This window comes from Artemia franciscana, chromosome 1, assembly GCF_032884065.1.
Source record: "Artemia franciscana chromosome 1, ASM3288406v1, whole genome shotgun sequence".
Lineage (NCBI taxonomy): Eukaryota > Metazoa > Arthropoda > Branchiopoda > Anostraca > Artemiidae > Artemia > Artemia franciscana.
Window position 1 is genome coordinate 44,850,600 of NC_088863.1, and position 72,089 is coordinate 44,922,688.

The 72,089-nt window shown below is 35.2% G+C and overlaps 2 protein-coding genes across 3 annotated transcripts; one reads left to right on the plus strand and one right to left on the minus strand.

The window, feature by feature from the left end:
• Nucleotides 1-12,773: 12,773 nt before the first annotated feature.
• Nucleotides 12,774-13,565, minus strand: LOC136031479 (uncharacterized). Its single transcript, XM_065711153.1, has one exon. It carries the CDS (start codon nt 13,563-13,565, stop codon nt 12,774-12,776), a length of 792 nt encoding a protein of 263 aa, XP_065567225.1.
• Nucleotides 13,566-27,482: 13,917 nt separating this feature from the next.
• Nucleotides 27,483-52,430, plus strand: LOC136030275 (homeobox protein Nkx-6.2-like). Of its 2 annotated transcripts, none has more exons than XM_065709147.1 (4): nt 27,483-28,075; nt 33,793-34,046; nt 42,619-42,806; nt 50,789-52,430. In XM_065709147.1, the coding sequence occupies exons 1-4, from the start codon at nt 27,987-27,989 to the stop codon at nt 50,966-50,968; spliced, it is 711 nt and encodes a 236-aa protein (XP_065565219.1). In that variant the 5' UTR covers nt 27,483-27,986; the 3' UTR covers nt 50,969-52,430. The 2 variants fall into 2 exon arrangements, with proteins under 2 accessions (XP_065565219.1, XP_065565210.1); XM_065709138.1 differs by having other exon boundaries at nt 27,522-28,075; nt 42,616-42,806.
• The last annotated feature ends 19,659 nt before the right edge of the window (nt 52,431-72,089 follow it).

The window sequence follows — 72,089 nt, forward strand, 5'->3', positions numbered from 1 at the left end:
CACACACACACACACACACAAACACACACATACACACACAGAGACACACAAACACAAAAAAAACACACACACACACACAACACACACACACAAACACACACACACATTTTGAGATATAGGGGTCGGTGATATAAACTACAGAGGTGGATAATTTGATTTGAAATTGAAAGTTCTAGTTATATTTTTAAGAGTCATCAAATTGATCGGAGGATATCTACCCTAAGAGCTGGTGTAAAGATTTTAGCTTATGCCCCGGGGGCATATAAAGTTTTTACGGAAGATTTGATCGTATAAATTCAGATGGCGCTCAAATGATTAGAAGCTGAAAGTTCTCAATCCCTTTCTAAGAGTAGAAAGGGATCAGATGGCAAATACCCCCCCCCCAATCCTCTTGTTCCCGAATGCGTCCGATCAAATTTTGTACATAGCATTTTTGTTCAAAATAGACTGAAGATCGTATAGCAAAGTCAAGGGATAACAAATGCTCTCAGAACTCAGGGGCAGGTGTTGTAGTTTATACCCCAGGGGCATATAAGGTTTTTATGGAAAAGATGGTCGTATAAAATTTTGACGGGATTCTTTCGATTAAAATTCGGAATATCTAGCTTGTGAGGGGTCGATATAAAGCCCCAAAGCCTGGAGGCAAGTGTATGATCCGGGGCATATAAGGTTTTGTGTAAGGGATTGTCATATAAACTTCAGAGGTAGCTTATTTGATTGGAAACTGAGAGTTCTAGTTAATTAAACCACTGTATAAGAAAGGTGAGAAGAGTGAGTGTCGTAATTATCGAGGCATTAGTCTGGTCTCTGTAGGTAGCAAATTACTTAGTAATATGATACTTTTTACACCGAGAGATGCTGTAGACAAAGTTTTAAGAGAAGAACAGTGCGGTTTTAGAATAGGTTTGAGGATGTGTCGACCAAATTTTCACTCTTAGGTTAACAATTGATAAGGGTCTTAGTTGTAAAACACAATTGGTCCTCAGTTTCATAGATCATGATGAGCAAGCGATCGATTCTGTTGATAGAAGAGCTTTAGCAAACGTCTATTCCTTTTATGGTATACCATACGAATACATTAAAGTGATTAATGCTCTGTATGAGAATAACACTACTGCGGTTAAGGTAAGAAGTAAGGTTAGTACTTTGATTTTTAGTAAATCATGACTTCAGCAGGGTTGTGTTCTATCTCCCTTTAAATGGATGATGTTGATGGACCTTGTCTTAAGAAGCACAGGAAAGGCAATGGCAGACCGTGGACTCGAATAGCGAGGACGAACTCTCCTGGGCTTAGATTATGCTGATGATTTAAGCATCCTAGATGAAAGTGTGAGCAAAATGAATGAACTTTTAGAGGTTTCTCGAGCTCAGGGTGCTAGAATAGGTTTGAAAATTCATGTTAAGAAGACTATGGTACTAAGGCTTGGAATAAGGGAAAATGAAAAATTTGATGTTGGGTAACAAAAAGATTGATCAGGTGGGCAGCTTCACTTTCCTTGGTAGTATTATCAGTAAAGACAATGAGAGCAGTGGCGGTGTTAAAAGTAGACCAGTATAGACTCGGGTTTTTTTACAAAGTTAAAATTTTTTAGGAAGAATAAAAAGATAAAAGATTAGAATATTGGAAGCTACAGTGATGACGGTGGTCAAATATGCTTCTGAAGAATGGGCGCTTCGGAAAGCGGATGAAGATTTACTAGTTGTTTTCCAGAGAAATTGCCTATGGATTTTTCTGGGTACCCGGCTGACTAACCGTATTTCAAACAGTAGGCTGTACAAAAAATGTGGTTCAATCCCGCAATCTTGGGCTGTAGTGAAAGAAAGGTTGAGATGGTTAGAGCACGTTCTGCGGATGAAGGATGACAGATTGCCGAAGATTGTCCTTTTCGGCCAACCGTCTAGGGGTCCTCGTTTGGAGCGGGAAAATGTCAAAAAGAAAGACTTAAAAGGAGATAGGAACTTCCTGGGAGGGTGCAAAGAGAATGGCTTTAAATAGACTGGGATGGAGGAGAAGCTTACCTAGCCGTTTTGACCTTAGACGGATTGGTGCTGCGATAGCTTGTTAGTAGTAGTACGAGTGGCTTAAAGATTAAATAACAAAAACTCAAGGGTCGACACATCCCCCAGAGCCTGGAGAAAGTCTTTAAATTATGCTTTGGGGTCATATAAGGTTTTAATGTAAATGGTGGTCGTATAAATTTCAGAGGTGGCTCATTTGATTGGAAATCTGGTTACTTTTTTAAGAGTCAAAAGTGATATGAGGGCGTTTATACTCCCTCAGACACACCCTTCTTTCCCCCAAAAAATGCATTCAATCACAATTATAAGGAAGCTATCTTTGAAAATAGTCCAACGATCAGATAACATAGGCTTCGAGTTCAACATACCCCCCCCCCCCCCAGAGCCAGGGGGAAGGGTTGTAGCTTATGCCTTACGGGCATAGAAGGCTTTTTTGGAGGGGGAAACTTTGTTTGAACTCGAATGACAAGAAAGTGAAAGTTCTAGTTCTCTTTTTGAGAGTCAAAAGTGATCAAATGGCAAATAGCCCCCCCCCCCACACACACACACCAAACCTCTTTTCTCCAAGTAGGTCTGATCAATTTTTTTTTTGAAAAATTCATTTGTCTAAAATTAACAAAAGGTCTTATATTAAAAACAGCCCCCCAGAACCCGGGCCAAGTGTTGAAAATTATACCCCGAGGGCATATAAGGTTTTTTTATGGAAGGAATTGCTGCATAAACTTCAATGGGGGCTCATTTTATCTGAAATATAAAGTTTTAGTTCCCTCTTTAAGAGTCCAATGGGACTCAAGGGCGACTAGTCGTCCTGCCCTATTTACCCCAAATCAATTTGATCAAATTTTTGAGATAGCCATTTTGCTAAAAATAAGTCATAAGATCAGATAAAGAAAACTTCAGGGTAAACACTAGCTCCCAGAGCCAGGGAAAAGTGTAAGTTATGCCCGTGGGGCATATAAAGTATTTATACGAAGGGGGCATATAAAGTATTCTTTAGTTTGAAGTCATAGAAAGAGAAGGGAGAATCACCAAATTCAGTTGGATTAAGAATTTCTGTTTTGATTTCAATTCCTCCTCTTGTTTATTATTCACAAGCGCTAAAATAACATCTTCCTTAGCCTATTCCATTGTAATTCCTGAAATATCTAAATTGCAAAATAGGAAAATTATCGTGTCATTATTTTGTATTCAGTCATATTTTTCTTGTTCCTTTTCTTGTTTTCTTGTTCCTGGCTTTTTCTTTAGCCGTTTAAAGTCATTTGTCATCTTGTGTAATTTTGCACGTGTCATAAATACTAAAAGCAAATTTCTCCTTCTTCTTTATCCCTCACAGAATTAAACGCGCTAAACTAACACGTTCCTGCATTCTAATGTAAGTTTGCTTTGTCACCTAACCGCAGATTTCGTTGCGAAACATTTTTGTTTGAAATTAAATGTGATTTTTGCTGTTTCTTGCTCCATGCCTTTTTCTTTGGCTGTTTAGTGTCATGTGTCATCTATTCTTACTTAGTATGCGCCATGGATACTATAAACAATACGACCAGCCCTGGAGAAAATATGATGTGATTTTATGCTCTTTTAGCGTATCAATTAACCCCCCCAAAAAAAACAAAAATTAATAAAAGTAAAGGCCATATTAAACTTAAGATCAGAAGAAATAGAAGCCTATAATAACTCAAACTCAAAACGACCAGAAATTACTATTGAAGAATAAATGAAAACGAAAACAAACAGAAATTAAATAAACCATCATAGCAAAAAAATAGGTACTAATATAATTGAAGAAATAAATCTTAAAACGAGTAAAGCTTAAATTGAATATGCAAATCAAGCTAAAAACGAACAAAAATATTTTGCTATTGAACTATAAATGAAACCCAAAAGAAACAGAAATTAAATAAACAATCATATTAAAAATAAATAACAATAATAATAATTTATTTGTGACCCACTTGAAACAGCGGAGTATAAAACAAACACACAGAAAAAAAAACTTCTGATAACACATTAAATTACTGTAGAAAACATTTTAGAAGACCATGAAAAGGGTTAATAGTAAAATGTATCAAGTCGGATAGTTTCTAGTGTAGCACTTCAAGTTTATTTAATAAATCAGGAGCCCCGAAATGTGTTACCATATCACTGTTCTTGTACCAGGGAGGAAGATACAACAAAAATCGGAGGAAACGAAAATAAGATGACTTGAGAGTCTTTAAATCTTTTCTTTTTAAACAGGATACAATCCAGAAAGATAAAAAACCGAGTGATCACAAAAGCAAGAATAAATTTGTGAAAGGGCTTTGCGGTTGTATTTCCCCCTGTTTGCAACAATTTTAGAATAACCCACTTGAAGTTTAACCTTAGCATCAGAAACAATTTTTTTACGAAAAGAGACTAAATTGTTAGTAAGGGTAATGCAAAACCACCTTAAAGAAGTCACGCACGGAATGCTAAATTCAGAACAGTTAAGTCTAGAAGATTGGTTAGGAGAAGGACCAAAATGAAGGAATTCACATTTATCAGGGTTAAGGGTTAGACCTACATTCGAGAAAGCAGTAGAGATAGAACAAACAGAAGCCGAAAGCCCAGATTTAGTTCTACTAATGAGAAGAATATTGTCTGTATAAGCAAGATATGAGACATTTGAAATACCTAAAAGGTAAGTTGTTGGAAGACTATTTAAAAATATAAGCAATACAAATTTTGAAAATTGCTGGAGATAAAACTCCACCTTGTCTCACACCTTGTCTTACGGAGATCTTTAACATAGAAGGATCAGAAGGAGAAGATTTAATATGAAGGAAAGAATGACCATATCAAAATTTTAATAAAGAAACAATAGAAACATTCACTCCACATTTAAGCAAAGAAAACAGGGCTTGGGAGTGAACTACAGAATCAAAAGCCTTAGATAGATCCAAAGAACAAAAATAAAGATCATATCCCTTCCCGGGAGCATCAGAAAGCAGAGTAGAAAGAACTTTATGGGCATGCTGACATCCCAGACCACGCTGAAAACCAAACTGGTTAACTCCAAAATTTATATTATCTGTTATAGAAGGGAGAAGTAAATACTCGAGGACTTTGCTTAAGGTACAAGAAAAAGTGATAGAGATAAGATGAACATGAAAATGGATCTTTCCCCCTTTTTAAAATAGAAGTAACTGTGCCACACAAGAAACTGTCCGGCACGACAGAACAACACAAACACATTTGAAAAAGTAGTTGTAAATGCGATATTAAAGGGGGGCAATCAGGTTTTAAATGATTCACTGATATTCCATCGGTGTCAACTGACTTAGGCTTAAGCCTTTTAATAGCCAGGTAAATTGAATCAGCGGATATCGGTAATATATCCTGCTGAGATAAAGCAGACGGTAGTATACGTTTCAAAACAGCTGAATGAACTGCATAATTGATCCGGGAAAAAATAGCAGTATAATGCGACTCCCACGCTGACTTAGAAATATAATTGCCATGACCATCACTAATAATTTTACTAGAATTTAAAACTTTCTTCCAATCACTTGGATTAGATGGAAAATCAAGACCCCGAAATCGGACTGTACGAAGGTATTTCTTATAAGCAGATTTAGAGCGATTTTTAATACTGAAAACAGTACCAGAAGCAGGTCTTCCGCATTCTGACCATATACGCAACCATAACTTTGCACGGTTCTCAAGCGACTTCAACTCTGAATCATTATTCCACACAGGTTGACGAGTCCCTAACCTAACTCGTTCACAAGGGACAGCACAAGACTCAGCGTTTTTCAAACACGGAATAATTTTAGAATAGTACAGGTTAATACCGGCAACCACATTTTTCACAGGCACCCGCATCTGGAGCAAATGAAACGGAATACGAATAGAACGAAGTAGTGTAGCAAGCGTCACACTCTAGAGGGCGATATTTCCACGATTCCAATTATACTTGTCGAAACACCGTGAGGGCTTAGGAATAGAGGAATATGCAGGAACATCAGATAGGGAAAACGTAAATGACATCGGCATATGATCAATGTCTTGTTCATCCATAAGAACATGTACTTCAGAAATACTGAGACTTGGCGAACAGATTACATGGTCAATATTTGATACACTTCCTGAATGATGAATGTAAGTATAGGACTGATCCTTTTGCACAATTTTATAATCAGGAACTAAATCTAACAAGCAGTCAGTTCTGGCCGAGTTATCTAAAATATTGCAGTTCAAGTCACCAACAATCAGATATGTAAGTTTGGAATCAGCGAATCGCTTCACAGCTGAGCATAACGAGGAGCAAGCTTTAGCGAACCGAGTCATAGAATCAATTCCACTTGCATTATGTGGCATATAAGTCTTAATTATAACAGTATTGCCTAACTAGATGGCAAGAAAATTATCGTTCGAGCATAAGCAAGTGGTATTAGACCACTTAAAGTCCGCTTCACAAAACATGCAAGCCCTCCAGAGGGCCTGCCAAAAGTTGTGCGGGCATTTATAAGAAATAAATGATGTGATGTACTTCTTTGTAGGAAACTGGAACTGGTGGAAGAGAGCAGATGTTCTTGTAAGCAGACTATATCGTAGTCCTTTATGAACTCGTCGATCACAGAGGCTTTATCCTTAGTGCCATTAATATTAAAAGAGAGTAGGGATATCGAGCGAGTCATCACTTTGCAGCAGAAATCACTTTTTTGAGGACTTGACATTATAGGCTAAACGACACATGTGGACCACCACAATTCACACATTTCGCAGGGATTTTACAGGGAGAGTCTTTCGTAGAGACATGAGGCCCTGAGCAGATTGCACACTTTGGATTTGAACTGAAACAGGCGTAATGGAAATGGCTGGGGGACCTACACTTGTGACAGCATCTGGGTGGGATCAGAAACTCTGAAACTTGAATAAGTTCATAGCTGATTTTTAGTCCTGTTTTTAGTAGCCGAGCCTTTGACAATAGATCTGTAAACTCAATCTTGAGAGCTGTAGAGGCACCAAGATGACTAGCTGATGCTATACCTGGCTCGCTGCGGAATTGGTCAACATCAAAGTCAAGAGGAATTCCTTTAGTAATTCCAAGTATTTTTTTTTTTTTTGCGACAATCTTAGTGGCAAGAGATGTTATCGTATTTTTAATCGAAGAGCAAAAGTCATTCACTGCAGATTTTTCTATATGAACAATCAGTTGGTCTTTTTTTGTTTTTACACTACTAACACATTCATGACCAGTAACTCTATCCAGCATTTCTTTTCTTTTGATTGGATTGTCAAGTGAAGCAGGGATCTTGAAAACCACAACAGTCGCTAGGACATTTGGTTCAATAGGTTGAGGAAGGGGCGGAAAATGGTTATCATAAACTTCCGCACGAGACGCAACAGCATTAAGGACTTTTTCCATTCGCGTGAGCTTCGAGGATAGATGTGAAAACATCAAGTCAGGATTCGAAGGAACTTCATTAGCTGACAAGATAACATACGTAGGTACGGTTAAATCTTCAGAATCACATTTCGCCAACAACTCAAGAATATCACGTAAATGACTCTGTGTAGCCTTATTTCCAGCACGTCTTGGGAAAATTTCTCCAGGCAAAACTTTGTTTAAAAAAAGCAGACTTTGCAGCCGCAACAGCAACTGCATCGAAAAATTCCAAGGCATGCCGAATAATAAGATCATCATCAACACCATTATTTCGGCTAAACTGCAAAAAGTTCAAAACTAGCAAATAAACCAGTTCTCCGCTCGCCATTATTCCAGAGCTATTACATAATGTCCGTTTGAAAAATCCTTTCTCGAATGCATATCTACACACACAGTTATCACAGGCAAAAATTAGTCTTATCTTATCTAAGTCCGTATCCAAGCAGTTATTACAATTGTTATGATTTGGTTTAAGAACTTTCACTAATAGATACTGCTAATTGAATGTTTTTCTTCATAACTTTGTACTTATTAAGTCACTAAATCCCAGGGGATTTAATGTCAATAGCAGTTACATAAACAATCGGATTATAAGTGTCTCTAGGGAAAATCATCCCTTACTTTATTGAGAGGTTATTATCAAGAAATAATGTGTTCACACAACAAACTCTGAATCATGACTGAAAAATATACAATAAAATAAAACAATAAAATATACACATATACGATAGGTACTAACATAAAGGAATAAATAAATCTTAAAACGAGTGAAACTTAAATTGAATATGCAAATTAAGCTTGAAACGAACAAATCTCCCTACAAACAAGAGCTTGGGTTTTGTCTCCTTCTCTGACTGTAATCGTGACCTCCTGCGTCTTTGGCACTTTACTGAAAAATAAATGTTTTTGAACAGTCTTTGAAAGTACAAATAAAATTGAACTGAATATTTTAAATATAATGATATTAATTTTTGATAGATGATCAGTTCATGATTCTATTTCACTGTAATTTTTATTTTCATTTTCAATAATGCAGTAACTAGAAAAGAAAATATTTTTTTATATAATCCATTTTCAATGAAGCGTCAATGGCGCAGTAGACTTTATACTTTTACTGTTAGGAAAGGAGGCAGTATCCAAAATCTTGTTTACAGTGGAACTATATTTGCCTTGAAAATTCTTATTTTTGTATGTTTGTCTTTTAAATGCTGAAAGCTCATCTGTTCAAAATTTAATTTTATTATAGTTTTTAAGTGTATTTTCAATGTTACATTAAGTACAAAAGGAAAATTTTTGTAAAATAATTCCTTTTCAGTGAAGCGCCAATGACGCAGTAGGTTTCAGATTTTTACAGTGAGACAATGAGGCGAACTCAAACTCTTGTTTGTAGGGAGATTTGTTCGTTTCAAGCTTAATTTGTATATTCAATTTAAGTCTCACTGGTTTTAATATTTATTTATTCATTTATATTAGTATCTGTTGTGTGTTTGTTTCCTCAGAGGTGCCATTTGGGGGCGGCCCTTTGCCGGCCATAATAATCCATTATGTCCAACTGATTTGAAATTACTGCACCCCTAGTAACCAAAGAGCCTAATTACCTGACGATCCTTGGGGTAATTACGCTATTTGCTTTTAATCATTGTAAACTTTGAAAGTAGGTTAGATACATAATAAAATTCTCGAGTTCTGTCAAATGCCCATTTCCTAGATGATTATACTAATATTATAAATTCTGAATTTTTACAGTAATTCCTCTAAGTTGACAGATTAAAATAGGTCAGTTCCTGTCAAATGTTTCGATGTTTATATCCTTGTTTTAGTGAATATAAGCCACCGTTTTAGATTACTCGAGTCAGCTCTTATTCTGTTTCTGTCCTCGTCTTTTGTACATTTACTGTGTCATATGTGTAAATAAACATTTTTATGCTCGACATCAAACTTATGTAAGTTAGAGACGCTTGACATCCTCTACTGGTTGAACCCCAGATTGTAAACCAACGCTACAATAAGACTCTAAAGACGAGAGCATAGAAAGAAGCAGAAGACTTTACATCATTAAGCCTATTAACTTTTTAGTTAGGTAAATATAAAGGTATTAATAGCCATTAGCATTAGAACTCAAAAGATCACCAAGCATCTGAAACAATTTGTGACAACTTTGACGCTAGGAAAAAACTTCATCCAATCTGGAAATCGGACTATTACTTTGGGAGATGAAATGAAGTGAGAGCACTCCGAGACTTTCGACCGTCTACTAGCCGAATTTGACAGAAGGTTTACAGATAACTTGCCAGCGCTGAGCACACTCGAAGCCTTGGATCAAAGGTCGACAAAGTTTATGGCCACAGAGTTGCTCAAGCTCTTCTCTGCTCTTTACGACGAGCTGGATATCGACGACATTCTTCTCGAATCTCAAGCTGGTATTAACAAGCGTTTCTTGCTCAATGAGGAGAAAAATCCGGAAAACTTCCTAAACATTGTCGATCATCTTCGGGCATTACCAGTGGCTTACTCAAAAGTAATTAAAGTACTTTGTATTGCTGCCACACTTCATGTGACAACAGCGAGCAATGAGCGTTTGTTTTCTCGCTTAGAAATAGTGAAAAACTAACTGCAGTCTACAACAGGAGACGATTGTCTCAGTCACCTTCTTTTGATATTTGCAGAGAAGGATTTAGTAAAAAATTGGACCACAACCAGCTTGTTGATGATTTTGCAAAGATGAAACCTCGGCGGCTCCCCTTGTTACCTTGAGTTTTGTAATATTTTTTTCTCTTGTTATGTTTTTCCTTTTTGTAAATATATTTGATCTGAAAGAATTCTGCTGAAGGAAAACCGAGATTTTGGTTGCAACCCTCAGCATGTTAATGAAGATTACTTTCATCGACGTATTGTTTACTTAAATAAAAAAGTTTCTCGCTGAGTAACGCCAACCTGTAGTCTGGTTGAATTTTCCACTTTCAGTTTAATCACTTAACCTCGTTGATTATGATCTTCGATGTTAGAATTAATCTTAGAAGTCAGTGTGGCTGAGTTCCAAATTCGGTTACAGTACATTTCCAAGCAACACACGGGTGCTGAAAATGCGTTTTTACTTAGAATATTCGATCGATGTGCTGCCAAAACCCACATTTTTCCTTACGCGACACGAAGTGAGTCGGGGGGAGGCCCAAGATGGTGTTCATGCCCACCCCAAGATTTGGTCAAAATGGCGCCTCTGTGTTTGCTATAATTGCTTATTAAATTTCTACTCATTTTGGGCTTCATTTATACTTCAATAGCAAAATGTTTTTTAGCAGCCTTATTTGTATATTCAATTTAAGCTTTACTCTTTTTAAGATTCCTTTTTTTTATTCAATTATATTAATATCTTTTTTCCTGTAATGATTGTGTATTTAATTTCTGTTCGTTTTGGGTTTTTCTTCAATAGTAATTTTTGGTCGTTTTGATTTTGAGTCACTCTAGGTTTCTATTTCTTCTGATCTCAAGTTTAATATGTTCAAAGTTTATTTTATTTGTGCCTTTCGTTTATGTTATTGTACTGTATTCATGGCTGTATATTTGGCGTTAAAGTACACTTAACTATCTATCTATCTATGACCTTTACTTTTCTATAAAAAATCCTCTTTTTCGATGTAAAAACAAAAAAAAAGTTTCCATTCGTTTTTGATTGCCGAAGTTTCAAGTTTTTTATAATTCCTATTTCAAAATAGTTCCTTATTCCAAAATGAATTAACAATCTTGGCAAGAACTAATAAAATTAAACTGAATATTTGATGATATTAATTGCTGAAAGCTTACTAGCTCAAGATTTTATTTCACTCAAGGCCGTGTTTAAAGCTTTGCGCCTCAATGTTCATGCGTTTTTGCTGCTTCGTTTTTGCAAAATTTTTAAGTAAATTCGCAAAACTTTAGGGATAGTTAAAGGCGCAGGGCCTGGTGGTTCTATAAGTAAATCCTAGCCTTATTTCACTGCAATTTTCATTTTATTTTCAATGTTAAAATAAGTATAAAAGAAAATAAATGTAGCATAATTCGCTTTAGTAAAGCGCCAAATACGCAGTAGGTCTTATGTTTTTACCATTAGAGGCAACGGACAGCAGCCAAACTCTTGTTTGTAGTAAAGAATAAAGGTGTTTTAAAAAGTTTTGGAAAGAGCTAATAAAATTAAACTGAATTTCCGTGATAAATTTTTTTACAATATATTTAATAGATTTTTTGGTGAGTGTTTGTGGGGGGGGGACATGGAGGGAGGGCAAGGGTCAGCTCCCATAGTTTTTGAAATAAAATCGTGTTAGTAAGCTGTTTGTTTGGGAGGAGTGTCGGGCCTTGAAGGGAGGGCCAGGGGTCAGCTCTCATGATTTATAGTTGATACTTTTTTCGGGGGAAGGGATGCTTATCAGGCCATGGAGAACCAGCGGTCAGCTCCCACAATTTTTGGAATAAAAAACTGTTAATAAGCTTTTTTTGTTTTGGAGGGTTGGGCCGAGCATTGAGGGCCAGGGTTCAGCTGCCTTAAGCTTTGGAGTAAAATATCGTCAATACGTTTTTTGAGTGGGGGTGGGGGTCGAGCAACTCTGATCTTTGAATTATTTTGAAAATCTTATTAGGTTGTTACTGATTTATACGACAATATAATTAAAGCAAGAAAAAAAACTGGGGAAACCTGAGAGAGAAGCTTTTTAGGAATCTAAGACGTCTTGCGACATTACGCATGATTTTGAATAAATCCAGACAGCTAAAGTAAAAAGTATGGTAAATATCTGAGGTAATGATTTTCCTCAAAGTTTTGATAATTTTTTATTTATTAAAGTAAAATAAGGGTAAAAATAAAAAAATCACTAAATTGCAAATTATGTTCTTAATTGGAACCTGTCAGCGTATTTGGCATGTTGATCCTGAGTTAAAACCATTTGAAAAGCGGGAAAAGTTTTGGATTGTGATCGACCAAAATCAGGCACAGTGTGTAATATTGAAAATAATAGTGTGCAAAATAGTGGGCTTATGCGTGTGCATAAGAAGCACTCACGTGCGGTGCACTATACGGGTTTGGAAATTTCCTCGCAGTAAACGCAACCGGCAAAATGTTTTAAATTCTTCAAATTTTTATAAGATGTCAAGCAATAATTCGGTTGGCTTGATTAGTGAGTCTGTATGGGTTTCTCACTTTACTTCCATTTTTACTGTCAAAATAAAAAGGTTCATTATCATTTTGAAACCTTATTTTAGTTCTTCCAGGGCCGGGTGTGGCACATAGGGCATCAAAAAAGCCTCGCCAGACGTCTCAGAGTGGAGAAGCAGCTGTGAAGTTTTCCCACTGTGGTTGTAGCGACAGCTAACCACTCTACAGATCTCGGTCATACAGTCGTCGGAGGGTGTGTTTTGGTCGCCCTCTTTTTCGGCCATCCTTGGGTTGCCACCCGTAGACGTTATTCAGAAGACGGTCTCTTGACATTTGGAGGACATGAACAAGATAGTTCCTTCTCTGTTTCAGAATATCAGTCAGTGGTGGTTGACCTGTTCGTCTGCGGACCACTACTTTCGTGACCCTGTCCTGCCACGAAATATTCAGGATTTTTCCAAGGCAGACATTTTCAAATGCTAGGGTACGTTTTTCCAGCTGGACATTCAGTTTCCAGCATTCACTTGCATATAGGAGAATGGACGTGACGCTGCGGTTCAACAGACGGAGCTTTAGACGCAAAGAATATTTTTTGCTTCGCCATACTGGTTTCAGTTTGTTGAGTACCGATGTTGCTTGTGCAATTCTCCTTTTTATCTTGTTGACAATTCCGCCATCATATTCGATCCAACTTCCAAGATATTTGAACTCCTGGACTTGTTCAATCGTTTTTATGTTACATTTGAGGATCAAAAGTGAGCTGGATGTGGCCATGCTCTTCGATGTACCAACCTTTACTATTAATCCCACTTTCTCAGCCTTGTCCGATATGGTTTCAAGTAGTAGCTGCAAACCTTGCTTCACCTCTTCTAGAAGTACTACGTCGTCTGTGAAGTCTAAGTCCTTGAGCTGCTGACCACTGACTTTTTCACCAAAGCCAGATGCTCGCCGTAGGACATAATCCGTTACAAGGACAAATTGGAACGGGTATAACCCACATCCTTGTTTCACCATAGAGAAACTCTAAAAGAATCGTGTCTCCCAGTATTCCGTTCTTACTCAACATTCGCTCAATTCATAGAGGGCCACTATTATATACACTGCTTTATTATGTACTCTATGAAATTTCAAATTCTTTCATAAAATATTACCACCGATGGAGTTGAACGACTTTTCGAAATCAATGAAGAGCAGATAAAGCTTTTTATTCCATTCTCTTGACTCTTCCACCATAAATCTGAGGATAAAAATAAGGTCAGAACATGATCTACCGGGTCGGAACCCATGTTTGTCTTCCCTTAGAAGTGAGTCAAGAACTGCTTTCAAACGCTGCAATATGAATGTGGCCAAGAGTTTACTTGGCACTGAAGACACGTTGATCGTCCTCCAGTTTTCAAACAGTTCGTGGTAACGAACTGTAGTAAGGAGCGACCCGGCTCAATAGTAACCAAAACTCTAAAAAATGGAATTTTGATACCAATAGCTATATCAAAAGAATCGCATTTTTATGCTGGTTTTAAATATATAAGTTTCATCAAGTTTAGTCTTACCCATCAAAAGTTACGAGCCTGAGAAAATTTGTGTTATTTTAGAAAATAGGGGGAAACACCCCCTAAAAGTCATAGAATCTTAACGAAAATCACACCATCAGATTCAGCGTATCAGAGAACCCTATTGTAGAAGTTTCGAGGTCCTATCTACAAAAATGTGGAATTTTGCATTTTTTGCCAGAAGGCAGATCACGGATGCGTGTTTATTTGTTTTTTTGTTTTTTTGTTGTTTTTTTTTTTCCCCAGGGGTGATCGTATCGACCCAGTTGTCCTAGAATGTTGCAAGAGGGCTCATTCTAACGGAAATGAAAAGTTCTAGTGCCCTTTTTAAGTGACCAAAAAAATTGGAGGGCACCTAGGCCCCCTCCCACGCTAATTATTTTCCCAAAGTCAACGGATCAAAATTCTGAGATAGCCATTTTATTCAACGTAGTCGAAAAACCTTATAACTATGTCTTTGGGGACGACTTACTCCCCCACAGTCCCCGTGGGAGGGGCAACAAGCTACAAACTTTGACCTGTGCTTACATATAGTAATGGTTATTGGGAAGTATGCAGGCGTTTTCAGGAGGATTTTATTGGTTGGGGGGAGGGGTTGAGAAGAGGGGGATATGCTGGGGGAACTTTCCATCGAGAATTTGTCATGGGAGAAGAAAACTTCCATGGAGGGGGAGCAGGATTTACTAGCATTATTTAAAAAAAATTAAAAATAAATGTGAAAAAGCTTTTTCAGCTGGAAGTAAGGAACAGCAATAAAACTTAAAACAAACAGAAATTATTAACCATATAAGGGGCTCACCTCCTTATGATACCTAGCTCTTTACGCTAAAGTATTTTTAGTAATTTCAACTATTTATTCTACGGCTTTTGTGATTCAGGGGTCATTCTTAATGAATTGGGATAAAATTTAAGCTTTAGTGTAAAGAGTGAGGTACTGACGATGGAGCGAATCCCCTCATATATGTAATAAAAACATGAGAATACAAAAGTTCTTTACGTAAGCTAATTTATAAGTTACGTAAATGTTTTACCAATAAAAAGATTCGTAAAAAATTAAAAGTTCTAGTTGCCTTTTTAATTAACCAAAAAATCGGAGGGCAACTAGGCTTCGCCCCCGCTCTTTTTTTCTCAAAATCATTCGATCAAAATTATGAGAAAGCCATTTAGCCCCCCCCCAAAAAAATGCAAATTTCGTTTTGATTATTCCTCTGCGGAGAGCCAAAATCAAAACATGCATTGATTCAAAAACGTTCAGAAATTAAATAAAAAAAACGAGTTTTTTTAACTGAAAGTAAGGAGCGACATTAAAACTTAAAACGCACAGAAATTACTTCGTATATGAAAAGGGCTGCTTCCTCATCAACGCCCCGCTCTTTACGCTAAAGTTTTTTACTGTTTTAAAAAGAAGAATTGAGAGAAAGAGTCAAACTTTAGTGTAAAGAGCGGGGCGTTGATGAGGAAGCAGCCTCTTTCATATACGAAGTAATTTCTGTGCGTTTTAAGTTTTAATGTCGCTCCTTACTTTCAGTTAAAAAAACTCGTTTTTTTTTATTTAATCACAGTTAAGAGCATCTCCCTTCTTAAACAGTTTGACTGGAATACATCTAGTCCAATCACGTGGGACCTTTTCCATGCTCCAAACTGTTACTAGGAGAGCAGTCAATACACTTAAGCAGGCTCAAAGGGATGTCCTTCAGCATCTCTGCAGTTATCCAATCGAATTCCGATGCACGGCCATCTTTAAGCTTTTTGATAGCTGCTTCTAACTCTACAGTGCTTGGAGGATCAGTTCTTACGTCAATCTGTAAAAATATAATCTCAGCTAAAGTTTCTCGGTCATGGGAGGGGGGGGGGACAATTTAGTATTTTTTAAAAATGGGAAGCCAATTTTTAGTCTACTTTCTTGGGATCTGAAGTTACTTTCCCGTTTTCATCTCTAACAAGCAACGACCGTTTCAATTTCTTCTAACTATCTCAATGGTTAAACGGTAAACCATCCTGGAGTCACCTTTCTTTGCAGCATCTCTGGAAAGTGCTGCTTTCTCTTATATCTGGTCTCACTTGGCTCTTCTTGCACTCTTTTTGACAGTTTTATCGTCTTCTTTTTAGCGTAGCTGCAGATAGTCTTTACCATCAGATGTTGACGCTTTCAGGTTATCTCTCTTTGTTTTCTTGTGCCGTTCAATGAATTTCCATTTTTCTTCTGATATCCTTTCCTCTTTCTTTCTTTTCTTATGTTCAAGACTTGCCTTGGTGATATCATGGTAGGTATTCTTGATTATCAACCAGATATCTTCATCATCGTGATGGTCATTTTCATCTGTTATTTTCAAGGCCTCAAATCTGTTTTTCAGAGAAATACAGAAATCCTTTTGTATGTCTCATATTTTCAGATTGTCGGTGTCAAATTGCCCATGGGTACTGGTCATTTTCTCCTTTTGAGCTTTCAATTTAATTTGTATTCCAGCCATCATCAATATATGGTCTGAATTAACGCCAGCTCCACGTACGTCAAATAAGCTGTTTCTCCAACGTCTTGAAATTAGAAAGTGGTCAATTTGGTTTTTTGTCCGACCATCTGGGGACACCCCAGGAGTATTTGTGGATATGCTCAAACAACCTATGATCAAGTCGTAGCTCAGTGCGTAATCTACAAGAAGTGCTCCTTTTTCGTTGATAACTCCTATACCATGTTGAGCCTTGGCTTCTGGGAAATACTGAGGGCCAGCACCAACTTTTACATTGAGGTCACCCACAACGCAGAGAATGTTATGTCTGGGTACATCGTTTATAATCGCTTGTAAAATTTCATAGAATTTGTCTTTTTATCTTCGTTGGCTTCATGTATGGGAATATAGCACGCAATGATGGTTAGTTTGGCGTGGTTTGAGATATATTGGACCACCAATAGACGTTCATTTATAGGGTTCCAGCTCACCTCTGCCTTCAACGCATTAGGTGACATCACAGCTCCTCTTCCAGCACGGTGTGTTACAGGATCTCCACTAAAAGCCAAAGTATATCCATCGTCAAGTTTCTATGGTTCACTTGCTGTCCATCTAACTTCACTTAGGACAAGTATATCCAGTCAATGCTGTTTCATTTCTTTGAGAAATTGATGGTTTATTGTTCTTAGGTTCGAAAATCCTATTTTGATGGTTTCTTTCGCAGTCAGAAATTGGGTCCGGGGGCGTGCTGGGGTCATCATCATGAAGCTTAAAGTATCCTAGGTTATTCTTAACGTTTCTGTTGCAGTTAGTTTTCCACAAGGAGGTCCCATTGTGTCTAGGTGTGGGTTGCAAACCCTCATCCCAACTCGCCTCCTTTTTCCACGCTTGGGACTGGCTACTATGCACACAATCGTATAAATAATAGGCGGGGGTTGATTTTTCAAATGCTACTTTGTTGCTCGGTAGTCCTGGATAACTTTCTGTGGCACGGTTAGTTATACCTTATAAGAAGGACAAGGAACCAATTTCTTGCTCTTCATATCGCCCTATAAACATTTCTTGTAATCTTAGCGAAGTGCTTAAACGTCTTTTACTCACTTTTGTAAATTCTAACGTTAATTTTGTGACAAACCAATATGGGTTTCGGAAGGGTTTCCGTTCTCACCGCGAACACTGTCTTCTATTTTAGTCCAAGCTTCGAAAAGTGGTGATGGCCTGTATAAATATGCCTTTGATTTGTCAAAAGCTTTTAATTTGGTTGTTCACACTCAAGCTATTTATTATCTGGTTTTAGATAGTATAATCTTTTTAATTTTCTAATTTGCGAGTGGCAAGAGGGGGGGGCATCTAAGACAGATTAGACAGGGAGGGGGGTATCTTCATTCTTTTCTTAAACTATGCATTTCTAGTGTATAGAATAGTCTTCTGACTACTATTTATGGCACTTGGTATGTACCAGGTGACATATAGCGATCGCAATTTCTGTCGGTCTGTTGGTCTGTCTGTTTGTCCCGATTTTGCTAGTTTGGCCACTTCCAGATAAGCTAGGAAGATGAAATTTGGCGTATCTGAGACCAGACCACGTTCAATGGAAATAGTCGTTTCTCCAATTTGACTATCGGGGGGGGGGGGGTGTGGAGTGGGGGACGGTTCATTCGGAAAAATTAGAAAAAATTTGGTATTTTTAACTTACGAACGGGTGATCGGATCTTAATGAAATTCAATATTTAGAAGGATATTGTGTCTCAGTGCTCTTATTTTAAACCCTGAACAGATCTGGTGACATCGGGGGGAGTTGGAGGGGGAAACCTAAAATCTTAGAAAACACTTAGAGTTGAGGGATCGGGATGAAACTTAGCGGGAAAAATAAGCACAAGTCATATATATATGATTAACATAACCTGAACGGATTTGCTCTCTTTGGGGGCGTTGGGGGGAGGATTAATTCATATTTTTTTTTTAAATGAGGTATTTTTAACTTACGAAGGAGCGATCAGGTCTAAATGAAATTTGATATTTAGAAGGACCTTGTAACTGAGATCTCTAATTTTAAACTCCAACCGGATCCAATGTCATAAGGGGGAGTTGGGGGGGGGGGAATCGGAAAACTTGGTAAACGCGTACAGTGGAGAGATTGGGATGAAACTTGATGGGAAAAATAAGCACAATTCCTAGATACGTGATTCATATAACTGGAACGGATCCGCTCTCTTTGGGGGAATTGGGGGGGGGGGTTAATTTTAAAAACATTGAAAAAATAAGGTATTTTTAACTTACGAACGAGTGATCAGATCATAATGAAATTTAATATTTAGAAGGATCTTGTGCTTCAGAGCTCTTATTTTAAATTCCGACCAGGTCTGGGGACACTGGGGGAGTTGGAGGGGGAAACCGGAAATCTTGGAAAACCTGAAAATTGAGGTATCTGTATCTTACGAATGGGTGATCGGATCTTAATGAAACTTGATATATAGAAATATCTTATTTCTCAGATACTCCATTTTCAATTCGAATTGGATCCGGAGACTCAGGGAGGTGGAGGGGGAAACAGAAATCTTGGAAACTGGAAATCTTGGAAAACGCTTAGAGTGGGGTGATCGGGATGAAAGTTGATGGGAAGAACAAGAACAAGTTCTAGATACGTGATTGACATAACTGGACCGGATCCGCTGTCTTTGGGGGAGTTGGGGATTTCCAATGCTTTGGTGAGTGCTGTGCTTCTGGACATGCTAGGACGATTTAAGTTGCTAGGGGAGGCAGGGACCTGCTCAAATTGCCTTGATAACAGTCGTTTCCCTGATTCGACCATCTGGGATGCTGGAGTGGGAGGAAAAACGAAAAAAATGAGGTTTTTTTAAACTTACGAATGGTGGATGGGATCGTAATGAAATTTGATATTTAGAAGGACCTTGTGTCTCAGAGCTCTTGTTTTAAATCCTGGTCATACCCGGTGGTATTTGAGGGAGTTGGAGAGGGAAACAGGAAATCTTGGAAAACGCTTAGAGTGGAGAGATTGGGATGAAACCTGGTGGGAAGAAATAACACAAGTCCTAGATACGTGATTGACATAACCAGACTGAATCTGCTCTCTTTGGGGGAGTTAGCGGGGGGTTTGTTAATTCAGAAAAATTAGAAAAAATTGAGGTATTTTTAACTTACGAACGGGTGACCGGATCTTATTTAAATTTCATATTTAGAAGGAGCTCATGTTTCAAACCTCTTATTTTAAATCCTGACCAGATCTGGTGACACTAGGGGGAGTTGGAGGGGGGAACCAGAAATCTTGGAAATCGCTTAGAGTGGAAAGATCGAGATGAAACTTGATGGGTAGAATAAGCAAATGTCGTAGATTAAAAAATTGAAGTACTTAAGGGCAATTAAGTACTCAAGTACTTTCTTCATGGCACAGAAAAGTTATACCGGCATGACGTAGGGTGATGTGACGAATTGAACTGCCTATATATTAGTGGATGACTGGATTTTAGTCTTTGAGAAAAGAAGCTCCGAAATTTCATAAAAGGACGCTATCATGGCGGAACTACCATATATATTGAACGGAAAGTTTTTTGTGATAAATGGGAAAATTCAGAAGGATGGTGCAATATCTGCCACATGCTTAAACTGCCCAAACAAAGTTATGAAGGGTCAAATGGATGCAACATCGAATTTCCACAAACTTCTCAAGGTGAGTTTGCCCATCCTTCTGTTTACCAGGAGTTTGCTGAGCTGAACAAGAACAGTAAGAACAAAATTTAATCAATTATCAAAGAGGCTAGTGAACTTGTAGGCTTACTTTCGGGATCGTCTGAAGCTGAAGATAATGAAGATAATATTGGTCCTGATTATAGCTCACCTTCTAAAAAAGTTAAGGGAGATTTCTTTGGTGCAAGACCATTGAAACTGACACAGTTAAAAGTGATTTCTTTGGTACTGAACTATATTGAGGATGAAATGCTACTCCTGTACACTGTTGAGAAGCCGTCATTTAAAAATATGATAACAGGTCTTGTGCCTTATGCAAATGTTTCAGGAAGAAAAGCTTTAGCTGAGCAAATTGAAGCTAAGTTTGTTGAATTACAGAAAGATATGGTTCGTGATTTTGAACTCACCGACTACATGTTGTTGACAACAGGTCTGCCAACAACAAAAGCTACTTGGGAAAGACTGAACACTTGCTCAACGAGGATTTGACCGGAATTCTTATGCCCTTGCTTGTTCCCGGTTCAATGGGTCACACACTTATGACAGAATTGCTTAACAACTGAATGGCGTATTTACCAGGTACAAAATTGCAGGTGATAAAAAGGTACAAGGGGTTTTGACCGATAATGCCTCTAACTTTAGTAAGGCATTCAGGGAATATTCGATGGTTTCCAATGAAGATGTTCAAGTCAGTGATGAAGAAAATGAAGATGATGCAGGCCAGAAGGGCTCATTCTCTTTTACCAACGTTGGAGAGATACTCGATTCTCATGACGACCCCGAATATTTCCAACTTCCTCCACACTTCAGGTGTGTCAGCCACACACTTAATCTGCTTGCATCCATCGATGCTGGTAAAGTTCTCTGGGATATTGATATTGCCTGTTAGAGGCAGTGCCACGCCGGTTTTTAGAAGTGTATTGCTCTCTGGGATGCCATGAATAAGATTTCAAAAACTACTGATGCTGTGAAAGAGGTATATGCAAATCAGCTTATAAGACCTCTGGTAACCAGGTGAAACTCGAAGTATGACAGTGTCAAACGTTTGATGGATTGTCACAAAATTGGAAACCTTGCCGACGTATCTGATGCTTTGCAAAAACCAAGGCTAACTTCTTGAGATGTGGAAATTCTTGAAGAATACATGAAAACTATGTAGCCAGTAGCAGTGGCATTGGACAGGCTTCAGGGGGAGGAAAAATGCTATTTCGGTGCTATTTATCCTAAAGTTATATTTCTAGAAAGAAAGCTCAAAAAGCTGAAAGATGTAGCAGAAGTAAGCCAGCCTTTGCTACATGCTTTACTTGCGGATCTCGAAAAAAGATTCCCCACGATCCTGGACGAGAGAGTTCTACATGCAAGAGACTATGTTTCTGCCACGGCAAGTCATCCTTATTTCAAATTGAAGTGATTCCCTGATAACCAGAAGGATGTAGCAGTTGAACTCTTGGTGGACGAAGCGAGAAAGGTCGAAGATTTCAGAGGTACTTACGAGGCTGATAAAGGTAGTTTTTTGTCTGGAGATAAATACTTTGATCTTGGTGATATAGAAAATACCTGTGATAATTCTGGTAACCGTGACCGTGAAGCCAATTCTGTGAAGGTGGAGGTTTTGTCATATTTGAATGAGAGGCAAAAGGAACTATCAGTGCTCAAAGTATACCCAAGGGTAATAAAAGTTTTCAGGAATTACAATTGTATCATTCCTTCGTCTGCACCTGCAGAACGAATGTTTTTGGTAGGTGGTGGAATTTTTACCCGAAAAAGAAACATGCTCGGAGATGGTATGTTTGAAAAGTATGATGAAGCTGTAATGAACGTCCTTTGCAAAATCTTTTCTTTTTGTATCTTAACTGAAGTAAAATTCAATTTTTTGTGAAACCAGCTGATTTTTTCATGAAAACTGTCGGTTTTTCTGAAATGCGGTCGATTTCTCGTCAGAATCTTGCCTATCTTGTCTACTTGGAAAGGAAACGGATATTAAAGAAGTGTTTTGCGTGTAATTTACTGTAAGTAAAAATTAGTACTTGAGTACTTAAATGCTAAAGTAATATCGAAATACTTGAGTACTTAAGTACTGAAGTACTTTTTCAAAAGTACTTATTACTTAAGTATGTTTTTATAGAAGTACTTAATACTTGTACCTAAGTAAAAAATTATCCGAGTACTTGGTACTTGTACTTAAGTAAAAAAAGAGGTACTTGGCACAACACTGCTGTGAACTAATTATGCAATTATTGTAATTAATAAGCTATAGGAGGAAAAATTAACAGAAAAGAAAATATTTCAAAAAGTAAGGAGAGGGTGAAGGAGAAGGAAAGAGAAAGACAGAGGAAGAGAAAGAAAGAGCGAGTTTGCCCAAATTTTAAAACATGAATAGCGTTGAAACTTTTTATCGAATATGTATGTCGCAAATCTACTCTTATATTGCCTTCTGATAGCCAAGAAATAAAAAGCTCAGCACCATAATGGTCGACGTTAGTAGTTGTAAAAATAGATGATCTTAATCTTAGTATTAAAAATTCGTCAGTAATGGACTTGGTTTTTATTCACAATTCTGAGACAGTTCTAACCAGATCTGAATAAATCTCTGTTTGTCAAAGAGATAAAATCTACAAGCCTATTAGAGGGAATAGGGTTTAAATTCTCCGGCAAAAGCCATCATCCGTAATTGGATTGAATTCAAAGATGCTATCAGCTCCTTGTTCACACCACCGTCGCTATTTCCACTATTAAACACGATTAGATGTGCCTCTATTAAGGGGAATTTGAATGATTCTTTGATGAAAGCCTCCAGTCATTACTTTATTCGAAAGCTTAGTATCAGGCGCAGACAGTGTTGTCACTTGTAATGTTACGACATTACGTTCGGTAATGTTACTCCTACTGAAAGGTCCTATTAATCAAGGCTATATCACCCTTTCACTGTCCAGCAGTTTTAATTAGAAATAATTCTGTGCAAAATCCTGATTGCGCAAATTTGCCTTTGACTTCCGAGCATTTCGTAGTAACGAACTGTAAGAAAGGAGCGACTCGGCCCAATAGCAACCAAAACTCTAAAAAATAAGTTTTGATAACATTTAATACATCAGAATAATTGACTTTTCATGTTAATTAAAAAAATGTTTTTCCATAAAGTAATTTTTTAAAGAAACGTAAAAGAACTTCATTAAACCTGTTTTTGCAAAAATAAGCAAAAACAGAAGAAAAAAATCTACCAAGCGTAAAACTACCAATAATTTGACCTTCACTGAAAAAAGTAAATCTTATTTTTTTTTCACTTTTGTAACTTTAATAAGTAGGAAATTATTAAGATTTTAAGGAATAAATATCAGCACATGTTTAGTAAACTGACAACGCACAGTCATTTGTACTTTTTTTTCAGTAGAGTGCCAATTATGTACTGGCCTTGAGAAGGCGTTGAGGTTATCAGTCCTACTCATGTTAATTTCTGCTTGTTTTGTGTATGACTCGGTTATTTATTGTAATTTTTTTTGTTTTGTGTTTCATTAGGTTTAATGGAGCTCTTTACTTTTTTTGAAAAACTTGTTTTGTGGAAGCTTCTTTCTAATTAATTTCTGTTCGTTGTATATTGAAATAGTCTTTTTCAGGGAAAAATAAACTATTTTTTTTCAATCTTTTCGGTTTTTATGGCACTTAGTAAATACGAAATGCCATATAGCGATCGCAAATTCCGTCGGTCTGTCGATCCCGGTTTTGCTAGTTTAGGCACTTCCAGATAAGCTAGGACAACGAAATTTGGCAGACATACCAAGGACCAGGCCAGATTCAATTATAAATAGTTGTTTCCCTGATTTGACCATCTTGGGGGGGAGTGGGGGACGGCTAATTCGGAAGAGTTAGAAAAATTGTGGTATTTTTAACTTACGAACGAGTGATCGGATCTTAATGAAATTTGACATTTAGAAGGATATCGTGTCTCATACTCTTATTTTAGGTTCCAACCGGATCTGGTGACAATGGGGGAGCTGGAGGGGGGAACTTAAAATCTTGGAAAACGCTGAGAGTGATCGGGATGAAACTTGATGAGAAAATAAGCACAAGTCCTAGACACGTAATTGATACAACCGGAATGGATTCGCTCTCTTTGGGGGAGCTGGAGGGAGGGTTAAGTCTGAAAAACTAGAAAAAATGAAGTATTTTTAACTTACGAAGGAGTGCCGGATCTTAATGAAATCTCATATTTAGAAGAATCTCGTAACTCATATCTCATATTTTAATTTCCGACTGGATCTAGTGTCATTGGGGGGGGAGTTGGGGGGACTGGAAATCCTGGAAAATGCTTAGAGGGGAGAGATCGGGATGAAACTTGGTGGAAAGAATAAGCACAAGCCCTAGATACGTGATTGACATAACTGGACTGAATCTGCTCTCTTTGAAGGAGTTGGAAGGGTATTATTTCTGAAAAATTAGAAAAATTGAGGTATTCTTAACTTACGAACAGGTGACCGAATCTTAATGAATTTGATATTTATAAGGATGCCGTGTCTCAAATCTCTTATTTCGAATCCCCACCAGATCCGGTGACATGTGGGGGAGTTGGAGGGGGGAATCTAAAATCTTGGAAAACGCTTAGAGTGGAGGATTGGGATAAAAACCTGGTGGTAAAAAACAAACAAAAGTCTTAGATAAACGATTAACACAACCGGAACAAATTCACTCTCTTTGGGGGAGTTGGGGGAGGGTTTTTAGAATTTTGCTAGAGCTCATGCCATATGAGCTGTTGGCTCTTCCGACTTGTCACAAGTGCCATACGAGCTGTTAGCTCTTGTTTCTTTAAGATTTCATATTTTGGCCTGCTATTTCCATGCTAGGGAATCTTTTTCAGCAATTTTTAACAACAAACGACCTTTTTAAAATTTTGACACAAATAGTAGTGTTTATATAGTTCTATGCCTCCTCTAGTTGACCTGCAAAACAAAACTTAATTCCATTCCCAACAAGTTATGTCTAGCCTGAATACACTTGCACTCTTTTGATATGGTTCAATTTTAAAAGCAGAGATAGTAATGAAAGTAGCCCCTAAAGTTTGAACTAAATACCCTCAGGCTTTCTTGGGATACTGCTGGGAACCACCATACTCATACGGTGCGTTTTTATTTAATATTAGAGCAACATTTAATTTTTAAGCATAATAGGAGAAATTACATAATTGTGAGGAGCGGGGAGTTGGCCTACCCAATATCCCCAGAGATATCATTGCAAGACCGTTCAGCCAAGCTAAACAAAATGGCTGTCTAAAATTTTGATTGTGGGTATTTGGAAAATTATGGGCTTCTTTAAGACTCATTTTTGACCCTTAAAAAAGGCACAAAAACTTTCAAGTTCCAATGAAATTAAATCCTATAAAATATCAACGATATTACTAGCTATGATAGATCAGCACTGCCTATGATATTGCTAATATGTCCTTCTAATACCTCAATGCATATATTTTTTTTTCGTTTAATTGAAACTCCCCCTAAACATTCCTGAAAAGTTTCAGCTTAATGCCCTAAGTGTCATTCGTTACAGTTAATGTAGAAGTAGTTTTAAAAGTATACACATTGGGTCTTCTGGCAAGTTCAAAATCTGCCACAATTTACCCTGAAAGGTCTAGCTTAATAATTTAAGCTGTTATCATGATATTTTGCCTGTCTTTGTCTGATTGGGTCTCGGACTCTCTGTGTGTGTATTTGTTTTCTCTGTTTCTCTCTCTCTCTCTCTCTATCTCTATCTCTCCGTTCCTGTGCATCTGAGTGTCTGTTTGTCTGCTTCTGTGTCTTTCCTTGTGTTTTTGTGCGTCTGACTTTGTGTGTTTGTGTTTTTTTCTCCTTTTCTCCGTGCCTTTATATCTAACTTCATGTTTGCCTGTCTCTGTATGGGTCTTTGTTTTTCTATCTCTCTATGCGCTTGCGTGTGTGCATATGCGTCCTAAGTGTGTATTTGTCTGTCTCTGTGTCTGTATTTTTCTGCTTGTTTGTCTGATTTTCTGTGTCTGTATTTTTCTGCTTGTTTGTCTGATTTTCTGTGTCTTGAAACTGTGTCTGTGTGTCTGACTGTGTGTTTGCCTGTCTCTGTATCTATCTTTGTGTGTTTGTGTATCTGATCTCGTGTGTTTGTGTTTGGGTGTGCATGTTGCCTCTTTGATATGGCTATTTTCGGGAAAAAGTCAAACAACACTGGTTGAAACAATCGAAGGAGAAAATAAACAAAGTAATTCCGCTTTGGTATTTCTATTTTGGGAAAAAAGTCGAACAACCCACATTAAAATATAAGAATAAGAAAAGAAACACATTGCCCCCTCCTCAACACCGTGCTTTTTACGCTGAAGTTTGACTGTTCGTCCCAACTCTTTAAGAATGACTCCTGAAACACAAGGCTTAGTTTAATTAGTGCTAAAAAGCTCTAACTTGAGCGAGGTAATATTGAGGGGACACTATTCTAATTCGATAATTTTGTTGAAAAGTCAGGATATATATATATATATATATATATATATATATATATATATATATATATATATATATATATATATATATATATATATATATATATATATATATATATATATATATTCTAAAAATATATTGTCATATTCTGACAATTTAATATGATTAAGAAAAGATCTCAAAGTCCTTAAGCATCTTTTATACAATTATGCACATTCATCATTTTGGGCTTTTTTCTAGTGAAAGAAACAAGACATACGGTAGTTGAATAATATAGTCTTAAATCCTGTAATGAAAAATCAAGGACAAAATTGAATATACTCTACTGTAACTAGAACCAATTTTAAAATCTATTGGCTACAATTATTCATATATTTTTTATGACCATCGTCTTTTAATATATTTCCTCTGATCATATTCACTTCTGATTATTCAAACTCTAGCGAATTAGTTTTAAACTCGTTCAACTTATATGCTTTCCTAACCGTCCCCCGAGGTTTTGCCGGACTTTTTGAATTTGAAAGTTAATTTCCGTCTCCTTTCGGTCTTTACAATACTGAGCCATCAATCATGTCTTCATATCAGACTAATAATCTGCACTCATAAAATCCGTCAAAGTTATACAAACGTTAAGCTCTCTCACAAATACCATTGCCGATATTATATACATGACAGGATATCTATCTAGAATGAACAATGGATCTTAGATCTTAAATATCCAGTGCTAGCAATTTAGCCAATTAGATTCTGGGAACCCGTATATCCTTAAATTAAATCAGCCAATCACTGAGCTTTGAATAGCGCAGCTATCAAAATGTGATGAAGCACAATTGCTCCTCCTTATTTAGAGATCCCTTGAGAAGCAATATGATACTTTATTGAGTAGAACCAAGTCGTTGGAGAATCATCAAACTGTAATAAACTGTTTTTGTGACATGTTAGATTTAAAGAACGCAAATACAAGTAGTGCTTCTATGTTGAACTTGCTCAATATAGCATATATGGATAGTGTTTCTGGGTCAAGACTTTTATCTTATGATAGCCCTTTATTACCAAAAGAATCACCAAAGGTCTCGTCGCCACTTGAAAGGACGGCTACGCCACCAGGACGTGTGCCACAATTCCCTAGTTCGCATAGTGATCTGAGCAAGATGTATTTTGCGAATCAGTTACTTTCGAATCAAACGATTGCAAGTCAGAATTTGCAACATTTGAGAGCTTTATCTTTTGGAAGAGACACATTTCCAACAGGATTTTCACCCACTGCAACCCAGTTATTACATGCTCAAATCCCGTCGGGATTTTCAATATCACCTAGTTCTGCCAAGGATAGTCCCGTTTCACACCAAGGTTCAGTTTGCACAGAGCCTGTAAGTATTGCAGATTAAATTGATATTTTCTTATTAGTAGATGAGACTCTATCTGAAACAGATTATTCTTTTTTCAGTATTGAATTGATAGGGGTTTAAGCCTAAGATTCTTTTAAAGATATCATTTGGGCGCTAAGCTTGGCTTTAACCAGTTCCCGTGCAACTGAACCCATTTAACTAAAACATGCAACTCAACCCCTGAGAAAATCAACCCCCAGTCAGTGTCATCCCATGCAGCTGGACCCTTGTTTAACTTAATCTCATGCAAATGAACCTGTTTAACTGAAACCTCGCTCAACTCAACCTCCTGTTTAACTCATCCCCCTTTCAACTCCACACCCACACAATTCAACCTTCATTTAACTCAATCTACGAGCAATTCAAACCTCAGTTAACCCAACCATGTTTGGAACAATCCCCATTCAAAAAGGCCCCATTCAGATCAACCTTTCTCAAAAAAACAATATAATTAGAAAATGTAAATCTGCCCGTTCTGTTGGAATTCATAAAAGTTGACTTGAGTTAAATGGTTTTGATTGATTGGTTAAATCTTTTGCAAGCGTTTGTTTTATATTTCTTTACTCCCTTTTCTGCTCCTTCCTCCCTTTTAAAAAGTAACAATTTATCAAAACTTTATTGCTGAAACAACTGACATAAAAATGCCTTAAAGCATCAAAGTGTGATTCTAGTGTAATTTCTGGAGTATAAAGGCTTTTTACCATAAAAAGGTATACACCTTAAATCTCCATGATCGAAAACTTGCTAATTGATATTTGACATACCCTCTCGGATACTCCCCCTCCCAACCTCATTTGCCAGTGAAAAGTAAGAAAAAAGTTTTGAAAAAACTACCCAGGGAAAAAATAATTCAAATACAAAGCTGATTCTTTAATGATAGATGCTAATTTCTTTCATGTTAATGCTAAGATTAATTCCGAAATATTCTTTGGGGAATTTCAAAGAAGAACGAATTTTATTTTTCTTTCCTTTTTCTCCATCACTTGTGGCTCACTGAAACGTCGCAGAGCCGTTAAAATAGGTAACCATCAAAAGTTCTCAGAATTAGGGTTTCATTCTCCCCACTCCATTAAGGAGTGCATATACTGTTTACTGGTTTTAGTGTTACATAGCCGATTATACCCGAAAGTTCCAAATAAACAAGAGCTAAGAGCTGATATGCCACTTATGACGAGGTCGGAAGAGCCAAGAGCTCATATGGTATGAGTTCTAGCAAAAATCTAAGAATCAATAGATTGATTTAAAAGGAAAATCAGAGGCTTAATGCCGGTCGGGATTTAAAATTAGAGCCCTGAGTCCCGAGGTCCTTCTAAATATCACAATTCATTAAGATCCGTTCACCAGCTCTTAAGTTAAAAATATCTCAATTTCTTTTTGATTTTTCCTCTCCCTTCAGCCCCCCAGATGGTCAAATTGGGAAAAAAGGCTTTTTCAAGTCAATTTGCGCAGCTCCCTGACACGCCCACCAATTTTCGTCGTCCTAGCATGTCCAGAAGCACCAAATTCGCCAAAGCACTGAACTCCATCCCCTAACTCCCCCAAAGAGAGCAGATCCAGTCCGGTTACGTCAATCACGAATCTACGACATTTATAAGCGTTTTCCCAGATTTCCGGTTCCTCCCTCCAACCCCCCCAATGTCAACAGATCTGGTCGGAATTTGAAATAAGAGCTCTGAGACATGAGTTCCTTCTAAGGTTCAAATTTTATTAAGATCCAGTCACCCGTTCTTAAGTCAAAAATACCTCAATTTTTCTAATTTTTCCAAACTAACAACCCCCAGCTCCCCCAAGGAGAACGGATTCCAATTATGTCAATCACGTATCTATAACTTGTCCTTATTCTTCCCATCAAGTTTCATTTAGATCTCTCCACTCTAAGGGTTTTCCAAGATTTCCGGTTTCCAAGATTTCTGGTTTCCCCCCTCAAAATACCCCAATGTCACTGGATCGGGCCGGGATTCAAAATGAGAGTTCTAAAGCACAAGATCCTTCTAAATATCAAATTTCAATATGTTATGATCAGCTGTTCGTAAGTTACAAATACCTCATTTTTTCTAATTTTTCCGAATTACTCCCCCTCCCCCTCAACTGCACCAAAGAGAGCGGATCCGGTCCGGTTATGTCAGTCACTTATCTTGGACTTGTGCGTATTCTTCCCACCAAGTTTCATCCTGATCTCTCCGCTTTAAGCGTTTTCCAAGATTTCCGGTCCCCCCTCCAATGACACTGGATCCGGTTGGAATTCAAAATAATAGTTTTGAGACACGATATCCTTCCAAACATCAAATTTCATTAAGGTCCAATCACATGTTCGTAAGTTAAAAATACCTCCTTTTTTCTAATTTTTCCAATTTAACCGTTCCCCGACCCCCCTCCCAGATGGTCGAATTGGGGAAACGAAAATTTCTAATTTAATTTGGTCTGGTTCCTGATACACCTGCCAAATTTCATCGTCCTAGCTTACCTGGAAGTGCCTGAAGTAGCAAAACCGGGACAAACAGATCGAGAGACAGACCGACCGAAAGAATTTGCGATCGCTATATGTCACTTGGTAGATACCAAGTGCCATAAAAAGCCAGGTAATCCAGGTATCCAGGTAAGCTAGGACGATGAAATTTGGCAGGTGTATCAGGAACCAGACCAAATTAAATTAGAAATTTTCGTTTCCCCAATTCGACCATCTGGGAGGGGGGTCGGGGGACGGTTAAATTGGATCCTATTAAAACTTAAGCCAAACCAGAGAGAATTTTTAGTTTTGGAGCCCTGTCCCAGACTCAACGATCCTCCCTCCTCCCCATTAATACCTTTAAAACAAGCACATTATAAATTTTGATCGTTGACCGAAGCGAGAAGCAAATTTTTGGCTTCTTCTCAGCGCTAGTTCACTCTTATTCTTAGGCCTTGGAATGAGCTGAGTCAAACAGGGCTTGATTTAAACGGGGCTGTGGTACATGAGAGCTAAGTTAAGCTAGGATTGAGTTAAACGGAGGTTTCGGTGGAATGAGGGTTGAGTTAAACGGGTGTTCAGCTAAACAGGGTTTCAGTTAAACGATTGGTTTCTGTTGCATGGGGTTCAGTGAAACGGGGGTTCTGTTACACACACACACTCTTAACCACCTGCTCTTATTCAGCAAGTCAAAAGTTTTCTTTAATTTCCACCATATTTTGAAAAAGGGAAACATTTACGCCAGTAAAACCAGATATATAGTTAATATATCCTATGCAAGAGCATATTTCCTTTTGTCAAAATTTCGGAGTGTGGAGTTAAAGCCCCAGATATTTGACTTGGAGATCTTATAGAAATCATCGGGGAAATGACCCTTCTCTAGGAAAAAAAACTCACTCATTTTAAATATATATATATATATATATATATATATATATATATATATATATATATATATATATATATATATATATATATATATATATATATATATATATATATATATATATATATATATATTGCCATAAGAAAGATCACGGATGCGTGTTTATTTGTTGTTTTTTGTTTGTTTGTTCTTTCCAGGGGTGATCTTATCGACTCAGTGGTTCTAGGATATCGGGAAAGGGCTCATTCGAACGGAAATTAAAAGTTCTAGTACCCTTTTCCGGTTATCAAATAATTTGGAGGGCAACTCGGCCCCCTCCCATGGCCCTTTTATCTAAAAATCGTCCAATCAAAATCTTAAGACAGCCATTTTGTTCAGCATAGTCTTTAAGTTACTAAATTTGCCCATTATTTACGTGTAATATTTGCTACTGGGAAGTGTGCATACAATTTTCGGGTGAGGGGGGGGGGTCGAATTTTATACAGGTGGGATTTTCAACGGAGAAAACTTGTCGTGGGGAGGGGGCGAATTTTTCAGGGAAAGTTTGTCATTGGTGAAATCTGCCAGAATTCCTGCACGAGATTCTTCTTGTGTCTTGCTTTCTCTTTGTCGATTCAGTTTTACGGGTGGATATGTTAAGGGTAAGTGTCTGGGGTAAATTTTCACCAGGATAAAATTGTCTAGAGTAGTGGTTCTCAAACATAATTAGACACTGTACCCCTTTTTACCCACAAAATATTTTAGGTAGCCCTTCCAATTACCGGTACTAAGTAAACTATAGCTGAAATATAAATAAAATTGCCAGTGCTAGAGTTAAATGGTTGTTTTATTTCTTTTGGCTGGCTGTGTACCCCCTAAAAATTTTTGCTTACCCCCAAGGGTTGCGCGTACCACAATTTGAGAACCACTGATCTAGAGAATAAATCTGTCAGGAAGAGCTATTTTTCCATCGAGGTGTAGCCAGATTTCTTGGTATTATTTAAAAAAACGATTAGAAATTAAATAAAAAAGGGTTTTTTCAACCGAAAGTAAGGAGCGGTATTAAATATTAAAACTATCAGAAATTATTACGGGGGGGTTGCTCCTTAAAAGTACTAAAATATTTTAGCGTAAAGAGCGAGGTGTTGAGGAGGAGCAACCCTCCTACGTAATAATTTCTGTTTGTTTTAAGTTCTAATGTTGCTCCTTACTTTAAGTTGAAAAAAATAGTTTTTTTTTATTTTAACTTCCAAACAGGGCCTATAGCAAAGGGCTTTTAACGACATAGGGATTTTTTCAAGTAACAAAACGGACCATGCCAAACTAAAGTGCCGATTTCTAATACATTCCAAAATAGGTGTTGAGATGAATGGTGATTAAACTTTTCATTGTGCTATATATTTATATCCAAATTAAAGAAATACCAACAGAAACCATGTTGTGTGTAACGATACCGCTTCCTTCTCAAATCCTTCTCCTCTTCTTATGCACATTAACGTTTGGGTTCTTTCCTCAATATTTCTGAAATGAATGCTCTAACGTAGGAGCAATGGGAATGAAATAAAAGCATCTTTCACAATGGCTCAAGAATGGAACGGCTTTGGGATGTGTTTTTGCTTAAAAAATAAAATTTTCACTTCAATTGTTTTGAAAGACGATTGGTAAATACAAAAATTGTAATGACGCAATAACTCAATCAGTTTACTAAAAAATGCTTTGAGTAGTGGATTATAGAGCTTTAGCGTAAAGGGTTTAGATCAAAGGGGCAGTATCCTTGTATTCAGGATAATCTTTATTTGTTCAGTATTTTAATGTTATAACTTTATATGCTTTTTTGTTTTATATTCTATTGGGATATATATACTTTTTAGTTATCCTAGCACAAGGGTTGAAACTCCAAGGAAAAAATAGGTAACTGTAAGATCCTGATTGTAGAATCACAGATTCAAAATTCATGGGGAACGTGCAAATTATTTTGTTGGTGGTTTATTGCTTGAAAAAACAACAGAAAACTTTTAATATCTAGATTCGTGCCAAAACAGTATTTCAAATTATCTGTTAAATTTTAGTGAGATAGGGATCACGCAGGATCAAGCTCTTAACACCTTCCCCCCTGCAAAAATGTCGCAAGATTGTTACGATTTCTTTTACAGTTGATTACAGTTTTACAAACTTAGTGTAGTTTTTTTTTTATCTGGTTTCCTTCACAAGGTTGTCCCTTCCTCTCCCCTAAACACAATCATATGCACTTATATGGTAGCCTTGGAGGATCTTCCTAGTTATAATAGATTTGTTCTTCTCCACCTGTGTGGGTGTAGGATTTTAAGAATCATAAAGTCCAAAGTTGTAATGTTTAGAATTATTAATAGTAGCTTGTTCTTAAATTAGGCAACAAGTACTTCTGGAGAAGTCTTCGTTGCCAAGTCTAGTCACGACACATCCAAGCAACAATCCTCACAGCATTGATTACTTGTTGAACCGTCCTCTTCCCCGGCTGTCAGCTGCGCCACATCAAAATTCCTCACCTACTGGATCCCTTCCCTTGGGTTTCCCCGTGGGACTTGGTGCGTATTGGTCAACTGCCGGGTTTCAAGGATTGCAGCAACTTGGCTTACAAGCATGGCGAGAAAGACTGGCTGGAGGTAAGACGCAACCCTTTAAATATATAGATATGCATGGTGTTGTAAAATTATTACCCGAATTAACCATTCACCGGAGTATTCTCTTCTGGTGGCTTAGTACGATGAATTTTCAGAAGTAGCTTATTTTTTGGAAAAAATACGTATATAATAATTCTTTTACATATATTTGAAGTATTTTTCTGCAGCTTTTTAAACTAAATCATAAATTGAACCAGTTTGTCCAATATTTATTGAATGAATTATTTTTGTGCAAGCCTAACTCATTGTATTCATCTCAACTCATAATTACGACAGATAATGACTTTGAAAACGGTATATAGATTATATATATTTTTTAGAGAGCTGCTTAAAATCCTATTCCTTTTAGAAATACAGGCTATTCGTAGAGTATACTAAATATATGCACCTAGACACATAAAGCCCAGAATGTACAGTTACTGAATAAAAAATGTTTATGCTACCTGTTTCAATATCTAAATAAGTTTGTAATAGACAGTGTAAAAATTCACCCATTGTATTTGTACCTGAACTAAAGCGCAAGACTTCTGCACGGTTTAGGGATAAGAGAATTCGAGTAGTCCATGCTACTACGGCTACGCAGCATATTGTAGTGACTGATGCTTGAGTATGAGATTAGGCTACTCCTATGTCTTCTTTTAAAAAATATTTTAAACAAATGTCCGAAAAAGTAAATGTGCAAAGAAAAATAAAGAGCAATATCAAAACTTGGGATGAATTAAAACAGAGTTCTATAACAATTCAAACTTATAACGACTAGAATTTATTATCAAAAATAAATGAAACCTAAAACGAACATAAATTTCAAATACATAATCACATCAAACATAAACATAACAGACATTAATCTGGACGAATAAATAACACATGAAACATATAAAATTTAAAGTCAATACTCAAATCAGATTTTAAAGTGAACAGCAATTACTACAAATAAATTCGGCTACCCACTCCTCCTAACTGTAAATCTTCTAAAGTCTATTGAGTTATCAGCAGTCACAGTCATAATCGTACCTGTAGAAGTAGTAGTAGTAGTAGTCACATTTGCAGCAGCAATTAGTCGCAATCACAAGTGTTTGCAGTTTGAAGTAATCACAGTCGTAAGTAGTCGCAGTCACTGTTGCAAGTTGTCGCAGTCGCAAATAGTGGCAAATAGTCACGATCACAGTCATAAGTAGTCACAATAGTAATAGTAGCAGTAAAGGTTTTAAGTTAACACTTTTAGCCATCCCTAAAATGTTACTAATACCCCCTTTTGATAAAATATCTGCACGTGTCTTTTGATTTAGTTCGACGTACCCTTCAACATTCCCTGAATTTTAACCTTACTCTTAGCCTTTTGGACCCACCCAAGATCAAACATTACCCTCTTTCCCAATAATAAATGTCACATGCAAGCAATGGGCAAATTGCACAATTTACAGCCCTGTCTCCAGATGCTATGGGTTAGCCCTTTGGCAACCAGCATACACAAAGTATGTTTCGATTTTATTCAACATTTCACTCAAAATTTCCTGAAAGTTTTACCTTAATACCTTAAGCTTCTTTGGAGACCAATGATCAAACATCCCCCCCACAATAAGAAAAGCCCTTATTTAAACAATTGGCAAATTGCGTCGCTTACATCCCTTGACTCAGGAACTATAAGGGGTAAATTTCTACCCTAGAGGCAATGTTATTTGACCAATTTGAACAGAATGGCTATCTCAAATTTTGATCGGACGTCTTTGAATAGAAGAGCAGATGAAAATGGCTAAGGAGGGAAGTTCGTTGCCCCTTGGCCACTCTTAACTTATTTGTATAGAGGACGCTAGAATTTTCAGTTTTTAATCGAATGAACTCCCTCCAAAACTTCTTCGGCTATCTCTTCCATATGAAGTGGTTCTGGGAAGAAATTGACCAAAGCGGGTCCCTTGTATTTGGACCACCCCTGTATTCTTATCCTTAAAGTTGTATTGTCTATTAGGCACCTCCTAGTCACCGCCGGATATCCATCGGATATTACTTTTCCAACTTAAAAAAGAAATTCAATGTAAACAAATTATCAAAATATAATCGAATTAAACATAATCAGACATAATTAAAAATGATCATATGGTCTTCGTTCAATTCAAAAATTTAAGCATACTTTGCAAGTTTCAAACCAGACTTAAGTTTTGAAACTACATTTAACTTATCAATGTTGCAAGTACATGAAGATCGCTCTTATAAAAGCAACAAGCATGTCCGCAGGAATATTTTAGCAAACTGTAGTAAGGAGCGTGACTGCTCAATAGTAAGCGAAACTCTAAAAAACGGAATTTCGATACCAATATGTACATCAGAGGAATTGGATTTTTGCGCTGATTTTAAGTGCATAATTTTCATCAATTTTTGTATTACCAATCAAAGGTTACGATCCTGAGAAAATTTTTCTTATTATCGAAAAAAGGGAAAACACCCCCTAAAAGTTATTTAATGATGAAAATCACACCGTCGGATTCAGCGTATAAGAAAATCCTGCTGTAGAAGTTTCAAGCTCTTATCTGCAAAAATGTGGAATTTTGTATTTTTTGCCAGAAGAAAGACTAAGGATGAGTGTTTATTTGTTTATTTGTTTTTTTTGGGGGCGAATCCTCTCATATACGTAATAAAAATATACAAATATAGAAGTTTATTGGATAAGTTAATTTGTAAGTTACGTATATTTATTACTAATAAAAACGTTCTTAAAATAAAATTAAAAGTTCTAGTGGACTTTTTAAGTAGCCCAAAAAATTGGAGGGCAACTAGGCCCCCTAGTTGCCCTCCATTTAGGCCTGGTCCATTTTTCTCAAAACCATCCGATCAAAACTTTGAGGAAGCCATTTAGCCAAAATTAATAAAATTAATATGCAAACTTCGTTTTAATTATTCATGTACGGTGAGCCTAAATCAAAATCTGCATTAATTTAAAAACATTCAGAAATTAAATAGAAAAAAAACAAGTTTTTCAACTAAAACTAAGGAGCAGCATTAAAACTTAAAACGAACAGAAATTTTATGCATATGAGGAGTTTTGCCCATCCTCAATACCTCACTCTTCGCGCTAAAGTATTTTTCAGCAGTTTCAAAAAAACTATTTATTCTAATTAAACGGCCTTTGTGATTCAGGGGTCATTCTTAAAGAATTGAAACAAAATAAAACTTTAGTGTAGAGAGCGAGGTATTAACGAGGGGACGAACCCCCTCATATGCGTAATAATAATATACGAATATAGAAGTGCGTTACATAAGTTTATTTTGCGAGTTACGTATATTTATTACTAATAAAAATGCTCGTAAATAAAAAAAAATGTAGTGACTTTTTTAAGTGACCAAAATTGGAAGGCAACTAGACTCCCTCCCCCGCCCCTTTTTTCTCAAAACCGTCCGGTCAAAACCTTGACAAAATTTGCACAATTAATGTGCAAATTTTGTCTTAATTATTCACGTGCGTTGAGCCAACATTAAAATCTGCATTAATTCAAAAACGTTCAGAAATTAAATATAAAAAAACAAGTTTTTTTAACTGAAAGTAAGGAGCGACAATTAAACTTAAAACGAACAGAAATTATTTCTAATATGAAAGGGGCTGTCTCCTCCTCAATGCCCCGCTCTTTACGCTAAAGTTTGACTCTTTCTCACAGCTCCACTTTTAAAGCAATAAAACAATTTAGCGTAAAGATCGGGGCATTGAGGAGGGGACAGTCCCTTTCATATGCAGAATAACTTCTGTTCGTTTTAAGTTTTTATGCTGCTCCTTCCTTTCAGTTAAAAAAATCTTGTTTTTTTTATTTAATAAAGAAACGGCTTTTTCTCTTGAAAGAAAGATCCAGCTTTGAGATTATCCTAGTAAGGAAACCATTTCCACGGGTGGAGACAGGATTTTTCTTTCCAACTTACCATGGGTGGTGAAACTTAGGAAACTACCTTAAAATTAAAAGGAATGAAAATTTAAAAACTGTAGTGCGACAGTAATTCCACCTACCTTAGGTATAGTTTCGTCTCTTTGGCTGCATTTTGTTAAAAAGTCTTAAAGAAAGGGGACCATAGTAAGAAAAAGAATTTTATTTAATTATTTAAATGAAAAAGCACTGCGACATTCTAGAAAGTCTTTGATTTAAGGAGGGGGTATCCTCCTTCCCTTATAAACCCCTGAGTAGCGTTTTTTCTAAAATGGTTTTCTCTTTTTCGAAACTCTTAAATTACTTTGTGTTATTGAAGAAGGTCTTATAGGCACATTTTCAAATTAAGGAATACTGTCTTGGTCGTTTATATTGCTGTTATATCTTTTCACATCTTATTTTGCTGCTACAGTAGTCTTATCACCGACATAAAATTGGCAATAATGTCGGTAATAAACTAAAGCTATGAATGGGTACAATAAATCCTGATGTCGGATGTTCTTTATCCAGCACTGTGTCTATTAAACCCCATTTAACGTTTTTAACATTTATTTAAATTGTTACACCCTTTAATAAACATGAAATACTATAAATTCTGTTTTAGCTGGGGAATTACTACTCAAAATTATGATTTACAGGTGGAACATTGTGGCCTACATCCTTGGTTTCAATTCTTTTATCAGTTAATTAAAGTGGAATAGGATGGTTATCAGTTGGAACATCTGCTTGCTTCCCTATTATGGCTAACTTATTTATACAGTTATTGACAAAAAATTAAGAAGACACGGTTTATGATTTACCAAAGATTAAACCGTTCATATTATCTTGTGTGTATCACAATGTTCGCAGCATAGAGATATATTCGGTTCTTATTTTGTAGTTCATCACTAATTCTCTTGTTGCATACGGATTATGCGGATGGTGTCATATTTGTTTTTTAAAGTAATAATATATGCGTATGTAGCTTCGTTGGTAGTTCATTAATTCATACTATATAAAATAAACCAAAGATTTCTATAAGGTCAGCTAACCTGTAAGCAGAGATAATAAAGTTAATTAATTACACTATTTTATCGGAAATACATGCATAAAAATAAAACAAACAAGAGGGAGAAGCAAAGAGAAGAAAAGGAGCAGAGAAGGAAACAAAATAATTCAGAATTTTCATCAAAAATAGTTTTTAATTCTTAGGAATGCTTCTTAATAAAACAGGAATGCTTTCTTATAAGATGAATGCTTTCTTAATAAAATTAAATAAAAAAAACATGTTATTTTAACTCAAAGTAAGGAGCGCCATTAAAACTTAAAACAAACAGAAATTATTCCGTATATGAAAGGGGCTGTCCCCTTCTCAACGCCCCGCTCTTTACGCTAAAATTTTTTATTGTTTTAAAAAGTAGACTCTTGAGAAAGAGTCAAACTTTAGCGTAAAAAGCAGGGCGTTGAGGACAGGCAGCCTCTTTCATATATGGAATAATTTCTGTTTGTTTTAAGTTTTATTGTCTCTCCTTACTTTCAGTTAAAAAAAACTTGCTTTTTATCTAATTTCTAAACGTTTTTGAATTAATGCAGGTTTTGATTTTGGCTTACCTTACATGAATGATTAAAACGGAATTTGCATATTAATTTTACCTTTTTTGACAATAGTTAGTAGTTGTGACATTGTCTCCATGTATACGAATTAAAAAAAAAAAAAACTAATTTTTTTAGCTGGAAGTAAGGAGCGACATTAAAACTTAAAACGAACAGAAATTACTCCGTATATGAAATGAGTTGTCCCCTCCGCAATCCCTCGCTCTTTACGCTAAAGCTTTTAACTGTTTTAAAAAGTAGAATTGTGGCAGAGTCAAACTTGCAACGCTCCTTACTACAGGCTATTTCTGAGCAAATGTTTTAAAACCCGTTTATTGGGGTCGCTACATGGATGACGTAATTCACTTTGGAATTACGGGGAAAGTGAACTTCGGGGTTTCTTAGAGCATCTTAATACTTATGATAGAAATTTGCTCTTTACCCTAGAAATTGAAAGTAAATTACCGTATTTAGATGTTTTAATTATTCGTAATACTGATAAACTGAAATTTACTATCTACAAAAAAACAACACAAAACAATAGATATCTTCATTTTATCATCCCCCATAAGTTAAAAGAGCAGTTGTAACTTCTCTCATTGATCGTGCCCTGAATATTTGCTCCCATTCGTATATTAATACAAAAATAAATTTGATCAGAGATATTCTTTTTTGTAATGGTTACTCCATTCCTTTTATCAATAATATATTTAATAGTAGAATTTAAAGTCATTCCTGTAAAATAGAGGATATATCCCAATGTGAGGCTTCTGATAAACCCTTAAATATTATCTATCTTCCGTATTTTCCAAAAATCACAACAAAATTAAAAAATGTTCGCACAAAAAATAATCTGTATGTAATTTTCACTAATAACTTTAAAATAAGAAATTTCTTAAACTCCAGTAAAGATAAGACCCCAGTTACTCGCCAAAGAGGGGCTTATCAAATTCCCTGTGATTGTGACAACTACTATGGTGGCAGGACCCATCAGAATCTAGAAAAACGGCTACACTAGCATAAAGAAGACATTGACAAAGCATTACTTTCTAATAGTTTTAATAACTCCTTTGATTTTGCTCTAGCCTGGCATATATTTAATAAGCCTTCCAACACAATACTTTTTGAAAAATCTTCTCTCCTTAATAAGGCTTTGGGGATAAAACAGGTGGTTCGGGAAATAATCGAAATTAGTCTCAAGATAAATAATAATATCTCTTTAAATAGGGACTTAGGAGAGCGTTCACTAGATTCTTTATACTCAAATTTAATTAAAAATGATCTAACAAAATATTTTACTAAATCAATTTATAATAATATTGAAAGAGTTGACAAAAAGGCCTTTGAGGCAAGGTGCCAAAAAAAGGAAAACTAGCCATGAGAACTTGTATTTAAATATTTTTGTTCTGTTTGATTTGAATGAATTTATCGTCTCGCATCATTTTATTTAGCAGTCCTGTTTGAACTACGTTGAACTAAGGATGCTAGGGCTGTTTCAAAAAGTTTTTTAAAAACATTTTTAGTTATAATTCTCCCATTTTGATGTATATATTCTGGCATTGTGCTGAAGACAACCCTTGTATATAGGGCCGAAATATCCATTGAACTGAATTCCAATGTCTTGGGGAAAATATTTCCCTGTTGTTTCTAAGTTGCTTTTATTTCAAATTAATTTTACTTTTTTTTAGTTACATGGCTTTCTCAAATTTTCGATCGGACAATTTTGAGAAAAAAGAGGCGGGGGAGGGGGACTAGTTGCCTTCCGATTTTTTTTAATTAATTAAAAAGGCCACTAGAACTTTTAATTTTATTTAAGAACGTTTTTATTAGTAATAAATATACGTAACTTACGAATGAACTTGCGTAATGAACTTCTACATTAGAAAATTTTATTACGTATATGAGGGGGTTCACCCCCTCATCAATACTTCACTCGTTACCTAAAGTTTGAATTTTGTCCCAATTCTAATGTCCCCTGAATCACAAAGGTGGTTTGATTAGAATAAATAGATCTTTTGAAATTACTGGAAACACTTTAGTGTAAATAATGAGGTATTGAAGAGGGGATTGGGAGGTTTGTTTGAAGTTTTAATGCTGCTTTACTTTCAGTTGAAAAAACTAGTTTTTTTTTTAAATTTAATTTCTCATTGTTTTTTAAATAATGCTGGAAAATCAAGCTCCTCATCATGGAAATTTCCTTCCCCCATGAAAAATTCCTCCATGGAAGAATCCTCCTACGTAACCCCCTCTTCTGATCCCCGCACCCCACCAGAAAAAAATCCCCCTGAAAACATCTGTAGGCTTCCCTATAACCAATATTATATGTAAACAATGGGCAAAGTTCATAACTTGCAGCCCTTGCCCTGGGGACTTGGGAGGATTAAGTCGTTCTCAAAGACATAGTTATTAGATGTTTAGACTATGATGAACAAAATTTCTATCTCAAAAATTTTGACCAGGTGGTTTTGGGAAAAAATGAGAGTAGGAGGGGGCCTAGTTACCCTCGAAGTTTTTTGGTCACTTAAAAAGGACACTAAAAATTTTTTAATTTCCATCCGTATGAGCCCTCTCACAACATTCTAGGACCACTGGGACGATACGATCACTTCTGGGTAAAAAAACAAATGAACACACATCCGTGATCTTTCTTTTAGCAAAAAATACAAAATTCGACTTTTTTGCACATAGGAACTTGAAACCTCTACAGCAGGGTTATCTTATACGCTTAATCTGATGGTGTGATTTTCACTACGATTTTCAGTTTTTTTTTGGGGGTGGGCGTTTCCCCCTTTTTTGAAAATAAGGTAAATTTTCTAAGGCTTGTAAATTTTGATGTGTAAAATTAAACTTATGGAAAATTACATATTTAAAATCAGCATAACAATCCAAGTGTTTTGATGTATCTATTGGTATCAAAATTTCATTTTTTTGTAAAGTTTTGGTTACAATTGAGCTGGGTTTGACAGGCCTTTTGTGGATCGCCGATTGATCAAGGATGTAAATTTTTGGATAGTCCAGGGTTATTTCTTTACTCAAGTCTTTTAGTCCTGAAAGTTCTATTTTCTGTTTTCTAGCAGCAGCTGCTGGTAGTCTTTCAGTTCCTGGTCTTGACAGAGAGAGTTCTAAGAAGAAACATACCCGACCAACTTTTAGTGGCCAACAAATTTTCGCTTTAGAAAAGACGTTTGAGCAAACTAAATATTTAGCTGGACCTGAGCGGGCAAAACTTGCATATGCACTAGGAATGACAGAGTCGCAAGTTAAAGTAAGTTTCGTTTTGCTATTGATTTTGGTGCAAGAGTTATCGTAAACTTCAAGATAAAATTTATTTTATGTTTTGCTTCTAAACAAAAAAAAAAAAAAAAAAAAAACAGTTCCATTTATTCTAACAGAAGGCGTATGCTGGTTTTGTACTTTATGGGTGACTTCATCTCTTCAAAGTAAAAAGAGCGAGAGAGAGAGAGAGAGAGAGAGAGAGAGAGAGAGAGAGAGAGAGAGAGAGAGAGAGAGAGAGAGAGAGAGGAGAGAGAGAGAGAGAAGAGAGAGAGAGAGAGAGAGAGAGAGAGAGAGACAGAGAGAGACAGAGACAGAGAGAGAGAGGGGGAAAGAAACAAAAAAGAGAAAGAAAGTAACATAGAAGACCACACTGCCTTTCTATCATAAAAACCACAAGGAAGCTATTCTAATTAAGAAATTTAAAATATGGTGTATTACTAAGGGAATACTAACTGAATATTCTGAATATAGACTATTTAATAGCTGCTCTCAGCAAAACCGGAGAATAAAATAAACACAAATTCCACCTACAATAAAACATGAGAAAACTAAAATCTGAACCAACCATAAAATTGTCCTAACGGCATTCGCTTACAAAGATCAGCTAGGACTACGAGTGGTGTCTTCAAAAGTATTGAATGACTAAAGTTCCGAAAATGTGATCTCTCAGTGCCAGAAAGAAAAAAAAAGAAAAAAGAAAAACGTTTGCACCGCTTAGAGTATTTGCTATCATATCCTTGCAGGTAAACAGTGAATGTGTGCCTGAAATTTCTCTTCCGAATTTCTATTTCAGACATTTCGTAAAAAAAATCTCTGAAATTCTATTCCCAAAGTTCCCATTCCTATATTTCTTTTTTCTTCTATAAACGTTTGCCTTAATCCAATGAAGTTTACGTAAAACTTAGAATTGAATAAAAGTACACATTAGTGAGAGTTCACCTCAGTCCTGTCTATTTCAGATTGCAGGCATTAATTTAGCCATTGCTTTCTGCATTTAAATTTCCTTCGTAAGTTGCATAAGTTGTTGCAATTCATTATATTTATTGATTCTTCGTTAGGCTGAACTGTTGGGCGGAACTCTCCCTCGTAATAAAATAATTTTTACCATCACTTTGCCAGGGATTGAGAGATATACTACAGCTTTATTAGGTAGAAAGCTCAGAGCTTTCTAGTGCGACAGATGTTTGATATTCCCTTGAATCATAAAGGGCGTCAACGATAATGCCAGTTGTAAACAGTAAGTCTAACAAATATCGCTTTCAATCGGTCATGCCTTTTTGACAGCCTTTCAACAAAAACTTTTAGACTTATTAAAGCAGTGATCTTAGTTTTTTAGCTACAAAGTAATTAGAATTGCCGAAAAAGCAACTTGGAAGATTGCAATCTGTGGAGGTAGTAAGAGAATGTATTTTTAAGTATATTTACTCAAACTCAGTATTCTAATACTTTTCAAAAATAGACTAAAAGCTGCAAAACATTAATATTATCTACTGTTAATGCTAAAAACTCACTTTAGAACCTAATGGCGTCAACTGAGGTGGGGAGGAGTCTTTTCCCAAATCCCTAGATTTTTGTCCCTTTAACTTTTGAAAAATACCTTTTTGGAGTTATTCCCATTGAAAATGCTTGCTTTTGGAATTTTTCTTGAAAAAATGACAAAGTTGCCAACTCCACTGTATACCCCTCTTCCATCTGTAGTCTATTCAAAGCTTCAGTATTTGCCCTCTTCCTTTAAGTTTCAATTTCCATTAAGTCCTTTCGTTAAATTCCGAACCTGTGATTACAAAAATATTTCTGCTTTTACTTTCCTTACCAATTGGAAAAGTATAGGCATTAACTATTTAATTAACTTTTAAATAAGCTCTTTAACAGCTCTTTATGAGAGGTGGGGGGGGCTGTAAGTACTATAGACAAGGTTTTCGGCAATGGCAGTTTGAATGCTGCGCCTTTCATTTGGATCTGATTCCATTTGAAAGAGGTTTCAGGCTGTTTATAAACATTTTCCGCAAGTTTGTTTCCAAGTTCATATTTTCATACAGTTTGTGGTAAAGAACCGTAAGAAAGGAGCGATACGGCTCAATAGTAATCGAAACTATAAAAAATGATATCATCAGGCACAGAACAAGAATCAGCTGAGTATGACGATTAAAATATATAGATTTCATCAAGTTTAGAATTACCGTCAAAAGCTGGAAAATTTGTACGATTTTCGAAAAAGGGGAAAAACACCACCTTAAATTCTAGGAACCTTAATTAAAATTGCACCATCAAATTTAGCGTGTCATAGAACCCGGAAACTGTAGAAGTTTCAAACTCCTATATATACAAAGGTGAAATTTGCATTATTTTTTTTTTTTGCCAGAAGAAAGATCACGGTTGCGTGTTTATTTGTTTTTTGTCCCCCCCAGGGGTGATTTTATTGAACTAATGGTCCTAGAAGATTGGGAGAGGATGTATTTGAACAGAAATTAAAGGTTCGAGTGCCCTTTTTAAGTGACCAAAAGGATTATAGGGCATCTAGCCCCCCTCCCACGCGCCTTTTTTCCAAATTCGTTCATAATTTTGATAGCCATTTTGTTCAGCATAGTTAAAGACCCATTAACTATGTCTTTAGGGGTAAAATAACCCCCACAGCCCATAGGGAGAGGCCTGCAAACTATGAAATTTGCCCATTGTTTACATATAGCATTTGTTAATGGAAAGTATACAGACATTTGATGGGGAGAGGTTGGGCTTGGGGTGGGTTTCCATGGGGAGAGAAATTTCAAAGGATGATCTTTCCAGGGGAAATTTTACTCAGGGAGGATTTGGAGGATTTGACAATTGTCCGGTGGCTTTTTTCAGCAGGTTTGGATTTCCGAGGAAAAAAATTAACGAAAGGGTGATTTCTGGAATGATCAAGAAAACGATTAAAAATTTAAGTATTTTCAAATGAAAGTACGCTAAGGAGAATTTTTTCAGACTGAATCGCCCGTAAGAAATTTCACCGGGAGGAAGGAGAGGGGAGGGGGTTCATAAAGAATGAAATAGTCCAGAGGGAATTTTGTGTGTGTGGAGGGGGGATATTTTACGTGGGAATAAATTTCCACGTAGGAGTTTCTCGTGACGGGAGGGAGTTTCCAATGGGAGTTTCCAGGTTTACCTGAAACATAATACAAAATTAAATAAAAAAAACAATTTCTTTTCAATTGAAAGTAAGGAGTAATATTAAAACTAAAAACTAACAGAAATTATTCATCATGTAAAGGGTTGCCACCTCCTCAGAATCTTGCTCATAACGCTAAAGTTTGACTCTTTGTCCCAGTTTTTAAGAACGGCTCCTAGAACACAAGGGCCGTTTAATTAGAATAGGAAGCTCTTTCAAAAGTACCAAAAACTCTGCGTAAAGAGCAAAGTATTGAGAAGGGAGGCAACCCCCTTTATATACGGAATAATGTCTCTTTGTTTTTACTTTTAATGTTGCTCCTTACCTTCAATTGAAAAAAACTTGTTTTTTAATTTAATACTACTAAGATTAATCGAAATAACTGTTATCATTTCTGAATAAACTACAAATGACATTTTTTTTCTTAATATACGTTTTTGTACCATATTTTTAACTTGTGGTTAGTGTGGGCCTTGATTCATTCTTTACTTGATTGCAACTATCGCTGCAACCATGATTGTGCTTATTCATTGCTTGATAATATGCAATTTGTTACTGGAGACCATATTGCCACAGCTCTCATTTGTTTTCTTAGTTAGTGGATGCAATTTTAGAACTATTATTTGGATGGTATGTTGCGATAATCATATAAAAAGAATTTACCACGATGAGGCAGCACGGAGTCCGTGCTAAAGTTTTATTTTCACAAAAACAAATCTAGCTCCTATTTATTGTCTGCCTTACGGTTGCAACTGCCCTATGTCTAGCTTACGTCCCTATCTATTTCATAGGCTGATTCCCGGATGATAATATTGATTGCAAAAAAAGTAATATCTCTGATTACAGTAAATACCACTGTGCGGGCTCTTTAAATAAAAGATTGGCATATTTATGTTTTGTAAAGGGCTTCTTTTGTTTCACACTTTATTTTCATGTTTTCCTGTCTGTTATCAAGTGGTAGAATCTGAATGTGATCGAAAGTTCAGACTTCTGATAGCCAAACTCCCAATTTCAGTGAGGTTACATTAATGAATATGAAACGAAATAGATTTCGTGAGTTGGATTTACGTGATTAGCTGTTCCGACAGCCAATGATAATCAGGAGCAGCATAATAGAAATAGTTGATCCTCTCAAGAAATACTTTTCAGGAAAAATAAGAAATCGTATTTTCGTATATATGGGTTTGAAACTTCATTGCTCTCGAATATGCTGAAGTCCATGATATAAATTTCATCAGCATCGTTTAACTTTTTTTTTCTGTTTTTTTGGGCTGGGGTAGTACTTTATCAATAATAATAACCAATCTCACAATAAGAAACAGAAAAGAGAGAAAAAAGAAAAGAAAAATAAATAAATAGAAAAACAACTATGAAACTTGGCCTAACAAATACTTTTTAAATTTACTTTTGAATAACCCCAGATGCTCAGCCACCCGAATGCTAGAATGTAGCAGGGAAGCCGGCCCTGGTTCCACTTCTATGCGGGACGAAAATATCACTAGCGTAACGCGTTTCATAATGATGCAAAGATCTATTTTCACTAAGGTAATCACGAAAAACCAACATTGATAAGTAAAAATTCCAACTTGGTACTCTCGTAGCTGTCCTACACTCAGCACTTGCAATTTTTTGAAGCAAGCTGTAGTGGTGTGTTCACCTTCAACATATCCACCAATAAGACAGATAATTTATTTTTAAGAATCTTAACACGTTAAAAATTCACATAAAAATTACTTGCCCATAACATGCAGCCATACGAAATATATGAGTAAATAAGAGCGTGGTTTAAAAGCAATAAAACTCTCGGAGTTACAAAATTTTTAAAACGTTGAATTGCTCCAAGACCACGAGCAATCTTTGTTACAACAACATCACTGTGGCGTTTCGACGATAGATTACAATCGATGTAAAAACCTAAATAACGGGTTTCCTGAACCTTAACTATATACTTATTATCAAACAGAATTCTACCATTAATATCATTGGGCTGGTATACTCTAGAATATAAAATGAAATTAGTCTTGCCAACGTTAACTGATAACAAACTAAATCTAGAAAAAACATGGAAATTTCACAAAACGCTGTTCACTTTCAAGACAAGGCTATCCAAACAATGACTAGAAAATGTAACTGCAGTGTCATCAGCAAATGACATTAAGCTTCAATCCGGAACCTCATGCTATCTGCATAAACTAGATAAAGAAGCAGGACAAGGACAGACCCCTGTGGCACACCACATGACACTTCATAAGAGGAAGAAAACACATCATCAATCATCACTTTAATAGATTACCCGCGTAAATAACTATCAAACCACTTCAGATATACTACTTTAATATCCAAACATTCTAATTTCTGCAATAAAATTATACAGTGTCAAACGCTTTCTTAAAATTAAAAATTATTGTTTTGGGGATTTCACCTTTTCCAAAACAATTATTTATAAAATCAACAAGATAAATGGCAGCATGACTAGTTGAATTTCCCTTTCTAAGCCCGAATTGGGTGTCACTGAGTAGGCTATGTTTCGTGAAATAGTCATATAGACGACGATGAATCACTTTTCCTAAAATTCCTGAAAATATAGGCAGCATCAAAATCGGTCTCCAATTACCGGCATCCGACCTGGCAACCCCTTTATAAAGCGGGATAACTTTAGCTTGCTTCAGTGCTTCTGGAGAGGTCCCTGTTTCCAGAGACAGGTTGATAATATGTAGGATACATGATGGCATATACGTCATATTAGCTTTAAAAGTTCTAAGATTCACGCCATCTACTCCAGCAGAATTCTATTTTAAATTTTTTCACTATCTTAATCACTTCATCATTTGTATATTTTTCAAACAGGAACTCAACACTGTCACCACGAGAGTCCTTGAATTCCTCACTGAGAACATTTTCCCTGACATATCTTGCATTCCCTTGAACAGACAATCCAATTTGACAATAAAACTGACCAAAATGATTCGCAACTATATTTTTACCATTCACAGAACTTCCGTTTATATCAATGCAAGGCGACTGGCTATTTTTCTTGACAACAGTCTTACTATTATCTAGGTCCAAAATGGTTTGTTATGATATAAAACGTATTTGGCAATGAATACCTAAAAAATAAAAACATTTTGGGCCGTTTCTACTGAAGTTAAAAGCCCCTTAGAAACAAAAAGGAGGAATTAATATCACCAAAGTATATTCTCGCCGTAAAGTTTTCATTTATTCTTGAATGGTCTCCATAGAACAGCAGTTGTATAAATTAGTTGCTGGTTCTAATATCCCATAAGTCTATTTGAGAGGCAATTTATAGCTTGAAGAAAGGCAGGTCATGATACGAACTTGCTTATAATTCCGGTCAAGTCCTACCCATGAGACTCTAAACATAATTGATACGTCGTTGTTCCGACTTTATGAGATAATACGAAACTTTTGATTGTAGAAAGTTGAAAAAAGTTGAAAAAGAAGTCTGCTGCTTGGCAAATATGGTCTAGGAAATTAAATATTTGCTGAGATAATTTGGATACTATAAGAATTCATTTCGGATTCATTCTATTTATAAATTAGTGAGCTTTTTCCTATAATAATTTTATAATTATTATTAAACTGTCACAATTGTTTTTAATTACTGATCAGTCAATGAAATAATTCTTTCAAGATCAAAATTAAACATTTTCTTTATGTGTGCTTGCTGGAATCAATCAGGAAAGTTTTTCGATAAAGTTCCCTAAAAGTGTTTTCGGAATCAGTTCTATTTCAATAGAAACTTTAAAGGATTTTTTCACTTCTAATATATGTGTACGAAGCCCTAATGCGAGGTAAATGTAAAAAATACTTTTAAAATACGGCAGGCCACTAACTAAAAAAAATTTTACAACCCGTTTTGCTACTGTGTTTTCCACAAAAAAAAGTCCAAGGAAGGGGCAGTGGCGAAACCCGGTGGATTCTTCAGCCTTTTGTGACTAGAAAGGGTTTCGTCACTGCTTTTCCAGAGTTATTTTACTTGATTCTTCATGTTGATTGTTAATTTATATTGATCTTCCAATTTATTATTATTTTATTTGTGTTCTGTTTTTTTTTTTTCAATATAAAGTAGAGTACTGTTAAGATTAATTTTAGGTAATCTTTTTGTTTTTGTGAGATGTGGTTATTGCTTTATTATGATATCCAGACCTCGGTTTTGAAAAATAAATCTAAGTTAACTATTCATAAATATGTGATATTTCTATTCTTGTATTGAATTTTGATTATTTTCAAGGTTCCAAAACCGAATCAAATTTTCATATCCACGATCCTCTCTCTTTTTGATTGTGACCCCGCTCTTTCTATAATCACACCTTGGATAATACTTTCTTTAATATTTAATTCAAACTCTCGGAAAGCAAGCCCAAAAACATTGGAAAAGGACGTCAACACCCCTTGGTACATTAACCTTTAATAACAACTAAAGTTTCTCAATATTCTCCTATGATATATTTATGTTTAATTTTTGCAATGTTTGACAAATAATTAACCACTAAATCTGGAATAATAAATCACCGCAACTCGTATCATGACAGTCGTATCATATTGAACAAAAATGTTTTTTTTTTTCACTAGCAGTTTTATGTTTAATTACACCATACTAAATGAATAATGTAATGCCCAGTTCAGAATAAGTCGTCACGAATCGTACTGCTATCCAAAATGTGGCTGTTTCATTTTTATGAATGATTATGTAAAGCAACTCTAAAATTTTGGCCAACTCTAAAATTTCTGTCCAGAAAGTGGTTAAGTCCAAGATTATATTTATTCACTTAATTTAATAATCTAAACTTAATATTTTCTTGTAGGTGTGGTTCCAAAACAGGAGAACGAAGTGGCGCAAACGGCACGCTGCAGAAATGGCCACAGCTAAACGACAGCACGATGCTGACGAGGACCTTAGCGATAGTGATAATTCTGAATCCGAATCAGAACAAAAGCGGATCAAACCAGAATATGCTTCCTATATGCACGAAAATACTTCATAATCACTCATTTATGCACGCTTCCTCGATGTGGATGTACTCCTCGTCGATCAGCCAAAACTATTGCAGGGCCACTATCAAACTTTTAATTTCAACAGCCGGGAAAGTTTAATGCATACACATACTGCAGTTATGCCGCATATCTTGAATTAACTGAAATCTATTAAACTCTTCCTTAACCTTGAAGTTGGTTTGTTCTACAATCGTTCAGCAAAATAGCTTACATTTCATTGAAAATTTGCTTTACCCTATAGCACAATAGTGAGAAAAATAAAACAAAGTTTTATATTGCATAAACCTTATTATACAACTTTTGCCTGAAGATATCTCCAGGGCAATATCGCGGTCTGTATCTTCAATCTATGAAAAATCAGCATTGCATATGTAGTATGTTTTACATCTGAAGTACATCATTTAAAGAAGAAGGACTAATTAAGTTGACACCTTCAAAAATGTCTTTGGTCTAGTAAAAAATCAGTAATCTATGCCAAGCTTTAACGTTTAATAATACTGACTGATTCCTCTTGTCTTATTTTTATTTATCATATAGCTAGAAAATTTCTTAAGGCCCATTTAGCTCGATAAATATTTTTCAATACTTTCAAATTCTAGTTCTTCTCTATACCTTCGTATGAAGGTATAGTTCAAAAAACTTCGTACTCTTCAAAAAAAAAAAAATATATAAACTGGAAATTCTTTCATTTACGCAGTTTGTTCAAAGGCAAGGGATAACGTTTAGCAATAAATGACGATATTTAAGAAACTATAGGAGGGGCTAGAGGCTGATTTAGCTATTTAGGGGAAGGGAGAACTTTTTCGCAAACAAATCCTTTTCAAGTATCAGCCCTCGTCCCTCGCGGGTATAATTGTCCGCAGTTATATTTACGTTGGAAAGTTGTAATTTATTAAAATATTCTACATAGATTAAGTAAGTATCAAGGTCTTCTACCTGTGTTTCCGCAACAAAAAAATGAAACATTTTTAATTAATGAAATATACAGAAATGGTATAGCTATGTGACCTTTTCACCATGCCTAGTAAGGACCTTAGTTTATTTATTTCTTTCATAGCGGTGTCAAAACACAAAAATTCTGGGAGGGAGAAAACATATTTTTCAAAATCTAGGGAGAGGGATTTGTTTTGCTTTGTCCAGTGAAAATACTAAAAGGTTATTATTTTAAATCTAGGGGAAGGGGGTAATTGAGGATGGGGCAAAGGTATCCCTCAACAATTGGTGTCACTGCTCTTGCTGCAGATCCGTTTGAGCTTTGGTAGAAGACGAAAGTTCCCATATACTAGTCCATATGAATGAGTTTTGTAAATAGTTGTTAGTTTAGTTTTATTTATGTATTGCCAAAGAGTTTGTAATGTTAAACCGTGATCAGTTTTCTCGTTGATATGTTTATGCTCGTGCAAATCCTTCGATGTACATTAAACTTATATCGAATAAATAAAATTTTATCAAGTTAATGCTATTTAGCTGAATTTCTGCAGACGTTTCCAGGGAATAGAAGATTGAAACAACACATTTAAATCAAGCAGAGTTTCAAACATATAAAAACAAAGTAAAAAATTGGCCAAGGCAAGAAGTAAGAGGAAGGTGGATCTTGAAATAAAGCTCCGAGAATGAATTATCTTAATATAAGGTCTGACAAGGACCTAATCGTATTCAAGCCATGCCATTTTCGATGGAACTACAGCTAGCGACTTTTTATGCCCTAATGCTTTTCCAAAAAAAAATCGAGGGGAAGAAGAAAATTGACAGGTGCCACATTCATTAACCCAGAAAAATCAAAATGCTTGAACTACCGTTATACAGGACCTGTACAAATTTTGGTAAGGTATCCAGTGAAAAAAATATATTTTAGTATTAGGCTTGACAAAAGCCAAACTAATGCCATGCAAGTTTTTACAGAACCACAATTGACAAATTTTGTTGTAAATGCTTTTGAAATTTTACAAGAGATTTTATGTTCAAAAGTTATAATAAAAGAGAAAAAGGTTTTACGTATATATATAAAGATTTACTTTGAAAGGGGTAGCTATGCGGGGGGGGGAGTAAGTATGTACCCTCCCAAACCGCCCTGTATCCACCCTTAAAATAGACAGAAAAATCACAAGGATGATGAAGCTTTAGTGGCAACGAAGGCTACCTGGGTATATGCTTGATGTGTTTGCAAGCAAAGTCACATTTATGTTTGGAAGTTCTTATCATATTTTATACTTTGCATCTATTCAAATATTTATAGGTTGTTAGTGCATAGTGTTTTTCAGCTTTTAAATACCACTCCCCACGCACCCCTCCCCAACCACACCAAAATAAGAAATTCTGCGCACGTACAAGGGGCCTATAGTTTGGTAAATGTAATTACAAAAAAACTTTGATTGATTTGATTGAATTAAGAGTTTATCCAACCCTGATAATTATCAAAGAGCTGTTATTGAGCTGTTTCATCTTGATATTGAACAATCATGTAAGGATACATGTAAGGAAACATTAAAATGCATGTTTGTTGTAGGGTCGAACAGATCATCCCCTTTTTAGATCCCTCATTTACTACTTAAATGTTTTGTAACTAGACAGTTCTTTTTATTTTATTTTTCATTTGAAGATATCTTTATAATATACAAAGTATTGTCGTCTTCAATCCATCACAAACAAACACAACTTAGAAATAATAGGGAAATTTTCTCAAGACAATGGAATTTAATTCAGTGAATATTTCGGCCCTGTGTCCAAGGGCCATCTTTAGCACAACGCCAAAAAAATAATATATATATATATATATTTATATATATATATATATATATATATATATATATATATATATATATATATATATATATATATATATATATATATATATATATATATTTAACTTTGAAACTAAAAATGTTTTTAAAAAACTTTTTAAAACAGCCCTAGCTTCCTTACTTCAACTAAGTTTAACCAGGACTGAATAATAAAAGATGTGAGATGATAAATTCATTCAAACGAAATAAAAAAAAAATAATTAAATATTAGCTCCCGAACCTAATCTTGCTTTTTTGGTAGCTAGCCTTAAAGACCTTTTTGTAACAGGTTCAATACTATTGTAAATTGGTTTTGAAAAATATTATATAAGATCATTTTTAATTAAATATGACTATAAAATATTTAGTCATAATTATTATTTATTATTAGAGCAATTTCGATAAATCCCCGGACCACCTGTTTTATCCCCAAATCATTACTAATGAGAGAAGATTTTTCAAAAAGTATTGTGCGTCTAAGATTATTAAATACATGGCAAGCTGGAGCAGAATCAAAGGAATTATTAGAGCTATTAGAAATTAATGCTTTGCCTATGTCTTATTTATGGTGGTGTAGCCGTTTTTCTATATTCTGATGAGTTCTACCAACACAGTAATTGCCACAGTCGCAAAACTTTTACGGAAGATAGATTATATTTGAAGACTTATCAGGAGCATCAAATTATGAAATATCTCTGATTTTACGGGAACGTCTTTTTGTCTACGTTTAATTGTATTATTGACAAAAGGAATGGGGTATCCGTTACCGAAATGAATATCTGTGAAAAAATTTATTTCTGCATTTATGTACGAATCGGAGAAAATGTTCAAGGCATGATCAATAAAAGAAGTATCAACTACTCTTTTAACTTGTGGGGGGTAATTTGAATTAAAATGAAGATATCTATTATTTTGCGTTGGTTTTCTATAGAGAGTAAAATGGAGTTTATAAGAACTAAGAATACTTAACACATTTAAAAACGATAGTTTATTTTCAATTTCTAGGGGAAACTGCAAGTTTCTATCATAAGTATTAAGATGATCAAAGAAACCCCGAAGTTCAATTTCCCTATAGTTCCAAAGTGAAATTGCGTCATCAATGTAGCGACCACAATATACATGTTTTAAAAAATAAGAATTTAATGCCCAATTTTAATGGTTCTCGACATAAATACTTACCATTAGCCCGGATAAAGGTGTTCCCATCGGTAGCCTATTTGTTTGCTGATAAAATGAATCACGAAACTAAAATTACATTAAAAACCTTACAACTTCACAATCAGTTCATGTCGCTGAAACTTCGATTAAATGATAATTTTCTTCTTTTTTTGTTTATTAAATAAAAAAAACTGATTTTTTTAGCTGAAAGTAAGGAGCGACATTAAAACTTAAAACGAACAGAAATTACTCCATATATGAAATGGGTTGTCCCTCCGCAATCCCTCGCTCTTTACGCTAAAGCTTTCAATTGTTTTAAAAAGTAGAATTGTGGCAAAGAGTCAAACTTTAGCGTAAAGAACGAGGGATTGCGGAGGGGACAACCCATTTCATATACGGAGTAATTTCTGTTCGTTTTAAGTTTTAATGTCGCTCCTTACTTTCAGCTAAAAAAATCAGTTTCTTTTTTATTTAATTTCTGAACGTTTTTGAATTAATGCATGTTTGGTTTTGGCTCTCCGCACATAAATTATTAAAATGAAATTTGCATATTAATTCTTTTTTTGGCTAAATGGCTTTCTCTTAGTTTTGATCAGACGATTTTGAGAAATAAGGGGTGGAGAAGGAGGCCTAGTTGCCCTCCAATTTTTCGGTTACTTAAAAAGGCTACTAGAACTTTTAATTTTTAACGAACGTTTTTATTAGTAAAAAATATACGTAACTTAAGAATTAAATTACGTAACAAACTTTCATAACCTTATATTTTTATTATGTATACGAGGGGGATTGTACCCTCGTTAATACCTCGCTCTTTACACTAAATCTTAACTTTTCTCCCAATTCTTTAAGAATGACCCCTGAATCAGAAAGGCCGTAGAATAAATAGTTGAAATTACTAAAAATGCTTTAGCATAAAGAGCAAGGTATTTATCTCCTCCTAAATACCTCGCTCTTTATGCTAAAGTATTTTTAGAACCCCTCATATGCGTAATAATCTCTGTTCGTTTTAAGTTTCAATGCTACTTCTTCCTTTCATTTGAAAAAAAGTTTTCATGTTTATTTTTCATTGTTTTCTTATAGTAATGCTAGAGAATCCTGCGTCCTTTTCATTGAATTTTTCATCCCCCATGACAGATTCCTCCAAGGAAAGATCCTCCAACATAGCCCCCTCTCCTCAGCCCCACCCCCAAACAAAATAAAATCCCCCTGAAAACTTCTGTACACTTCCCAATAACCATTACTATATGTAAACACTGGTCAAAGTTTGTAAGATAAGATAAGATATTTATTTCAAAAAATCACTATCACAAGCCCTCAAAGGGCCGAACTCGGACTTCGGAGTCGACTAATAAAACAAACAAAGCAAAAAACACAAAGCTAATAATAATAAATAATCAAATTATGAGTCAAAAAAATAAATAAAAAAATATGTAAGTCAGAAAAAAAAGGAAAGGGGACAAAAAAGTATAATAACACAGAAATGAACAAGAAATAAACATATATATCTACAAATTAAAAGGGACACCAAAAAAAGTCCAAAAACTCACAAAAAAAAGAACGAAGCATAAAACACACGAAAAACACATATGAATTAAAAGGGAAACTAAATCAAAACAGCGGGAGGCAAGTAAATTAGTGTAACGACCTAAAGCACCTCACAAAAAAAGAAGGGGGGGTAGAGAAACTAGTTGGCTATTTTATTTATTTTTTCTGTGATGAAGGGGACAAAGGTTTTTTCATATCTGGAAGTAACGCAGCGAATGGGAGACAAAACTGGGATAGGCTCAGAAACAGCTCGAGGCTGTCGTAATCTGGATGGTGAGTGACGTTTGGGGAAAATACTTGCCGTCCGAGGGTTCGTTATTGCATTTTTTGAAAAACGGAATCCCTCCCCCAGGGATTGTGGGGGAGTAAGTCATCCCCAAAGACATAGTTATTATGGTTTTCGACTATGCTGAACAAGATGGCTATCTCAAAATTTTGATCCGTTGAATTTGGGAAAAAAATGAGCGTGGGAGGGGGCCTAGATGCCCTCCAATTTTTTTGGTCACTTAAAAAGGGCACTAGAACTTTTCATTTCCGTTAGAATGAGCCCTTTTGCGACATTCTAGGACCACTTGGTCGATACGATGACCCCTGGAAAACAAAAAAACAAAAAAACAAAATAACAAATGAACACGCACCCGTGATTTGTCTTCTGGCAAAAAATACAGAATTCCACATTTTTGTAGATAGGAGCTTGAAACTTGTACAGTTGGGTTCTCTGATACGCTGAATCTGATGGTGTCATTTTCGTTAAGATCCTACGACTTTTAGGGGGTGTTTCCCCCTATTTTCCTAAATAAGGCAAATTTTCTCAGGCTCGTAACTTTTTATGGGTAAGATTACACTTGATGAAACTTATATATTTGAAATCAGCATTAAAATGCAATTCTTTTGATGTAGCTATTGATATCAAAATTCAATTTTTTAGAGTTTTGGTTACTATTGAGCCGGGTCGCTCCTTATTACAGTTCGTTACCACGAACTGTTTGATTAATAATTTCTCAGAAATCTCCGCATCTATATTCGTATACATAGACACAATGCCAAAACTACTAACTATTGTGTTTTCTGAAATACTTGTGTTATTAAGTTTTTTAACTAAATCTGCCGAATTACTAATATAGGAATCTTGGGAATATAGTAAAGGTTTGAGAGCTGTGCAAGCCATTTTCCAATATTGAATGTGGGGGCTTTAATACATGCTACGATAAGTCTTAAGGGAATACCTTGTTTATGTATTTTTGGTAAACTGTGGAATTTTGGACATAAACTACCACGGGGGAAAATTTATTGTATAATTGTGGGGTGATTTTACACTTCCGTTTTAGCTGCTTTAATTCATTTATAATATTAATAGCAAACTGATCAGTAGGATCATGACTTACCGTTGTATATGTCATTTACCGTTTTATGTGTCATTTAAATGTGAAAAGATTTCGTTCTCGTAGTCTGTCGTATCCATAACACCAAGTGAATTGCTTTTGTCTGCTTTGGTTATTATAATAGACGAGTCTTTGCGGAGATTAGATAATATTTTTATGTTGTGCAAATTTTTTGTTGTGAAAGTGGTAGGCCTTAATCTTTTTTTGGCTTTTATAAAGGGTATTTATGAGACAAGACCTAACTTCATCGGGGTTAGAAACAGATGGGTAGTGTTTATGCAAAGCAGATTCTAGAGAGGGAACTATATCTGCCACGGGGACTTGTTTCGGTGGAAAAGATAATTTTGGTCCTTTTTTCAGTGTTTCGATTTCCTGGGGTTCAAACGTTGTAGAAGATAGGTTAATAATAGTGGGTCCAGGAGTGAATCTTAGAGAATAAATACAGTTTCTCTTCGAAGATTCATCTCTCAAGCTTTCCAATTTTTTTTTATAAAAGTCGTTCTTTTGACAAGCAAAAATCATGACAAATTCCTTTTTAATCTAACAACTAGAGAAAAATCAACAATGACCAGGTTTTCAAACAAAAATTTTCAAAAGATTTTCTTTTTGAAGAAATAATGTTTTTTTTTGTCCTTAAAAATAGGGAATAACGTTTTTAATTATAGTGTATGAGTGCAATACGCTTCTTTCTGGTTATTTAAATGTGATTTATATATTAAATACTTGTAAATAAGATTTCCATTCCTGCAGGATTCTAAAAAAAAAATTATTGACAATATTAGCACATTTTTTTTTATCTAAGCTACTAAAATAAAAGATATCATAGGTCAACTGCCCCCCATAAGCTAGAGGTAAATAACGACGGAGACCACATTGCCTTTCCATAACAAACAAACACAACTTAGAAACAATAGAGAAATTTCATCAAGACAGTAGAATTCAATTCAGTGAATATTTCGGCTTTTACTTTGATAACATCTGTTTTTCGCTTTTCCAAATACCTAAACTCACCATAAAAAAACATTCAGATTGGAACAATCTGTACTACAGACGAAAATTTAAGCCACAACTACAAACAAGAATTTAAGCCAATAAGATTTCAAGCAAAATAAATAGCAGATATTTAGCAATAAATACTAGAAATTGATTTGTGATTAATTAAAAAATTGAAAAAACAGTTTTAAAAAAAGAGTAAAGAGCATTAAGCATAAAAGCCATAACAAATAGATTACTTTGTATAACAAATCGAAACTGAAAACAAACATATGTTTCCATACAAAAAGAGTAGGGCTATCGCCTCCCAAGCTTTTTGAAGACCAAGAAATTGTACGTGCTTTACTTAAAACTATTTCTTATTTCGAGCTATGTGTTTTCATCTGTCATAGTATCAAAAAAAGAGAAGAAAAATCACCATAATAACCAACATCAAACAGTTCGTGGTAACGAACTGTAGTAAGGATCGACCCGGCTCGATAGTAACCGAAACTCTTAAAATATGGAGTTTTGATACCATTAATGACATCGAAAGAGTTGCATTTTAATGCTGATTTTAAATATATAAGTTTCATCAAGTTTAGTTTTACCCATCAAACGTTACGAGCCTGAAAAAATTTGTCTTATTTTAGAAAATAGTTCTTGGAATAATTTTGGGAGGAGAAGGGATGGGCCTAGGAGAAAGGGCGAGGAGGTCAGCTCTCAAGATTTTTGGAATAAACATCGTTCATAAGTTTCTTCGGGAGGGGGAAAGCGATTGGACAATGGAGGGCCAGGGGACAGCTCCTAAGAGTTTTGGAATAAAATATCGTTAATAAGTTGTTGTTGTTGTTTTATATATATATATATATATATATATATATATATATATATATATATATATATATATATATATATATATATATATATATATATATATATATATATATATATATATATATATATATATATATATATATATATATATATATATATATATATATATATATATATGGAGGTTGCTCTTATCTGATCTTTAAGCTATTTTAAAAACCCTAGCATGAAAACCTTATATATCCTCCCAGGGCATAACCTACAATACCTTACCCTGGGGTTCTTGGTGGTTGTGTCGATCCAGGAGTTTTTTTTAATCTGATTTTTGAACTTAATTACGGGAGCTCGCCACTAGCTCTCCATGGCACGGGCCATGATGGGCCAGTGGTGAGTTCCTATAATTTTTGTAATTAAATATTGTCAATAATTTTTTTGATGTGGGGAGGGTAGGCCAGTGAGAGAGGGACAGAAGTCAACTCCCTTAATTTTTGGGATAAAATATCGTTAATAAGTTTTTTTTAGTGGGGTTTGGCTTATCTCAGTTTTAAACTATTTTAAAAACTGAAAAATTCGGACGGACACATTTGGGGAAAACTGAGTTAGTGGAATGGGGGTCTAGTTGCCGTCCGATCACTTTTGAGTCTTAGAAAGGGAACTAGAACTTTCAGTTTCTAATCCTTTGAGTCCCTTCCGAAGTTTAAACGACCACTTCTTCCATAAAAAATTTATATGCCCCTGAGCTCTAAACTAAAACCCTTGATTCATAAACTAAAACCCTTTCCCCTGGCTCTGGAAGACTATGTTAACTTTGAATTTTGTGTTATCTGATTGCTGGACAATGTCAAACGAAATGGACTTCTCAAAATTTTCATTGGGTGTATTTGGGGAAAAGAGGGTGTATGGGGGAGGGTAGATGCCCTTCGATAACTTTTGACTCTTAAAACAGGAACTAGAACTTTAAATGTCCAATCTAGCGATCCCCCTCTGAAGTTTATGCGCCCATCCCTTACATATAAGCCTTATATGACCAGGGGCACAACTTACAACACTTAAATCCGGGCTCTTGGGGTTTGTATTGACCCCGGAGTTGTTGTTATTTCCTCCTTGAACTATTTTGAACAAATTGGTACATCAAAATTTACATCGAATTAATTTGGGGAAAAGGACAGACGGAAAGGGGGAAAGGACGTGTGGGGGGGACTAGTTGCCCTTCGATCGCTAATGACTCTTATAAAAGGCACTAGGACTTCAAATATCTAGTCGAGTAAGCCCCCTCCAAGGTTTTTATGACCAACCCTTTAGCGTTGGCAACGCTATAGCGTTGCCTCTGATTTCTGTTCCTTTTGGTTTTGACGCTAGAAGTATATTTGACTTAATTTCTTTGGTTTATTATACGCCAAGCTCTTACTGTTTCTTAAAAAACTACTTTTCTTACAAGTTTTTTTTTTTAATACATTTTTATTCGTTTTTGATTGCGTAGTTTTATTGATTAATAAAATAATATTTATGAAATATTTTTTTCTTTTGTTTCCTCGAAAATCAAGATTTTGGCTTGCTAATTATATGTTTGAACAAAATTTTACAGCTATTTTTGTTAAGAGTTTGACTATGATGCCTCGGAAGGATGGGCATGACAAACAATATTTAGGTTATCAGATTAAAAATCTGGGTAATCTTTGGGCTTCTTAAAGGCTGAAACCATTCTTACCGCGATCATGTCATAATCTTGAGTCAAGACAGGCATTAGTCGACCATACCCGTCAGGGGGGATATGGTCAAAATCCACGTTTTTATAAACTTGAATGGACATAGTGTCATTGCATTTAAACGTCTTCATCCCCATACCCTGAAAGTTTCAATGTTGTGCTATTAGCTTTTACCAGAATATGGTACAGATCCCATTTGACAATCTGGATCCACGCAGTGTCATTGGCTTAGTTTTCCATCCCTCTCAGCTTTCCCTGAAAGTTTCAACTTAAGAATCTATTCAGTTTCTTAGATATCGCGTCTATGCTGTTTTGACAATCTGGATGCACTTAAACTATTTTGACTTAGTTCAATAGAAGTAATAGTAGTCGTAGTAGTGGTAGTAGTAGCAGTCGTAGTAATAGTAGTAGCCGTTACAGCAGCAATCTCCGTTATAAATAGCTGCAGTCTTAATGATATGTAGTTGCTGTCAGAGTCTCAAGGAGTCGCAGTCATAAGTAATCACAGCTGAAAGGAGCTGCAGTCACAGTCGCATGAATTCGCAATCACAAGTAGTTGAAGTTGCAGTTACAATTATTTGCAGTTACAAGTATTCGCTGCCGCAGTTGCAAGTAGTCTTAGTCGCAAGAAATCCGTGGCAATTGTGAGCAATCAGAATCGCAGTCACAAGTAGTGCAGCTGTACGTAGTTGCAGTAGCAATAATGATAGTATCATTAGTAGTATTAACAGTAACCTACTAATAGTAGTAGCAGTAGTAGTAGAAGTGGCTGAAGCTGCATTAGCAGTAGTAGTAGTAGCAGCAGTGATAGCAGTAGTAGTGGTAGTAGAAGTTGTTTCGAGTTGTTTAGCTGTTGAGTAGAAGTTGTCTTTAGGGAGATAATAGTAAGCAAGCTTGGATAAACTTGCGAATAAAGAAATACTTGCAATTTAAAGGGAACCTCGACAATTATGCGTAGTAGGTAGGTAGTGGAAATGGTCGTAAATTTAATTTAAAATCTGGTAAAGGTTAAAATTCTAATAAATCTGTTGAAATTAAAATAGTATAAAAAAATTGATATAAAAAATGGTAAGTTATAAAAACCATCCCAGGACAAAAAAATAATAAAAAGCTGTTCACCATCTATAAAAAAATGATATATAATATTTTCTGCATAATCTTTTGCCTTTGCACTTCTGACCGCTATAGCGAGTGAATGTATTGTCAAAAAAAAAAAAAACAAAAAAAAACAAAAACAAACAAACATCGGTCTTGTACCATCTTTTGGGGTCGTGCACTCTATGTGATAATTTGTATAGGTTAAACCACTTAGCATGTCGCCTATCTTTGTGACATCGCTTAGTAAGTATGACAACAATGAAGAGTAGGAAATGAGGATAAAGCTACAACTTATATATTCGTAAAAGATATACTAAACATTAAATACTAATTCTTTAGGAATGTAACAAGAAAAACAGAACGAAGAGATAGAAATGCATAGAAGACGTTTAAAACGAGGGTTTTATGTATAAGCAATAAAACATTAACTAATCACTGTTTCTTTTAAAAAATTAAATAAAAAAACAAGTTTTTTTTTACGGAAAGTAAGGAGCGATATTAAATCTTAAAACGAACAGAAATTACTTCGTATGTGAAAGGGGCTACTTCCACATCAACGCCCCCCTCTTTACATTGTAAAGGATCTTTCTTCTCCTCTTCTCTCTTTGCGTTCTCTTCTTTAGAACATGACGGTAGCGTTGGCCTACATTATAGGGTTCGACCGGTGGAGGATATCTAGGATCTCTAACTCTCATAAAGTGTAATAAAAATGTTTATTTATACATATAATACAACGTTGAGGACAGAATCCGAATCTCGACTGACTCGGCTAATTTGCAACTCTAACTTATATCTTACAAAACACGGAACATGGTACAGGAAACTGACATCCCTAAATAATCAGTTTACTTAGAATTTGAAATATTAATAGTTTAACCAGAATATGAATATTTGACAGAAACACGGAAAATCCCACTTCCGCTTTTCCGCTTCCGCTGTTTACAGATTTTCCCCCGGGTTTTCAAAATCATTTTTTTTTTCTTCAAAAAAGATAAAAATGATTTTCGATCCTCAAACAAAGGTACACTTAATAAGAACACACACAAATTAAACTACTGATACTAAAACTGAACAATAAGACGCAAGAAAATATTGTTCCAATTGACACTTTTAACTTTCATCGCACTTTATATTGTCACGCTAAGTTCGCATTAAATTCGCATAACTACACCTAGTAGAAAAAATTTGTAGAAAAACATTTGAACGTAACAAAAAAAACCTTGTGTTTGTCTTCATGAAGATTAACTTGAAGATTTTTACCAAAGCCTTAATTTTTTTTTTCCAAAAATTATTCAGTTCTTTTACTATTCATAATATATCAAAATGAAGTTAATACGCCGTTTGAGAAAAGTCGCTACAATGCTTTCGTTCACCACATTTATTTTTCTATTATTCCTATTTGAAAGGAAGTGTTTCTTCTGTCTTATTAATCATCACGAATTCTATCTACATCCTTCCCTCTATCTACCTGTCTATATCAATCCCTTACTAGTCTCTATATTCGCCCTACTCTATTTATCTCTTAGTACTCTCTATAATAGCCTGGAGGCTTATTGCTTCTTTTCCTGTTACTTCTGCTAAAACTACTTGACTCTCCACTCGATCCTACTTCAACCTCTATCTTCCCTTTATCTAACTCTAAACTAGCCTGACTATGCTCTATTTGAATCTCCTGTTGTTCACTAGAAATGGAGCTATCCTCCCTTATCCCTGAATTTACTGCTGGAGTCTCCACTGGACGCTGGTATACAGATGATCTTGAATCAACTCTACTAAGTCCACGATTCTCTAACTCTAATTCTACCATTTTTGATTCCTCCGTAGTATATCTTTTTAATTTCCTCCGTAGTATATCTTTTTAATTTCTTCCGTAGTATATCTTTTTAATTTCCTCCGTAGTATATCTTTTTAATTTCCTCCGTAGTATATCTTTTTAATTTCCTCCATAGTATATCTTTTAATTTCCTCCGTAGTATATCTTTTTAATTTCCTCCGTAGTATATCTTTTTAATTTCCTCCGTAGTATATCTTTTTAATTTCCTCCGTAGTATATCTTTTTAATTTCCTCCGTAGTATATCTTTTTAATTTCCTCCGTAGTATATCTTTTTAATTTCCTCCGTATTATATCTTTTTAATTTCCTCCGTAGTATATCTTTTTAATTTCCTCCGTAGCATATCTTTTTAATTTCAATCCCGACTTGAAGAATCCAAATTCAAAGGGGGTTTTTAAACCTTTACTTTTTATTTCGTTCAAAAAGGATGAAGCAATATCTCTATCAAATTCAGGGTCTGAAGGATCTAAAATTGGAATTCCGCTCATTTTAAAAGAAAAGTAATTAAAAGAAATTAAGTCAAAGCTGCAAAAAACAAGGCAAAATCGTTACTAAACACTCCTAACAGATTTCCTACTCGCGTGCGAACTTAAAATGCATGACTTACAATCGTAAATTGCTCTTCACGTCCTTCACTTCTTTTTCTAAAACTGGAATCTGGAGCGGGAACCTGGAACTTGAAACTGGAATCTTTGACGATACAAACAGCAACAATTCTTTACTTCCGAAGTCAAATGATGAAAAGTTTCTTAGCATATATCAATAACACAATTGTGCACGAACCAAAACAGCTTTCAGCGGATAGTCTCTACGCCACAATTCAGCACAATCACAGCTGATAAAGATGAATTTTACCAAAATTGGAAGGTAAAGAAACTTGCGATGGGAATCTAGAGGATGATAATAACTCTAATCCTCTCCGGCGAAAACCGCTGCCGCCACTTTGTAAAGGCTCTTCTTCTCTTCTTCTCTCTTTGCGTTCTCTTCTTTAGAACATGACGGTAGCGTTGGCCTACATTATAGGGTTCGACCGGTGGAGGATATCTAGGATCTCTAACTCTCATAAAGTGTAATAAAAATGTTTATTTATACATATAATACAACGTTGAGGACAGAATCCGAATCTCGACTGACTCGGCTAATTTGCAACTCTAACTTATATCTTACAAAACACGGAACATGGTACAGGAAACTGACATCCCTAAATAATCAGTTTACTTAGAATTTGAAATATTAATAGTTTAACCAGAATATGAATATTTGACAGAAACACGGAAAATCCCACTTCCGCTTTTCCGCTTCCGCTGTTTACAACATTAAAGTTTGACTCTTTCTCTTGACTCTACTTTTTAAAAAAGTAAAAAACTTTTTAAAGTAAAAAAGTAAAAAACTTTTTAAGTAAGAGAATTGTCCTGTAAAAATTTTGATTTATAAGCAACTTTTTTTTTGAAATATGATTCGATGGCATATATCAAAATAAGTATACAAATCCTCGGCGGTATATATAGCAGTTTAGACAATTTTATGGGCAAATATATGCAACCACTGTATTTCATGACTGTTTGGTATTGAGAAGATGAGAAATTCTGAAGTATTATTGTAATTGCATTCTGTTTCCGTGGTTAACTCAAGTTGTGTGAATTTCCACTTTTTATCAACATTTTGTTAGTAAATGTTTGAAAAATAAATCGATGCCATTTCACTGATTTAAACTGAGAATTTAGAGACCCATCTATGCCAGCTAGACAAAAAAATATACTTATTTATTTAACTTCTTTTATAAATAATTTTTTGAAAATTTTGGCCACCATTTTCCACCAAAATCTAAATCTTAAATTAATAACTTTTGCACTTCTCTTACATTTACTTTCTTTTGTACAAATCTCCTGAAAAACAGCAATGTTGTAAAAGCCACCCCGCTTCACGAAAAAAAGCAAACCCCCAAAAAAACAAACAGCCATAAAAGTAATGATATCAATTTCTTCGCCTCAGTGACATAGCAGGACTCAAAAACAAAAACTTTTGACGGTAAAAAGAAGCAAACTTTTGCTTTTCAGCCCCGTTGTGACAGCACAATCCTGAAATATCCATTTCGACACCTTAAAAAAGTTAGTATTATAAATTTCCCATCTTTGTTATTACGAAATGAAGATTTTTGCTTCCCAGTTGGCATTTGTGGTAGTACGGACAGATTCCCTTCATAAGTCTAAATTTTATTAAATACTTTTTGGTGGTATATGACATTAGTAAAATCTAACAGAGACGGCACAAAGGGACTAAAACCTTGTTTCAAACTTGTTTGAAAAACTAAACAGTCTTAATAACTAATAATTTATCAAAAACTCAACTAATCAATTACATGATAAAATTGATAACTCAAAAATCAATTACAAGAAATAACTTTCGTCCCAACCCAAACCAGAGCAAACAGTCTTAACAACAAATCCACCACCACGTCAGGGGGAGGGGGAGCCCCCTGCACCCCCTGGATCCGCCACTGAGTCGTAGAAGCAGTAGTAACCCTGGAAGTTGCAACTTAGTACCCTCAGTCGTTCATGATATATTGCTGATATGTCCTTTTGACCACCCTCATACTTACATTAAAGTGTGTTTAAATTTAGTTCAACATCCCCCTAAATACTGTCTCGAAATTTCACCTAGCCATTCCAGGGGCATTGTAGATACGCCCTTTTGACAACCTGGATGAACATAGCTTCTTTTAATTTAGTTCACCATCACCAACCACGTGGCCTGAAATTTTCAAAACAATGTCCTTAACTTTTTTGGGGATATTTTACAGACGCTCTTCTTACAATCTTGTTAAACATGTAGTTTTTTTTATTTAGTTTTGAATTCCACTCAACTATGCCTGAAAGCTTCAACTTGATACCTTATTCTGTTCTTGAGATATTGCATCTATGCATTTTTGGCAACCTGGGTGCACTTAAACTGTTTTGATTTAGCTTAATAATAGTAGTAGCAGCGACAGCAGCAGTAGATTAGCAGTAGTAGTGGTAGTAGCATTAGTAGTAATCCTAAGAGTTTCAACTTGATACCCTCAGCCGTTCTAATGTTTATTATTGATATGCTTTTTTTAAAGCCTGCACATCCATAGCGCCTTTTGAATTAGTTTTGTATCCCCATGATTAAGTTAACAACCCGTTCCGCTCCAAACATATTACATATATGTCATTTCGAATACCTGGATTCACTTAATTTATTTTGATATGGTCCATTATTAGTAGTTGACAATGTTGGTACACATAGGGCTTTTTGATTTAGATTTGCATTTTTTATTTGTTTTAATAAGAAATTATTCATCCCGAAATTATTTATTTGTTTTATTAAGAAATTATTCATTATTCATTATTAGGAATAATGGTCAAACTTTAGCGTAAAGAGCGAGGTGTTGCGGAAGGGGCAGCCCCACTTACATAATTTCTGTTCGTTTTAAGTTTTGATGTTGCTCCTTACTTTATGTTGAAAGAACTTGACTTTTAGTTCAATTTTAGTTTTTTTAACATTATGGTCAGAAATCTGCCCCCTCTCTCGATAGAAAAGTCCCTCCACAAAAATGCTTCCATTCAGAGTTCGCTCTGTGTAAAATCCCGCTCCCATCAGATAATTCCTTCTAAATGTTTCCATCATCGTTAAAACTTCCCCGGGGAAAATTTATTGTGGACAATTCCGCTTTGAAAATTCTCCGTAGGTTACTTTCATTTTAAAAAAGGCTTGTTATTATTTCATTTCTGATTGTTTTTCAAAATTATGCCACAAATCCACGTCTCCTTGGAAAATTTTTCCCGGAAATCTTTCCACCCCAATGGACTGTTTCTCCTGCTGAAAATTCATCAATCGAAAATTTTCTCCTGGAAAATTCCCCCCCCCCCACATAATCATTTCCTGACAATTCCAACCCCGCTGAAAATTTCCCTCGGAGCACTTCCTTACTTAAAACTGAATAGTCAAAGAGATAGTAAGACAAATAAAAAAAATCGTATGGTAATTTTGGGAAATTCCCTCCGTGTCAAATTTTCCCTGGAAAGTTCACAACCGGAAACTTCCATCTTCACGGAAGATTCTACCCTTTGAATTTTTTTACAGATGGGAGCTTGAAACCTCTACAGTCGGGTTCTCTGATACGCTGAATCTGATAGTGCGATTTTCATTAGATTCTTTGACTTTTTGGGATGATTTCTACCTGTGTCAAAATCTCGTATATTTTTACAGGCTCGTAGCTTTTGATACGTAACATTAAACTTAATGAAATTTTATTTATTTGGAATTAGCACAAAAAGCCAATCTTGTTAAGTGTCTGTTATCAACCAGGAACTGTTTGAAAATATATTTCGAACACTTATACAGTGTTCATCGTCAGCAGTAAAACTAAAAGACAACAATAAAAACAAACAAAATTTATACCCAATAAACTAATTACATACAGTTTATCGCTCTTATTCTTTTCAATGCAACAGCGGAAACAAATATCTTTGACCTTTTCGGTTCCAGTTCATTAGATTTATCTGAAGTACCAGGTAGACAAAGGTCATAGCTCTTAGGTGAAGTGATATTCACTTTATTAGACCTCAGTAAATTATCATAAATTGAATTCAATCCAAATTCACCTGTTTCTCTGTTTATGGAATTATTCTTGAACATTTTTTTTTTTAATTTCGATTGTTTCCCTGAAAATTTGCTTTAAACCTTGGTTCCTAGAAATCAAAGAAACATTTTCAAACAAAATAAAATGATTTTGATAATTATAAATATGTTCCAATAGAGCTGACGTGAAATCTTCAGGTTTGGCATTTTGCTTTAAAGATAATAGCACAGAATTATGATGTTGTAGTAATCTCATTTTTAAATTCTGGTTTTTACGTCCCATATAAGAGCTTTAAAAAACTCTTTTTAAAAAACTCCAGAATTTATAAAACTAGCCAAAGTATTACTACCTCTTAAAGCTACCTTTAAACCATTATTTTGTAAAATTCTTTTAAGTTTTTCACTCAGCCCTGGAACATGTGGTAAAGAACAAAAAACATCTTTCTTTTCTTTTGTTTCCAGAATATCCTTAGAAAATTCTAGAAATTTTTTCTTTCTTTTCGAAAAAGTCTGGTCAATTAACCAACCCGGATACTGGTTACTTAGTAAAATTTCTTTTAATAACAATAATTCCTCCGCAATGATTGGAGAATAAATTCTAAAATTGCGGTCAGTTAAGGATATGATTAAACCAATTTTACTTGGCGAGCATGACAGGAGAAGAACGACAAAAATCTATTATTGTTAGTAGGTTTTTCTGTAAATTTTAAAATCCAGACTATTTTAATTTTTCAAAAGAAGAACATTTAGAAAAGGAAGTTTCTTATCCTCTTCTAATTCTATTGTAAATTTTAAATCACCTCCCCAAAAATTAAGGTGTTTTACAAAACCTTTTAATTCCTCCTCCCCAGAATTCCATACTGAAATTATATCATCCATATATCTCCCCCAAAATTCGTGTTTTAGAAAATATGAATCTAACGCTACTGTTTCAATATTTTATACAAAACAATTTGCTAATAAAGGACTTAAAGGACCCCCATGGGTAAACCATTTACTTGTTTGAAAAAAACCCCACTGAATTAGAAAAAAAAAGAGAACGTGTTGCACAACCAATTTAAAATCATAATTACACCGACTTTCAAAACTGTTTCACCGCTAATTAAGTCCAAGTTTCTTAATATCTTTCTTTCAAGAAGAATTTCTGCGGCTTTTACATCAAACCTCGTATACATTGATACTATGACGAAATTTGAGATTATAGAATTTGAAGAAATTTCCACTTCTTTTAGTTTTTTTTACAAGTCCTGACGAATTCTTAATGTAAGAAATTTGTGTTGACATGAGTGGTTTGCATAATGACACTAACCACTTACTCAGAGCAGTTGTTGGTGACTTTGTACTTGCAACAATTGGTCGTAATGGCAGATTTGGCTTATGTATCTTTGGAAGTCCATATAATTTAGGACACAAAGAACTTCTTGGTAAGAATTTGTAGAAAAGTTGAGGTGTAATCTTCCCTTCTTCCTTCAAACTCTTTAACTCGTTCTTAAACTTCTTTGTGTACGAGTCTATCGGATCAAAAGAAAGTTTTTTGTACGTTTTTTTCATCTTTCAGTAAAGCGTTTAATTTTGAATCGTAGTTATCTGTTATACTTTCGTCATGGAAAGGCAGTGTGGTCTTCGAAGTTATCTTTATTTTTAGTGTTCAAGTTATAAACCCCTGCCCCTTTCTATCAGCTTTGGCCCCTCCTCCCAACCTCTCCCCCTCAAAAAAAGTTATTGCGTTAGTTCCTTATATGCTTTTTTGTAACTAAGGTAATATTCTTAGGCTCATCTCGTTCCCTACCTTCACTTTATTATCTCTCCATTATATTACTGCATTCTTCATACCCGATCTGATTACATTCATATTTTGCCGACCCGTCATTTTACCCTTATCTTCGCGTATTTATTCAGGTCTTGCTTGTCATAATAAATTGGCCGGAAGTGGGATCACCAAGACTTGGCCTAACTTCTTTAACGTCAACCCTATTGTCCTTAATTGTATACCCCCTTCCGTGGTGCAAATTTCAACCTCTTCCACAGGGTTTCAATCTTGCAGATTAAGGCTAATATAATTCTCTACTTTTCCCTTCCAGACAGCTTGGCGACTATTTGGTGTCGCTAAAATAAGCTACCTGCTGAGTGGACGGGGTTAATCATCAGCAAACGACAGCAGGTGGGAGGTTTTTTTCACTCCTTTTGCTACCTGAAATGATGAACCTTATTTGTTCGTTTTTACCAAGGAGACATATCCAATAAGATCTAGAGGGGGACCTCAGGGATTGTCCTATTCCTTAGACTATATATATATATATATATATATATATATATATATATATATATATATATATATATATATATATATATATATATATATATATATGTATATATATATATATATATATATATATATATATATATATATAGATAAATAGATAAATAGATAAATGAAACTCAAAACGGACAGAAATTACAATAATTGACCGAATCAAACTTAAAACGAGCAAAAATTAACATGAATAAGACTGACAACCACTGGAAAAAAGTGACTGTGGGCTGTTATTTTAATAGAAATATTCCGATATTTGCTCCTTAAAGTTTTAATAATTTCTTATTTAATAGAGTAAAAAAGAATGAAAATATTTAAAATATACATTGTTCTCAGTAAAGTACAAATTATATTCTGGTCTTGAGAAGGCATGGGGGTTGCCAGCCCTGCTCGTGTTAATTTTTGTTCGTTTTGAGTTTGACTCGGTCATTTATTGTAACGTCCGTTCGTTTTGAATTTGACGCTTGGATCATTATTTGAGTTTATTTCTGCTCATTGTTGGCTTAGTGGAGCTTTTTGCTTTTCTTTGAAAAACCTTTATTTTGAGGTAAAATTCTTTTAAATTAATTTCAGTTTATTTTTATTGATATAGTCTTTTTCATGATTTTTTTTTTTTTTTATATGAATTCGTTCTTTTCAAACAGTTCGTGGTAACAAACTATAGCAAGCTCCATGGTTTGGCTTGCTATTTTTTTTGTTGGAGAAACGTTTTCAACGATTTCTAATCCAGACACAGACAGTATTGTTTAGTTTCATTTATACACCTTCAAGTTGATTTGAAAAATAAAAATTATCATCATTCCCTGATAACTCTATCTTTGCTCTTTGACAACCTGGATACACTTGCACTCTTTTGATTTATTTAAATTGTAAGAGCAGAAGTAGTA

Coding starts and splice junctions, on each gene's coding strand:
- LOC136030275 (XM_065709138.1), top strand. CDS start 27,987: ATGCTCAAATCCCGTCGGGATTTTCAATATCACCTAGTTCTGCCAAGG. Junction 28,076..33,792: donor GTTCAGTTTGCACAGAGCCT/GTAAGTATTGCA, acceptor TTCTTAAATTAG/GCAACAAGTACTTCTGGAGA. Junction 34,047..42,615: donor GCGAGAAAGACTGGCTGGAG/GTAAGACGCAAC, acceptor TCTGTTTTCTAG/CAGCAGCTGCTGGTAGTCTT.
- LOC136031479 (XM_065711153.1), bottom strand. CDS start 13,565: ATGGTGAAACAAGGATGTGGGTTATACCCGTTCCAATTTGTCCTTGTA.